The following is a 69,982-nucleotide window of genomic DNA, read 5'->3' on the forward strand; positions in this document are numbered from 1 at the left end:
GTGTGTTCTGCCGAGCCTTACGCCGCCTGCCCCGAAATTGGCTACCGGGCAGCGCAACCGGGATTAGAACTGAAAACAAAGGCGGATTTGTGCGCCTCGCAGGTCGCCCGTGAGCCTTTCCCCGTATTCTTCGCAAACGTTGCCTCGGAGACGCTCGCTTGAAGCTCGAAGCGCAGCGTTAACGGAGTCATACGAATCATTTCAACGAGAGCGATGAGTTCAGCCCTCCATCCCCTCCGCTCCGAGCGCCGACCCTCTCACCCCTCAATCCTTCCCTCCGAGGCTGCGCGGCCGCGGGGCGGGCGGGGGCAGCGGCCGCGGGCTTTTAAAGGCAGCGCGGCGGCGGCGGGCAGGCGGCACCATGCGGCGGGCGCTCGGAACGCTGGGCTGCTGCCTGGCGCTGCTCCTCCCGCTGCTGCCCGCGACGCGCGGCGTCCCGCACCGCCTGCGCCGGCAGCCGCCGGGCAACGGCCCCGGGAGGCGCGGAGCGGCAGGTACCGCGCTGCTGTGCCGCGCCGCCGCCCGGAGCTGCCCGCTTCCCGCTGCGCTGTGCCCGGCTGCCGCTCCTGCCCATGCTTTGCTTTGCTCGGCGCTGCGCGGCCTCTGCGGGCCCCCGCTGCCCTGGCTTCCCGTGGGGTTTGCTGCGTGCTTGCTTCTGTAAGTGACTGCCGGAAAGTTGGGTCCTGAGGACATCTTAGCTGCAGCTGTCCGGGGCCCCAAGCGTGCAGACAAGAGCATCAACTGCTTGGACCAGCTGACCTCCAAGGGTCCCTTCGAGTTTTACATGATGTGATTCCTTTTCCCCTTCCCTTTTTCCTTTTCCCCTTCCCTTTTTTCCTTTTCCCCTTCCCTTTTTTCCTTTTTTCCTGTTCTTTTCCCCTTCCCTCTTTCCTTTTCTTCTCCCCTTGCCTCCCTCTTAACACCTGATTTATACCCACTGAATTTTCAGAACGTCTCTATTTCAGACTCAGAAGGAGTTGGCTGCTGAAAAGTTTTGTTCCCTCTTCTGAGATAGATGATCATTTTACCTGCAAATCTCACATTTGGCCTTTTCCTTTGTAGGATGAGAAGTGTGCCTCTTTCTTTCATATCTTCAGAGGCACGTGCATGTACTAACATTACCTTACATTTTCTGAGCTTCAGGAGGGTCACAAAGCTGTGCTTCTAAATGCTAATGCAGACAGCAAGCTGGGGGATGCATGTAGAAGTATATATAAGGCGCCTGGATGGGATCTGCAGTTCAGCTGACTGCTTCTCTGTCCCAAAGCAAATCCAACTGTAGTGCTGTTTCCTGGCTGTGCAATTTGATTTTTTCCTTCCTTCTCACTTGCACAGGAAAAAGTTCTTTCATGCATTGGAAAAAAACATTTTCACCTCTACTTTGAAAAGCCTTCTGAAGACAGGGATTTATTTATCTATTTTTAAACCATAATGAAATAATAGAAGTCAGCTTGGTAGTAGCTGGACAAGTGTGTGAGTTTACACTCTAAGTGTACTCAGGCTGCCTGAACGCTTAACATTGTGCTGGCTAACGGGCTGTTGGGCAGAGATGCCTCTATGCCTCTCTGGTAGGAATACTTTGCTTCTAGGTTGTCTTTTTTTCTTGTGCCAGTAGTACAAACCCATTCCCTGATGGCAAACCCTGTTCACATCAAGGTCAGGGTTTCAAGATGGGGTTTCAGAGCATACGGCTGAGGTTGCCTCCTGGTACTGATGGTTCTTTCCGAGTTTTCCTAGCAGAGCTGCTTGTCTTTCTCTGCTCCGAGCTGTGGTGTCTCTGCTCAGTCCAGATTTCTATGTCAGTGAGGAATTGTTGAAGCTACAAATATGTGTGTATATTTTTACATGTGAAAATACTTTGCTCTTTGCTATGGAAGCTTTAAAGCAGCAACAACAGTATTTGTAACAGCATCATCTGCCTCTGAATTTCTTCTTGTTGTGTACTTTGGCTTTGGAATTGCAAACAAGAAATAATTTCTAATCGTTACTCTGCTGTATTTTTACAACTGCTAACAAATACAGTAAGAATCTGCTATGTAGACTGTCCCGTTTTTAAAAAAACACTTCATTTCTATTGCTGTAAAAATTCAGGCTTTATAAAAATAAATGCATTTATATATCGTTGCTAATCTGTATAGGCTGCAACTCATCTATGCAGCTGCTTGTATCAATGATAGATTGACATTTTGTGGGCTCAAGTGTATTTTTTAATGCTTAGAAGCTTTCAATTGCATTAAATGAATATCTTAGAATTTCAAATGTGTTGCTCGCTGTAACTTTCAGCCTCTGCCTTGGTAATGAAGGTGCCTTTATTCATTTGGTGTGAGTACATTGCCACTGCAGCTGTCACTGCGCTGGGAGCTCTGGTCTGCTCAGCTCTGGTAGATTGAAGTGCTGTCCTTCCCTCCTGACAGATGCTGCCTGCAAGAACCGTCCCCTCGACCTCGTCTTCATCATCGACAGCTCCCGCAGCGTCCGACCTGAAGAGTTTGAGAAAGTGAAAGTCTTTTTGTCAGAAATGATCGATACTCTGGACGTTGGTGAAAGAACAACTCGTGTGGCAGTCATGAATTACGCCAGCACCGTCAAGGTAGAGTTTCCCCTCCGGACCTACTTTGATAAAGCCTCCATGAAGGAGGCCGTGTCTCGCATTCAGCCCCTGTCTGCTGGCACCATGACCGGCCTCGCCATCCAAGCTGCCATGGACGAAGTCTTCACTGAGGAAATGGGTACCCGGCCAGCCAACTTCAACATCCCCAAGGTGGTCATCGTTGTGACGGACGGCCGGCCGCAAGACCAGGTTGAAAATGTGGCAGCAAACGCCCGCACGGCTGGCATTGAGATCTACGCGGTGGGGGTGGGCCGTGCTGACATGCAGTCCCTGCGGATAATGGCCAGCGAGCCGCTGGATGAACACGTCTTTTATGTGGAGACCTACGGTGTGATCGAGAAGCTGACAGCCAAGTTCCGAGAGACCTTCTGTGGTAAGGTGGTCAGGCCAGGACAGTAGCGTAATTTGGCTCCTTTTGGCTCCTGCTGTGGTTCCACAACCTAAGAAAGAAGTTTTTGAGCAGTGTTCTGTATCGCATTTACGTATTTCCTTCGCCATTGGTTGGGCAAACAAACCAACCCTTCTATTCAGTTGAGGCCAAGTAACGACCTTTCATTTTGAATAGCAACCTCACCGTGCGAGGAACAGGACTGATGTCGTGTTTCCATGTTCCTCCCCCTCTTGATTTTGATGCAGAAATGCTTCAGCAGCACTTGGGGCTGGATGCATATATGGCTTGGGGTAGATACTAGTAATGCCAGGGCAGGGTGGGCTGCTACCATCATTGACAGAAGTCTGTGGTGTATCTGGAGTGCTTAGGATTGCCTAAAAGCAACCTTGCCACGGAAAAAAAAGAGACTTTTTGTTAAATAAAAAGGCATGCACGTAGTAGATTTTTCAAGTAAGATTCAGAGGAAATGCCTTGTAAAATAAGTTTCCAACAAGAAATGGATTAGATCAGGTGTAAACAATATTGTGAGAGAATTAACATAGCAGCCATTGCTTTAGGAACTCGGCTGATGAGAATGTGTTACTTCATTACTTCACAGCCCTATTAAAAATGCCCATCGTATCTTTTGAATACATTTAGAGTGAATAGACTTCTTTCTCTAGATATAAAATGAATGTGTGGGACCATCTGTAGGCAGGACACTTTGCCCAGTAATTAATATAGGAAATGCTTGAGGTTTGGCTTGACATTGTGCTGTGTTGCTGCTGTGACCACATCCTCTCCCTAACAGCTAGAAGATACAAGCTTCCCCCTGGCTGGGCAGGTACGAGTGCTGTGAAAATAGCATTAATTTTCCACCTATGGCCTAGCCAAAGTGAGGCTTTTCATAGCACCAAAGAAAAAATTCTTGTTCTGAAAATTACCATTTATTGTGCTGAGGTACAGCAGTTATGCTTCTGCTAAGCTGGAGGGCTTACCGAAGAGAGCTGACTCGTTTATACTCTCAGAGTAACTCTGAGTTTCTTGTATAAAGTTAGCCAGGCTCTTTAAGACTTATGAATGAGACTGGGGTAAAGGGAACAACTTTTCAAACGGTTCTTATAAGCCAAGTGAATTGAAGACAGTCTTGTAAGACAGTGTGGGTAAATTGGGTCTTTTCCAACTGCACGCTGTTTTTTTGGACAGCCAGAAATTTGGACTCACCAGTGACAATTAGGAGGTCCTTTGCATTGGCCAAGCCAAACAAGATTGTTTGTGGGGTGAACTGGGAACAAGAAAAGTAATGTTCAGGGGTGAAACACTTGGCCAGATTCAGGTCCTTGATGCACTGAGAGCATCATTCAGCATGAGACCATCCCGAAGATGGAAAATCTCCTTGAGTTGGTGTCAAGGTCAGTGGAAACTTGCCTTTCCTGCCACAAAAATCTGGCCGTTTGAATCTGAGCTTCTCAGTTGTGTTTGAAAATATCACCCACAGATTTTGTTCCTAAGTCACTGAGATGGATTCTCTTATTCCCAAGGTCATAACTGAAAAGACACTGGCTTAGTTTGAGATAGTGTTTGCCAAGGGAAAGACAAGGCACACTTTCAATCAGCCTTATTAGGGGACACCTACATTTTCCACATTTAATGTTAACTCACCTTAGATGAGACAATTCAAGCATTCTCACTGATTTTCTTCCCCTCTTTTCCATCACCTGTTTTTTTTTTTCTGCTCCTGCTCTCTCTTCTTCCCCTTTTCATCTAATCTACATACAGTCATTTAAAGATCATTTAAAGTCATTTGAAGTGAATATCTAGCCTTCCTATGCAGGGCAGCATTGCATGGACACTTTTTATCCCTGATAGAGGTGCTGTTCTCCTAGCACCTCTGAATTACTTTCCTGTTCTTCCTACTCTTGATGCTCTTTCTATTGTAATTTAATTTGTTTTACTGTGCTGTCACATTTCATTTTACATGAGAGGTTTTTTTTTTGGAAGCATCAGGTTCTGTGCCACTAAGTGGAGCTTCGCAAGCTAGCCAGAAGGTCTTTCTTATTGCTGAGTTCCTATGCCCGGTGTAATTAAAGGCTACTTTAATAGATGAAGCTCATGGAGACATGGGTGTATTTTCTGTGAGTTACTGTAATTGTTTCTAATAAAAAAATTGCTTTAGATGTCAACTCTCGAAGTGAGAATTCACCCGTAGCCTTCCCCCTTGGTTCCAAAACCCATGTTCCAAAATGCTCAAAACCTCTCTCTCCCATCCTTTTGCAGATCAGCCTGTCTTTTTCGTGGGGAGCTACTTTGGTGTCATTCACAACCTCTTTCTGAAAGGCTATAAAATGTTGTGAATGATGCCTGTAACTGTTGTGATGGTGATTCAGCGCTGAGATTTCTCACTACTAATCGGGCAAAGAGTACAAAACCTGAAACACTTTCATAGGCATAAAATGTCAGTGAGTGTTTCTTTCCCCTGAGATGACTGAAATGCTTTTTCTGAAAATGCCCTCTGTAGCTGCAAATACGTGTGCACTTGGGACCCACGACTGTGAGCAGCTCTGCGTGAGTAACGGCGGATCCTACCTCTGTGATTGCTATGAAGGCTACACTCTGAATCCGGATAAGAGAACGTGCTCAGGTATTACTCCTTTGCTAAAAGTACTATTCTTGCCATTTCTGAGATGATTCCAAATAGAAACCTATTAAAAAATGTTCTTTTTGCAGCTGTGGATGTGTGTGCACCTGGGAGGCATGAGTGTGATCAGATCTGTGTGAGTAACAACGGGTCCTATGTCTGTGAATGCTTTGAAGGCTACACCCTGAATCCAGATAAGAAGACTTGCTCAGGTAGGAATTAAAGGCTATGTTTGTATATGGAACTCAACAATAAATGAGCATATCTTCTTCATTGTTTCTGGCTGAAAAATTGCTTGGAGATATCAACTCTTGAAGCCCTTCCTCTTGGTTCCAATATCAATAGAACTGCACTTTTCTTTAGAACTCTCAATTGAAAAAAATATATATATTTCATCACTTACTTACCACTGCACTGTCTTCATGGTACTTCCTAAACATTGCCCTTGGGAGATGGGGAACCTATATCAGACATGTTGACCAGCACTGTGTCTCCACTCCAGTGTGAGTGCCCCTGCTTGGATATTAGGAGAAAATTCTTCTCCAAAAGAAGGTTATGCATCGTCACAGGCTGTCTGGGGGTGTGCAGCTCACTGTCTCTGGAGGTGTTCAAGAAGCGTGGAGATGTGGCAGTGAGGACCATGGTTAGTGAGCATGGTGGGGGTGGGTGGTCTGTTGGACACGGTGATCTTAGCAGTCTCTTCCAACCTTTATGATTCTGTATAGGACTTAAACCCTGTCCATTTTTCCATAACCCCTCCATCTCCCTGTCAAAATTCAGGTGTTTTTTTTTTAATTTTTTTTTAAAAGCTTGCTGTTGATAGGCTATGCAGTGCTCCACAGCATAGCAACTCCAGTCTTATACTAAAAGCAGCTTCTTCCTTTCCTACTCTTCGAATTTTCACCCTGAAAAGTTAGCCTATTAGGAAAACTTTTTTCCCCAAATATTTTTCTGGAGTTGTCACAGAATCATAGAATCACAGATTGGCTCAGGTTGGAAGGGACCTCACTGATCATGAAGCTCCAACCCGCCTGCCGCAGGCAGGGCCACCAACCTCCCCATTTCATAGCAGCCCAGGCTGCCCAGGGCCCCATCCAACCTGGCCTTGAACACCTCCAGGGATGGACGGGGCATCCATAACCTCTCTGGGCAGCTGTTCCAGCACCTCACCACTCTCTGTGTAAAGAACTTCCCCCTGACATCCAACCTAAATCTTCCGTTCTTCAACCAAAAACCATTTCCCCTTCTCCTCCTATTATCTACCCTTTGAAAGAGTTGAAGAGTTGAAGAGTTGTTCCTTTGGATCCAGAAGTTTTGAGCCTGGTAAGTGCCTCCCTCCCTCGGTGAGTGAAAAATCACTCTTTCTCACTTAACAGCAACATGGCTCATCTCAGTACGGCGCTTTAGCTTCATCCATCACAGGGCTGTTCAGGGCAGTCAAAACTGCAAGTGAAAATCAGACTGTGTGAAATGTGGTGCAGCAATCTTGGAGCTCAGATATGTGCCTCCTGCATTAAATAATTAGGAACTGAGTTCAGTTATCTGTAGCATTATAAAAGAATGTGGTAGGTAGGGTGCTGATTGAACCCTGATTAAGTTATATTTATAAATGTTCAAGTATTTACGATGCTTGAGTGTCTGGGAAGGATTAATTGCTTTCTCCTCTAAAACATGGTCCACGGCAGCCATGGATATGTGTGCACCTGGAAGGCATGACTGTGCCCAAGTCTGTCGGAGAAACGGTGGATCCTACAGCTGTGACTGCTTTGAGGGATTCACTCTGAATCCAGATAAGAAGACTTGCTCAGGTAAGACTTGGCCAAGGAAAAACTGTGTTCAGCTAAAATCACATACTCTTCTAAGGTTAATTTACATTATTTTTCTGATAGTAATTCAGGAGTTGCTGTACAACTCCTAAGAGCACAGTACAAGTTCAGGTTTTTTCCTTCATATTTACAGTAATAATTTGAGACTTTTGAATCTTCTACAGTTGTGGGAGGCTTGCAATTGCTGTAATTATTGCTGTATTTCCCTGGGGGCTTCTCAGTATTTTCACACTTTTGGGGCATGAGTTGCCATATCCACCTGAACAGCAGAGAAGGATGGTATATTTGGTAGGAATATGTGATACACACTACCCGTGAGGTAACTCTTCAGCAAACCAGTATAATGAAGCTGTAGGAATGAGATGAAGAAGAGCAAGGACTGTGCTCAGGACAGACGAGAGTCCGTACCTCTTCCTGATGGATGTGTTTGGACCTTAAAAAAATACTCCAGCCTTAAAGCTACAGGGGCTGGAGAGAAATGGTCTTTCTCAGTGCTGGTCTCTTGCAGAGAATAGGAGCATAGATCTTGTTGGTACATGTAGAAATACATAGTACATACAGACGAATGTGTACTCTGTGTCATTTTCACTCCATTAGGGTTTAAACTTCACTTTTCATTTCCTTACATGTCTCAATGATGATTTATTGATGTAAAAATCCTATTTTTTACTTCTGTCATAGTCTCTTTCCTTACCATAGTTGCTGTGACAAATCCATGTTTACAATCCCAGGAAATTCCTAGGGAAATCTCTCCGATTAATTCAAAGCTCTCACATCTCAAAGAAGCAAACTCCTTAATACTTCTTCCTGCGTAGTTCAGGAACAGATTTTGTAAATACAGTTCTAAAGATTAACTCTCAACTGGTATTATATAGAGGCAGTAAACATCCATGAGGAAACATGAATGTAGAGAGGCATCCATTTTGTGAGTCCAGTCCTGAATCTCCTTTCATAGCAGTGATTATCCCCGTGCAGACTCAAATTTCAGAGTATTTGTCCAATGTATTTGCTTTTTTCATTCTTTTCCCTCTTCAGTCTCATTTTGCAGCAAGCTGCTTGTGATTTCTCAACTCTCCGAGTCTTTCTGATATAATAAAAATAGCATAGATCCAGGAGGGGCTCTTTCATTGCTCCTTTGCTTGTTTTCTTGCTGTCTCTACTTCTTTCTTTCTGTCTTCAGTTACTTTTGCCTTACAGAGCCTCCTTACTGCTGAGATATCCAAATATAGGAACTCCTCAACTTGCTCTTTTGGAGTTGACGTGTTAAATTTGGCAGAAGACATTTTCCTCACACATAAAGTACCCACTTCGTGACTGGCAGCAGTTGCCACGTCTTTCTTTTTTTGAGCAGCCTTGAATACTGTCCTGATTATGGTCTTTTCACTCCATAAAACAGCATCTTATCTAATTAGAGCTGACTTAATGCCAAATGCTCTCTTAAAATCCAGATATTTGTTCTCTGAAATTCCTTTGGATCATTATTTTGTAACTGGGTCACTGCTAGTTCAGTTCCTTTCACAATCTGTCACAATGAAAGAAAAGTGTTGCCGGAGTTCCCAAGGTCGTATTAACTTTGTGATGCTGACAGATAAAAACACACTCTGTGTGCCTTACTGTGGCTAATAGCCTGTGGATGTGCAATAAAAACATGCTGGTTTGAATCCAAATGTGAGTATGGTGGCAAGAGGGAATTGCTAATGCCAAATACACAGTCTGAAGTTGGGATATCTTTTAATGTTCTTCTCCGGTGTCTTTCTTAGCTGTTGACATGTGTGCACCTGGAAGGCATGACTGCGAGCAGGTCTGTGTGAGAGATGATCTGTTCTACACATGCGACTGCTATCAAGGCTACGTCCTGAACCCAGACAAGAAGACTTGCTCAAGTAAGGCCAGATTGCTGTCTCCTGTCCCTCTCCCCACCTAATCACTGAAGTGCTATAAGACAGCTCTATGTCACTCTGCCCTCTCCTCTTTCAGCATTTGGATATATGAAGTGCTTCATGCCTAGCAGCACTCGTAGCCTGACGTTTCACCCTTCTTTATCACTCTGTAGTCAGCAAACCCTGTTTGCAGAGCCTCTGCAGAATTTGATGTGAAATCATAAGTTGGACTGGAAGGGACCTCAAGTGGTACCTTGTCTGATCTACAGCTGCTCAGAGCACAAATAATTAGACATTGCATGAAGCAGCTAAAGATCTATGTAAGAACAAAGTCCAAAAGAGGTGGATATAGCCAAAGACTATCTGCAAAAACAGTAGTTTTTTGTAGGTCTGGACTTAAAACATAATTACAGTGTAAGAACACCACCCTAGCATGCTTTGTATGATTTGTTGCGCATCCCATGAGCAGCAGAATTGCACAGTATTTTGAATAGCAAATGCTGGAAGACTCTGACCTTCACAGAAGCTCTGCAGAGAAGTTTAGGATACTCTTGGACAGTTGTCATTTGGAAAAGTAATTTGGTTAAAACAGACATAATCCAAAAAGGATCTGTATTTGCCACTGGAGAATTCAAATGCAAACACACAAGCTTCACTGGCAGTCAATGGGAAACCAACCATGCTGGTGTGATATTTTGAACTGGCTTTCCTCCAGCCAAATTCTGAACAGCTCTTCTTTGTAACACTGGCCATAAGGCTGGCAGGAGGTTCCAAAAAATGGGAGCTGAGCAAATACATGTTCAGTGGAATCAAGGAGACACCAGTTTCAACACTGGCTCTAAGGTACAAATGATTTTCTGCACTGCTGGAAATGAATCTGTTTGCAGAGTTTTTTTTTTTTTTTTTTTTGAGTGAAATATTGAAAGAACAAACTTTTGAAAATCAGTATTTCAGTCATTTTCTGTAAGTCAAGCAGCCATCAGTTTCCTTGCAAAATGGAAATATCAGTGGCATGGTAAAAACAGAAACCAAAATAATTTAAGAAAGAAGAGAAATTGTATCCAGGTACAATATTTCTATTGTTTTATTGCTAAAATGCTCTCATCATTTGTTTAGCATTGATTAGCTTTGCACTTATAAATCTGGAAAAAAAAAATCATTTGAATAATCTACTGTCAGTGCCTTTGCAAGCTGTTGTGGTTCAAGGTGGCAGGTGGCTGAGCACCCATACTGTTGTTCACTTGCTTCCCTCCCTCCCTGCTGGAATGGGGGGAGAGAATTGAAAAGAACAAAGTACAACTTTGTTCTACATGTTAACGTGCTACAAATGTTACAAAATAATGTCCATCCCTTACTGATAGTTCATGTTGACATTGATGAAGTCACTGAGAGAAGCCTGAGAGACTTCAGGGAACTGGGGTGGTTAGTGCTGTAGGAGTACAGGGGGTGTTTTTCTCTATCTCTTTGGTGACAGGGAGGGATATTGAGAGCTCCAGGAAAAGCCATCTGATAAATACATGGCCGAGAGGCTGGTTGGAACCAGGCAGGGGGTGATAGCAAAACTGCCCTCAACAAGGTGCAGGATGGCATAGCTAAGTTAAGGGACAGGGTTCTAGCAGGAGCCTTCAACCTGCTGCGTCTTATGACTATGAAGGCAACAGAGAGACTAAAAGTAAATACTTGAAAGGATTTAAGGAGTTATCCACTAAGAAGGCGACAAGGCCGGCTGCTCAACTGAACTGCCTCTACAGCAATGCCTGCAGCTTTGGAAATAAACAAGAGGAGTTTGAAGTCCCCGTACCACTGGAAAAACACAATGTAGTTGCCATTACTGAAACCTGGTGGGGTGTTCCCACGACTGGAATGTGGCTGTCGATAGCTACAAGCTGTTCAGAAAGGACAGGCAAGGAAGGAAGGGAGGAGGCAATGCCCTCTACATCAAGGAAGGAATTGAGAGTGAAGAGCTGTTCCTGAAGAATGGCCATGAGCAAGTTGAAAGCCTGGGGGTGAGTCAGAGACCAAGGCAACAAAGGGAGCCTTGTGGCTGGGGTCTACTACAGGCTGTCTGATCAAGCAGAGCCTGTTGATTAAGGTTTCTTCCTACAGATACAGGAGGAATCACAATTGCAGGCTCTCATCGTGATTGGTGACATCAGGACTGGAGGCTGCCTGGGCTGTAGTGACCATGCAGTGATGGAATGCACACTTAAGGAATATCAGACATAAAAAGAAGTAAAATCAGGAAGCTTAATTTTAGGAAAGCCTACTTCCAGCTCTTCTGGGAGATAGTCAGCAAAATCCTCTAGGAATCTGTCCTCCAGGACAAATTATCACATATCTGAGCCTTTTGTTTGTGAACATCCATGTTTTGTGGTAGATTATGTTAAAAAAAGAATTCTTAAGGACAGCTGAGGCCCTGGTCCTCAGTAAGCTTGAGGGCAAGACCTTGGAACAGATTAAGTCGAATCACTGCAAAATATGGCAGTGTTTGCTTTGTCTTTCCTAAGAGGCTGATTACCTTTCCTCCATATTAACTGCTCAGCTTTCCTACTGGATTTTAAATTCATTTGGACTGATTGGGACCCTTCATACATATTTATGTGACATTGAGTGGACTGATGTTCACATCTCTTGAGAAATGAAGGGTGATGCTCCCCATGCATGCGTACTGCCAATGTTAAAAGCATACCTGTGGGGTGAAACATGATGGCTTAGCTGAACCTCTGCTGCTTGCTTTTTAACATTATTGAACGTGTTCCTCATATTTTGTATTATTTACAAAGTGGCAAAATGAATAATTTTAATTCTGTATCACGCTAGATACTTAAGTATCTAAATTCCACCCGTATCTCATAAACCAACCCAAGCCAATTGATTTCTGACACTGATAATTCTTTATGTACTCAAAATCACTACCTGCCTTTCTGCTTGGCTGCAAAACTCCCTGGAGAATTAACTTTGCCTGTTTATGCACTCTAAGAAATCCCTATACCTGTGTGTCATAGACACCCCAAATGGCATTGTGTTCCAGGTTTGACAGGTAGCAACCCAGGTTCTGAAGCAAAACCCAAAAAGTTAGTCATAGCCTACAATATAGCTGAGTTAATAGAAGGTGATTCTAGTAGCCTTCCTGCATGGATGGTCGAAGTGCTTCTTACAAGATGGAATCTGAACTGCAGGTTCTTAGTCTGTAGCACTTGAGCATCCTCATCCCATTTCCCAGTGTGCCCTAACTTTTGGGGCAGGGGATATTCTGGATGAGAGGGAAGATTGGTCTAGTGACTATAGTTGATGGGAGGAGGCTGGTTGGTCCTTGCCCCCAGGGTAGGGCGTCTGTGCTTTACTCAATAATAGTCTGATTTGTAGAGCTCAAGAGGATCTGCTCAGGCAGGCCAGCTCCCAGCTCTGCCTCCTTTTCAGTCAGAGCTGAGCTCTCTCTTGCTTGCCCTGCTGCTGGAGTTGGGACACGTGTGCTACAAGATGACCTCCGTCTACGTCACCTCTTCCTCCCCCCTGCCGTGGGCTGCAGTCTGACAGTCTGCAGTCTGACAGTCTCTGTGCCTTTTCCTGGCTTATAAATATTTTCATCAGTATTTTAAATGCTGTTTTCTCTCTTAGAAGCCACAACAAGCAGTCTTGTAACAAATGAAGAGGCCTGTAAGTGTGAAGCCATAGCTGCACTGCAGGATTCAGTCACCTCACGCCTGGAAGCTCTGTCCACAAAACATATCCTTTTTCTTACGTGTTCAGCTCTTTACTGCTGTTTCAAAGGTAGCTGTTTTGGTGGAAGCTGGGGGTTACACACCTCACAAACAAAAGCATTTTCTTGACTGTACAAATGTTAGGGAGTGAAATCATGGGTGTTGCAAATACTGTTCTGTTTTCACATTTCCTTGAAGGGTTTTCCTAACAGGTTGCAGATAAAATGCACAATCCCCATCACCTGGACTATATTCATTATGTTGGACATCAAATGTTGTTCTATTTGTAATTCTTCAAGGTGACATTGACAGCAAATGCTCACATTAGAGCTTTTCTATTAGTAGCTTGTGTATGTCCCAACATTTCTAAGGGCCCTTCAGAGGCAGCATGGCTGCAGTCTGACCAGCTGTGGCTTCCAAGCTGGCATACAAGCTTTTTTATATAAAAAACAAACAAACAAACAAACAAACCTACTAACTTGTTAATACTCAACTGCTGTGAGATATTAGGGATCTGTTGGACAGAGTGGGAGGGCTGTGAGGCAGGCTGAGCACCCAGGCTGCAAGGTTTACTGGCTCCATTCACTGCAGCAGCAGAGAAGAGAAAGGTGCCTGGCTCCCAGGTCAGACATTTCACAGACACGTGGGAGGAAAAATGAAAGTGGTGAATTCTGTGGTGTGGTGGCAAACCTGAATGCTGGAATAAATGTCCTCAGATGGAATGACAAGAACTACTGACGGGAAGTTGGACAAGCTGTAATTCAGCAGAAGGCACAGTTTTTAAAAGTGAGAGTGGTTGATGGCAGTGACAGTTTACCAAAGGTTGTGGTATGTTTGCAGCACTGGAAACTTCTGAGACTGCATGCTTGTTTTTCTGTGAAAGGTGCTCTTGTTCCAATAGGAATTAATGCAGGGCAGGGCCAGGCCTGCGGTTGTCATTGTGATAACTAGGGATTCAGAATCAATGAAGAGGGGGATACGTTGGATTAGTCAAAGCAGGATGCTGTCAAGTTTTCTATATTGACATTTGTACAGATAAATGAAGTCTGCTACCAAGGACGCCAGACTTTCCAGGCTCTTTAATAAATTCAAAGTTATTTTTATAGGTTTAAGTGTAAATCCTTCTTTTAGGGTCTCTAGAACTGAGTTCATCTGCTTTGGAAAGGTGAAGGGAAGAATCTGATTTTCCTTAGATTAAAATACGAGAGCTGCTCCAAAAGTAATGCCTCCTATTTTACGATGTCGGCCTGTGACATCTGAGGCAGATGTTGTTGGGATGACTGTAGAGTTTCAACCTTCTCAATGTTGTGTTCTGTTGCCATGTAACAGATGGCTGCAGAGGGGCTATCTGACAAAATGACATCTGACATGGAAGTGCATACGTAGCAAAGGTGTGCCATTGAGTTCCTCCATGTTCAAAAAATGGCACCCAGTGACATTCATCAGCGCTTGCTGAATCTTTCTGGGGACCAAGCAGTGGATGTGGGCACAGTGAGGCAGTGGATGGTGCATTTCAGCAGTGGTGAAAGCGGCAGTGTGTTACTTGTGCTGGTGTGGATTTTTATGACCTTGGCATATGCAGACTTTTGTTCATAACTGGCAAAAATGGCTAGGGGAGGTGACTACACTGAAAAATAGAGCTTTTAGCTGAGAGTGTGCTGTATCAAATGGTGTTACTGTGCTGTTTGTACCGGTTGTTGTTTTCATGGAAATAAATAGGAGGCATTATTTTTGGAGTAACTTAGATATATCATTCCAGGAATGTAAGCAGTTAAAACTGAGTGCTGAGATAATTAAGCCTATACTGTAATCTCAATAGTAATAGAGTATTTATCTCAAAAGCACTGATATGAAACAAGACGGTGGTGGTTTCAAGTTAGGAATACACTTCATTACAAATAACCAATGCTTTCTTTCAAAGTAATTCTTTTCTGAGCAATCTGTATCCTTTGCACCCTCTCTGAACAAGCTGGAAAAAGCAGTGGAGATTATCATCTGCTGCTCCTCAGATCTGAATGTCACTTGCTCCAACTCCTTAGTACAGGAAATTTGCTAAGTTACTAGATCTTAACAGGTCTCTAAAACATCTTGAAATCTCTAGTTCAAGCACTTATTAAGCTCACTTAAAAAGCAACGTATCTGTGTGAAATGCAGTAATGAGAAAGATTATAAATAAACCAAACCTGGTAGCTATTTATTTTATCACCCTTAACATCTGACCACTAGATGAAGTGTCTCAGAAGCTGCAAGCCTATCAAGGCACACAGCAGGTTGTCTGAGGCAGCGTTCTACTCGCCTTCAAAATGATCTTTCATAAGCAATTCTTTTTATTGTGTTCAGCAAGCTTTATTTTGTTGCGCAGCTTACAGAAAAGCAGTTGGTCGTTGTTATTGGCAAGTGTTAAGAAGACTTCAGGAAGACAGCAGTCTTGAAAGTACAGTGACCCTGAGGATCTTCATGTACATTTCATTTTGTAACCATAAAGCCAACTGTACCTGCTTTGGTCTGTACTGCAAGGAGTACAGCAGGTATTTCTGTGCTGCAGTAACTGCATTTTTATTGTCTTATTTAAAAGCAGTACAGGAAAAAAAAAAGTACGGGTACAGTATTCACTCATATAAAGATGTGAAATGGCAAGGCAGAGTAAAAGTGTGCCCATGGAATCCGTCCATTAAAAGGGAAAGTAATTTGGGGTCTTGTAACTTATTTTGATAAAATAAAGTATGAACAAGCACACTGATGTTGGAAGTGTTTTTTTTTAATGCGTATTAAAGTGTGTGTGTTACAAAATAGTTTAACAAAGACCAGGAAACAAAACCTTGAAGAGGCACTGAATCACAGAACTCTGCATCATTAAACAGGACACGGCTGCTGAGTCGCACAGATGGAAAAAGAACAGTTTGATTTTGACACCTATGACTCCTTGCTGGTGTCTGTTGAAGACTAACAGTCATTTCAAGGTTCTGCACTTGGAAAGACAAAATATTAGCTCCATTTCAAGGTTTTTTATATTGTAAGAGTTATGGAAGCAATCAATCTCTGCTTTTGTCACTCCAAAATCTCTCCCAGGACAACTGGTCTCAGTTGGGCACACAAAGTTGGGCAACAAACCTTGCTGTGTCAAAGGAAACCCACTCATTCTGCATACTTGCCTCTGCAATCATGCAAATGGTTTTAAAACTATATTTAAATTACACAAAGTATTAAATTGGTAGATGGTATGCCAAGGGCATGCTGTAACAACACTGATGCTCATGTCACACCCTGAGCTTAGTAGATAGAGACAATTTCAAGGAAAGTCAGAGGACAGGAGTTCACTTAGACAGTATGTATGATTTTTGAGTGAATGCTGTTGAACAGAGGTTCACCCCATTAATGGCAACAGTAAAATGGAAGAGTGAAAAGCTGAAGATCTTTCAGTAGGATGAAAACACTGTATGCTTCATTCTATTCTCTCACGTACTCGTGTTCTGAAGTTGTAAAATGGAACAAAAAGCTATATATATGAGTGAGCCTTCAGGTATGTCTGTCCAGTAATGTTAAGTTGGCATGAAATTCTGAATGATGAACAGGGGACACAGCTTCAGCAAGAACTGAAAATGAGTCTGCAAACTCTCCCAGGCTGCTGGATTGGTGTGTCAGCATTATGCTGTGAAGTGCCTCCACCCGTTTGCTGCCTTTCAGCTACAGTTGGCATGGGATAACCTCACTATTTCAGCTGCTTCCTCAAAGTACTGTGCATGCTTTTTTTTTTCCCCTGTAACTCACGGAGTTTTATATCCAGCTCTTTACTCTTATGTCCTTGGGTTGAACATGGGTATTACATAAGGATTTATGGGAGCAGGGTACGCCACAGCCTCTGTAATTAGAAAAAATAAACAAGTTGTAAATCTAGTGAAAGACTTCTCAGGTTCCTGGCAGCTGGGAGCAAATTACGGTAATCCCACTTACACTAGGCCTGGTTGTCAGATGAGATGTATAATTTCATATGATAGTGGAAAATTGTCCTGGAGGCCAGATCTGCCTTGCAAGCTGTCAGCTGGACAAGCTTTGTTTCATGTGCTAGCATTCATAATGCCGTTCTACCTTTATTCTACCTCATTACCATTGCTACCAAAGCTACTAAACCATACCTCACAGCTCCTCATTTAGATGCCTCTTGAACACTGCCAGGGACAGCAACTCCACCACCTCCCTGGGCAGCCATTCCGTGCCTGACCACTCTCTGAGAGAAAAAGTTCTTCCTCATGTCCAACCTAAACCTCCTCTGGTACAACTTGTGGCCATTTCCCTGGGTCCTGTTTGTTGCCTGGGAGAAGAAGCCAAAACTCTCTTCACCACAGCCTCCCTTCAGGAGGTTGTAGAGTGCAGTGAGGTCTCCCTGAGCCTCCTCTTCTCCAGGCTGAACAATCCCAGCTCCCTCAGCCGCTCCTCACAAGCCCTGTGCTCCAGACCCCTCACCAGTTTCGTTGCCCTTCTCTGGACACGTTCCAGGCCCTCAATGTCTTTCCTGTAGTGAGGGGCCCAAAACTGAACACAGTACTCGAGGTGCGGCCTCACCAGTGCTGAGTACAGGGGGATGATCACCTCCCTGCTCCTGCTGGCCACACTGTTTCTAATGCAGACCAGAATGCCATTGGCCCTCTTGGCCACCTGGGCACACTGTTGGCTCATGTTCAGCCCAGTATCAACCAACACCCCCAGGTCCCTTTCCTCTTCACACTCATCCAGCCACTCGTCCCCAAGGACGAGTGCAGGACCTGGCACTTGGCCTTGTTGAACCTCATCCCATTCACCTCAGCCCAGCGATCCAGCCTGTCTAAATCCCTCTGAAGGGCTTCCCTACCCTCAGGCAGATCAACACCACCTCCCAGCTTGATGTCATCTGCAAACTTACTGAGTAATGATAGTATCTAACATTTAATTCCTCTGAGCAATTATCTTGTCTCACTCTGTAAGCACTGGATAAAAATCCAAGGTGATATAAGCAATTAAAAAAACAAAACAAAACAAAACAAAAAAAAAAACAAGATATAAGAGCATGTCAAATTGAGTGAATTTCTAAAACTTATTCATTTTAAATACATATGCTCTTGTATGGATGAGTAAACATATTATTTCAATTATTGAGACAATATAACTTCAGTGAAGAGAACTGTTACAAAAAATAACTAAGCAGGATTTTTTGAGTGATATTTTCAAATTATTATAATTCCACTTACTAACTTATGTCTGGCCCTCTTGTTCAGCTCTAAGATGCTGTAGTTCATCACACATAGGAGTTGAGCCAACTTTGCTTTATAATTCTTACGTTTGTGCTCCTAAATCAGCATTAGTTAAAAAGTTGGATGTCCAGCACTTGAAGTTACATACAAAGTGTACCTTCAATTAAATGATCTGATGATAACCAGTGGTTAGTTCTATCTCTACGTTTTCAGATAGCCTCTCAGAAGAGGGATATGGCATTGAACTTGACAAGATGCAGGTGTGAGTACTTCATCACAATCCTCCTTTATGGAAGACAATGAACAAAATGTTCCTATTTTGGTGTTCAGGGGTGCTAGCTGGCAACTAGCCAGCACAGTGCTGAGGTGACAAGAAGGCCAATGGCATTCTGGCTTGTATCAGAAACATGTAATCAGCAGGACTAGGGAGGTGACAATTCCCCTGTACGTAGTACTGGTGAGGCCGCACTTTCAGTGCTGTGTTCAGTTTTGAGCCCCTCACTACATTGAAGCCCTGGAGCGTGTCCAGAGAAGAGTAATGAAGCTGTGAAGGGTCTGGAGCATAAGTCCTTTGAGGTGCAGCTGAAGGAACTGGGATTGTTCATCCTGAAGAAGAGGCTCAAGGTGATACCCTGGAGATAGATGGCACTTGCATTGCATGAAGTGGATGAGTATTCAGAGCAGGATGCAGAAAACACGACACTGATAGCTTACTGTCCACTCCTATGCTTTTTTTTAGGTCCATCACCTAAAGGGCAGCTTTGGCATGTAAGAGGTGCATTTCATAGTGGTGTCTTCAGTTGGCCACAGGCTGCTTCTGGAGCCCTCTGCAACAGTGGCAGGGACAAGGGCCTGGGCCTCATCCTACTGCTGCTGAGGCACTGTGCATATAACCAGCACCATCTCTCTCTGAAGAAAGGGACAAGGAGCAAGGAGGACCTGGGTAACTACAGGCTGGTGAGTCTCACCTCTGTGCCTGGGAAGATCATGGAACAGATCATCCTGGATGACATGCTTGATCACATGAGGAATGAGAGTGTGATCCAAGACAGCCAGCATGGCTTCACCAGGGGAAGGTCATGCTTGACCAATCTGGTGGCCTTCTATGATGGAGTGATGGCATCGGTGGACAAGGGAAAGGTGACCGATGTCATTTACCTGGATTTGAGCAAGGCCTTTGACACCATCCCCCACCACATCCTTATCTCCAAATTGGAGGGATGTGGATTTGATGGGTGGACCACTTGATGGATAAGAAACTGGTTGGAAGGCCGCAGACAGTGGTCATCACTGGCTCTGTGTCCAGGTAGAGGCCGGTAATGAGGGGTCTGTTTTGGGACCTGTGCACTCTGACATCTTTATCAATGACATCGATGACAGAATCGAGTGCACCCTCAGCAAGTTTGCTGACAACACCAAACTGAGTGGTGTGGTTAACATGGTAGAAGGAAGGGATGCCATTCAGAGGGACCTTGAGAGGCTGGAAAGGTGGGCCCGAGTGAACCTGATGAGGTTCAACATGGCAAAGTGCAGAGTTTTGCACTTGGGCTGGAGGAATCCCAGGCATCCATACAGGCTGGAAGGAGCGGTCCTTGAGAGCAGGCCTGCAGAGAAGGAGCTGGGGGTCCTGATGGATGAAAAACTGAACATGAGCCAGCAGTGTGCCTCTGCAGCTCAAAAAGCAAATGGTATCCTGGGCTCCATCAAAAGAGGGGTGGCCAGCAGGGACAGGGAGGTGATTGTCCTCCTCTACTCTGCTCTTGTGAGGCCCCATCTGGAGTACTGCATCCAGGTCTGGAGCCCCCAGTACAAAAAAGACAGGGAGCTGTTGGAGAGGGTCCAGAGGAGGGCCACGAAGAAGATCAGAGGACTGGAGCACCTCCCCTATGAAGACAGGCTGAGGGAGCTGGGCTTGTTCAGCCTGGAGAAAAGAAGGCTGCGGGGTGACCTCATTGCAGCCTTTCATTACCTAAAGGGAGCCTATAAACAAACAGGAGGGAAATCAACTCTTTGAAAGGGTTGACAACTGCAGGACAAGGGCAAATGGTTTTAGGTTGAGGGAGGGAAGATTTAGGTTGGATGTCAGAGAGAAGTTCTTTACAGAGAGTGGTGAGGTGCTGGAACAGGCAGCCCAGAGACGTTATGGATGCCCCATCCCTGGAGGTGTTCAAGGCTAGGTTGGATGGGGCCCTGGGCAGCCTGGCCTAGTATTAAATGGGGAGATTGGTGGCCATGCGTGTGGCACGGGAATGGCAGATTCATGATCCTTGAGGTCCCTTCCAACCCTGTCCATTCTGTGATTCTTTGATTGCGAAGGGCTCCCTTACACCTTTAACACACTGAGTGCAGGTACCAGCCCAGGTAAATTGTGAGTGTCCAACACAGCCTGTGAATGAGCATAATTGTGTCTAATGCCTGCTGCCCTCCATCGTTTACCCCAGCCAACAGTGGGCAATTCTGGGGTAATTCTCTCTATAAAAATATGATGTGGGATTCACACACTTTTTGATTTTCCTTTATGTGAAAGCGGAATGGTCTTTATTAATTAAAGAGGTACGAGCAGGATCGTTTCGTAGCCACTGAGCACACACTGAGCTGCCAATCCCCCACCCTCAGCCCCGTCGCCATGTCCGGGGTGGGAGGGGGAGAGGAGAAAGGGGGGAAGGAGGAGGGGGCGGGCCGCTGCTGCCCGGAAGTAGAAGGTAAGCGCCAAGAGTGCGCTTCCGGCGGCGGTTGCCAGGGCAACGAAGGAGGTTAGCGCTGTGGCGCCGTGCCGCGCCTCCTGTCCCAGGATGTTCATCTACCTGTGCAAGAAGGTGCTGCCGGCGTACCGAGGGGCGGCGGGCGGCTCGCGGGGTGGGGGGCGGAATTGCAGAGAGCGGCGGCTCGGGGGGCCTTGACGGATCGTCGTGGGGTTCGTTCGGCTGTTCTCCCAGCGGCCGTGCCCAGCGCTGAGCAGCCGAGCGGGATTAGATATTAGGCAGAAATTCTGTACTGTGAGGGTGATGAGACGCTGGAATGGGCTGTCCAGTGAGGCTGTGGATGTCCTCTTCCTGCAAGCATTCAAAGCCAGGCTGGATGGGGCTGTGAGCAGCCTGGGCTAGAGGGAGATGGCCCTGCCTATGGCAGGGGTTGGAACTGCGTGATCTCAGTGGTCCCTTCCACCCCAAACTGTTCCATGATTATACATTAGATGCACTGTGTTCCCCTTTTCTAAAGTTTTGAGCCGTGTTTTACTTCTGTATATAATTCTGTTTAAATTCTAAATTTATAAATCCGCTACGAGGATTTTGAAGCATTCTTAGAATATTCTGACATTAAAAAAAAAAAAAAAAAAAGGTTCTTTGGTACTACGTAGGGATAAAAAAATGTTTTGTTTTCAGATTGCAATTCCTGGCAACGTCCGATTAAGATGTATTTCCTGGAACAAGGAAGAAGGCTTCATAGCCTGTGGTGGAGAGGATGGATTATTGAAAGTTTTAAGATTAGAATCACAGACAGGTAATTCACACTTAAAAAAGAAAAATCTTTCTTTAAAGAGCAGAACGCACTGCACTTCAAAGTTCTGAAAGCACAACTCTCTCCAGAAGTTACTTGACAATACTGCATATGTTTTAAATCTGTTATAGATGGTTATATATTTGCATAAGCATCAGAAGCACTGCTGTTTTCCACTGTTCTCCTTTGGCTTGCCTTACCTGGCATACTTGTTATTTATTGAGCTTTACACTCACTGAACTTCCAGTGCATCTTTTTTCTGGGCATAACGTTCATTTTTGTTATTTTTATATAGACGTTTTTATATACACATGGCTCTGGTCTGCTGCACATAGCAGGGGGTTGAAACTAGATGATCATTGTGGTCCTTTTCAACCCAGGCCATTCTATGATTCTGTGATTTATTTGTTTTGAAATGAATGTCATTATTTCTTGTTTATTTTTAAATATTGTTATTCTAGCAAGAAAGTTGCATATTTCCTTGAAGTAAGTTAAACATGTTCAGAGAGAAGTGAAATCTGATGTATTCTCCAGTTCTTTTAAACCTGTTTCTGGTGTGATAGCCATAGATTTTACTTTGTTTTGTTTTGTTTTCCTAGAAGTTGTTCAAGTGTAATGATCAATCTGGATTTGGATGACAAACATGTTGAACTGAGGGGTGGAAAATCCATCCTACAGATATGCCTTTATAATTTAATTTATATAAATGGTCATTAGTGTTGAAGTACTGTTACATACAGTAATAACCTTACTTTGTTAGGTTTATTTTATAGTTATTTTTGTTATTTTTAGATGAAGCAAAAATAAAGGGTCTTGCAGCTCCTAGCAATCTTTCTATGAATCAAACTCTTGAAGGCCATAGTGGTAAGTCATGGGCATTTTGTGTTTTTTTTTAAATTATAATTAAAAATACAGGATTTGGGGAAATGTATAGAGTATTTTTTCTCAAAGCTTTAATTAAAAGTGTAAAATAAAGATATCAGTATTATAATCAGGTATGTGACAGCTTGGCTGCCTATTTCCTGTTGAGGTACCTGATGAAATAAATACCTAAAGTTAATCCTTCATGATCTGTGAATGAATTACTGGGTTGAGAATCAAACTGATCTGTCATCCCTGTTCTTCTGGCTGGTGTGCTGTGCATGATATAGAATGCATGCTGCACAAACCAAGCCTAAGTCTAATACTTAAAGTTTGCTTATGAGTTTTTCATGCTTAGGTCTGCGTACTTTGACCTTACAGCCTAATTTTTTATTGCTTCAGTTTTGACTTGTTCTAAAATCCTCAGTCTCTGTTCATTATTCAGGAAAAGGTGTTTAGATTTATTTTGAAGTGGAGGATGCTGCTTGTTATGGTAGCTTAATGTTTTCTGAAGAAGTCACAGTTAGTTTAGCAAATTCATCTTTCTCTTAAATATTTATCTTCCTTTCACGTTTGTTGACAAATCATAGAGTGTTTGTTGGCTGATAGACTGAGTTCAGAGAGGTTAGAAAACAGGTTGCAGGAGGATAGAGTGCTTGAAAGTAAAAACTGAATGCAGGGAAATTAGGGAGGAATTGGAATCTCTCATGATAAACAGCCATTATCTATGGACAGTGTGATAAGATGGGGGTGCTGAAATCCTTAGATGAAGAAATGACCTTTTTATGAAGATTTGCATTTGCAGCTTGATAGCAGGTTACTTTAGGGGCCTAATTATGATAAAAAGGTTAATTTTGAAGAATTTATTTAGTGGTATTTTAAATGGGTATCTGTGATTCTGAAATAGGTTACATTTACCCCATTCAGTGTATCTTTGATTGTCGGTAAAGCTTATGACTGAAGTAAAGAGAAATGGAAAGGATAAAGAGGAACTGGATAACCACTGGTGAAGAACTGAATTATTGTGATGCTTGAAGTGATCAAATTCACATCCAGTATTAGACTGATAGGAACTAATCGTCGAAATTGTTCGAAGGTGTTTCAAATCAAATTAAATGTTTGCAGGAAGGATCCTCTTGAGACTTGAAGGTTTGAAGTAGTGAGGAGAATGTGCTTTTTGATAAGCAGGAGAGATGTTTGGTTTTAAACCTACGGCACTACTGAGGATCAAACTATTTCTACGAAGAAGAAAAAGAAAAGAGCACCAAGAAACTTTCTTAGGACAATAAAGTTTTGTCAAATATGTCTGAGACAGTCAGAAACCACCAGAAACTACGATTTGTTTTTGCATACTGAAACAATATTCTGGGTATAATTTGGAGAAGGAGTTGCTGAGATGGGTGAATAAAGGAGCGAAGGGAGGCATTTAGCAGAGTTTTGAAAGAGGAAAGGAATGGTACAGAAAGAATGTCTGAAATGAAATCCAAGTTGACAGTACAAATTTCTGTTAGCTCCAGGGCAATCAGTTTGTATGTCATGCTTTCCCTTAACTTCTTTAAATGGCATAAACACAAAAAGTGTATGATTTTCTAGGTTCGGTGCAGGTGGTGACGTGGAATGAACAGTACCACAAATTAACAACCAGTGATCAAAACGGGCTCATCATTGTGTGGATCATATATAAAGGTACTCTGCAGACAGCTTTGAGACTGGATAATAATCCATACGGTGGGAGATCTTTGCTGGTGATTTTAATAAATCTTTTTCAGGCTTCTGAAAAAGTCAAAATAGGCTTAAAACATTTTTCAAGTTTTTATTGTAATTGTCTGAATTTTTGTAGCGCCGCTTATGAAAAGGTGTTTGTCCTGCAGAGTTGTCTAAGGAAAAGATAGCAAGTTTTAGCCTTGTGCTTGGTAAACCACTACAAATGTCTTATTTTAAATGTCTTTTTCTTTATTTCCTTGGACAAAAACAGCGTACTGAACAATAAAAAAGCACGAGTGATCTCCTTTAGCTTAACGGCTGTTTACAAAGGTGGATAGCGATAGGACAAGGGGGAATGGTCTTAAACTGAGACAGGGGAGGTTCAGGTTAGATATTAGGAGGAAGTTTTTCACACAGAGGGTGGTGAGGCATTGGAACAGGTTGCCCAAGGAGGCTGTGGATGCCCCATCCCTGGAGGCATTCAAGGCCAGGCTGGATGTGGCTCTGGGCAGCCTGGTCTGGCGGTTGGTGACTCCTGAACAGAGCAGGGGATTGGAATCAGATGATCATTGTGGTCCTTTTCAACCCAGGCCGTTCTATGATTCTATGGTTCCTGTCTGGGAGAAGAATCTGTAAGTTACTTAGTACTTATTTTTATCAGTGGCAGTTTTTTCTTCTGTTTATTTCCCTGTGTGTTTTGGTCTTTTTTGAAATTATGTAAGCATAGATTTCTTCCTATCAGGCCCCTCCCAAACTTTGGCTTCCCTTTCTTATTTCTTACTTGTTCCTATTTTTTTGGGAATAAGAAAAGCACACCAAAGCACTGGGTTTCACACAGTGGTATAGTCTTTCTGAAGTTCCACAAAAACTTTGGAACAATGTTCTCTTTAATTTCTTTCCAAAACAGACTATTTCTGCAGCTCTTTATTGCATTTCAGAGTCATTAACTTGTATCCCATTTTTGTTTAAAGCAGACACTTCAAATGCTTTTCCATTTCATTGAATTTGTTGGTAATTTTTATAAACTCTTATGTTTCTGTATTATGTTGTATTTGTTTTTAGCAGCTTCTTGAAATTATATTGCTAAGAAATGTGATTAGCATCTCATTGGTATCCTATATGTATATCTTTTAATTGAGGGTTGTTTTATTCTTTAAATTTGGTGATTAGTCTTGAATCAGCAAGAGGATTATCAAATCAGAAGTAAACCTCAATTTTTTATTCACTGCTAATAGGTGCTTGGTATGAAGAGATGATAAACAACAGAAATAAATCTGTTGTTCGAAGCATGAGCTGGAATGCTGATGGACAGAAGATTTGTATTGTGTATGAAGACGGAGCTGTGATTGTTGGATCTGTAGATGGTAAAAGCTTTGCTGATTTTGTCTTGTTAGATAGCTTTCATTTTCCAGAAGTTGGTTCATAGCAACTCTTTCTCTATATAAATACAATTAATAGTTACTTTAGAAGTTGTTGCTTATATTCTTTTGCAGCTTTAGTTTTTGTATGGGATTGCATCCTTCCTTTAGTTTGTGGTATGTTTATTAAGGACAGTCAATGCTCTGTTACAGGCAATCGCATTTGGGGTAAAGATTTGAAAGGTACACACCTGTGCCATGTAGCCTGGTCCTCTGATAGCAAAGTCTTGCTCTTTGGAATGGCAAATGGAGAAATCCACATTTATGACAGTAATGGAAACTTCATTGTAAGTCCATGCTCGTTATCATAAATTATTAACTGTAATATGCATAAAAGTGTATTTCCTTTGTAGGTTATTTCATACTTATTTAGTTGGAAGAGGTCAGTTAGGGCAAGGTTTCCTGTGTAACATTTTTATGCAGATTAAGATTTATTCAGTTGCAATTTTATAATGAAAGTAACAACCAAAAGTTTTGTTTTTTGCAAAGTTCTATTGTGGTAGTGAGTGCCTTTTGTGCGTATCTGTTTATTTGCTGGGATACTTTTGAAAGAATTAAAATGCCAGAACTGAAATACTTCTTTGTAATTACAAGATGTGTTCTCATGTCTGATCCAGCATTGAATGAAGAGTTCAATTTAAGAGTTTCAAACTCTTAAATTTTGTATGCCAGCTTTTTCCTTGGCTCAGGAGAACAGTTTTGCATGTATATATCTGATCTCTTGCAAGCTCTTTGTGTAGATATAAATTGTTCCTCTACACAGAGTGTTATACCTGACTTTCAGTACTTAACCACTCTTGTCTAGGTGAAAATGAAGCTGAGCTGTTTGGTGAACTTAACAGGAACTTTCCACATTGCTGGAATACATTGGTACCATGGTGCAGAAGGCTACGTTGAACCAGATTGTCCTTGTCTTGCTGTCTGTTATGAGAATGGAAGATGCCAGATAATGAGAGATGAGAATGATCACAGTAAGCACAGAATGTGGGATGCTAATTACTGAGCTTTTATTGACCTAAAACTCCTACTAATCTTTAAATTTTCAATATGTATTTCTCCAAACCCAGATCCTGTTCTGATTGATACTGGTATGAATGTAGTGTGTATTCAGTGGAACCATTGTGGAAGCGTGTTGGCACTGGCAGGCTCCCTAAAAGGAACATCTCCAGATAAAGATGTGAATGTTGTGCAGTTCTACACTCCATTTGGTGAGGTAAAAATATTGAATACACTAATGAAACCTTCATTTTCTTTATTTTAGCATGTTTTTTCTTTTTCCTGTGAGGGTTTCCCAAGGCTCCACCCAACCTGGCCTTGAACGCCTCCAGGGATGGGACATCCCCAGCTTCTCTGTGCAGCTGTGCCAGGGCCTCACCGCTCTCTGAGTAAAGAATTTCTCATCAATTTTGAGAATGCTTAGGCAGCAGTGAAGATGCTAACTTAATGTGCATGTGTGGAATCTGGACTTACTAGTCTTTCTCCACTGTGTCAGACCTAGGGATCTCCAGATCTCTAGAAACGGGTGTTTGAGACTGTATAGCTAGAGTTTAAAGCCAACAGTCAGTCTGGGTTTTAGATTGGTTTTGTGCTGGCTGTGATAGTCAAGTTGTGGGTTAACGTTTTGGAAGATGGTGTCTTCTGTGAATAGGGTGTAACCAGGATTGGATTTACAGTTTGCTGTAGTGTCTGGTCAGACACATGAATTAGGTACTAAATTATGTAGGCTTATTGGCAGCAGTTCCTTTAGGCATGAAGTCTTACCTTCAGAAGAAGGGCTAGATCTAAGCATGAGTATCAGTGCTCTGCTCCCTAAAGAGGTGTATTTTATTTAAGCTAAGGATTACACTAAGGAGTAGAGGTGTCCTTTATTACATCCATCCATATACTTTGCAACCAAGAAGTTTCCCTCAAACAAATGGTCTGTGGGACAATGGTTATCTTTTTCAGAAACATTAGTTTTTATTTAATTCATTGTTCAACTTAAGGTGCTATAGAAAAGGGAAGTTTGTTAGCTCTTAGATTAGAGATGCGTGTCTAAATACTTAGGCTTTTTGGAAGGGGAGGGAGATATAGAGACAAAGAAAATGTCCATTGCCTCACTGCAAATTGTGTACTGATCAGCTGATTCAGTATATGACATAGCTTTGACATAGCTTTAATGAATAAAAATATCTCCCTAACCTATCAGGTTAGTTAAAGGTCAGCTGACTAATATAATTCATACACTTACTGTCAGTGAAACTTGAGTCATGTCAGTTATCAGCACCGTTTGGATATGAGGAAAAACTTCTTTACAGAAAGGGTTGTTAAGCACTGGAATGGGCTGCCCAGGGAGGTGGTTGAGTCACCATTCCTGGATGTGTTTAAAAACCATCTGGATGTGGTGCTCAGGGACGTGGTTTGGAGTTAGGGTGGTATGCTTAGGCTGTGGCTGGACTTGACGACCTTTGATGATCATCCAACCTGAGCAATTCTGTCAATAGTAACTGAAATAGTAAAGGTGATTCAGATTACCATATGAAAGAAAAAATAGTTATGCTGTCATTCTCTATTGTTTATTTTTTTCCAGTTGTTAAAAATGTAGTATCTAAGTGAAATATTTCCCTTTCTGAAGAGGCAAAAAGAAAATTAAAAAAATGAGGTGTGGTTTATTGTAATACTTATCAAATTGTCAAACCTCATTAGCATGTGTGTGCTAATTTGTGAATTATTATGGGCTACTCTAGAGAAGATGTGCAAGCCTGTATTTCATCAACCAGCAGCATTGTTGTTATGTATTTTAGGGCAGTCTTCTTATGATATTCAGTGTTATTTTTCTTTTCCTGTTTTGAAACAAGCACTTACGCACGCTGAAAGTTCCTGGCAAGCAGATATCAGCTTTATCTTGGGAGGGAGGTGGACTGAAAATTGCACTAGCTGTTGATTCTTACATATATTTTGCAAACATTCGGCCAGATTACAAGGTAAGTGGTTATGTGGCACTTAATTTGACTAGCACATTTAGTTGAAAGAAGAAGATGGTGCTTAAATAGAGGATAAAAGGATAGTTAGGCGATAAATGGATTTTGAAGCTAATTGGAGAGGAGAATTTATTCATGGAAAGTGGAAAATATGGTAGGTTTTTTTTATACTGACAATTTTTCTTTTCATTGGGCAAGGAATAGTTTTTTACATCCTGTAAAAACCGTAAGAGAGAGACCCAAATTATGGTATTATGGACTCTTTTTTATGTACTTATTTGTTTTTTTAACTTTGAGATTAGTTTCTACGGGCTTCACAAACAGAAGCGTTAGTAGTGCACAGGAGCATCCTATTGCAGTCACCAGTTGTGATCTCATTGCTGAGCTCTCTCTTGAATTGCTTAGCAGCTTTCCACAGACAAAGCTTGGATACAGACCTAGGTAATGATGAGAGCATTCTATGAGCAATACATTTTATTTCCACTGCTAAGCAGTCCAACACTGAAACTGTGAGAGACCAAGGTTTGAAGAGCAGAAGTCTCGTGGTTGTGTCATGGGTTCACTTTCACTCTTTCCTTTTGGAGTTGTTCCATGGCTTGGTTGGGTCAGTGTTTATTGAAGCATACTAAAAATACTTTGTACCAGCTCAGTGCCACAGTCAGCTATAGAGTCAGTCCTTATTTTCAGTTGTTTACACAAAACAGAATACCTTCAAATGAAAGATCTGAAAAATGTCAAACTTTGAGGAAAACAATCAAGCAAACCAAACTTGTAATTGTTTGGAATTTGGATTAAGACTCCACCAAAAATTAATGTGGGGTAGTATTGCTCATGCTCTTTTTCCTGTCTGTGATCAGTAACTCGTTCTAGATTTTGGATTTATTCAAATTGATATTTTAAGTGAAATTCCAATACAGAGCTTTCTGACCCAGTCATATCATGGCTGCATATTTTTTTAAAGCCCAATAAATAAACCAGTGCTTCATTTATGATTTCTATTTCATCGGTGCTATGACTTGAAGTTTTAGTGACAGGAATGTTTTTGTTGGTGATGGAATGACTTAGCAGTTGGTTTTTTTTAAATAATGAATTTGTGGTTTTATTTCATATCAAGGAAATGTATACTTGTTAATATTAACAGAAGTAGGCACGGTTCTGAATTTGGCAGTGATTGAGGCTGTCACTTAAGTAAGGCTCCAAGAAGGGCTTCACAGTTTTCGTTGTTGTTTGATTGAAGTGGATGAGAAGAGTGTTAAACTGGGAATTGTTTGAGCCTTTTTCTGTTACTTTGTTGTGGTGATTTAATAGAACCAGGCGAGTTAAACGCTGGAAATGGTGCAACCTGATAGATGTAATTCCTATTCATATTTTCATATTCATATTTTCAAGTTGCCAGTACGCTGCGTTTGTAAGCTATTTCTTTTTTTCCTCTCCCTATTAAAGTGAAAAAAGATGAGCTCAAATTATTTCTGTGGCAAATAACCTCTAACTTGTTAGTCTACTCAGTTTGTACTTGTTAGTATACTCAATTTCAACATGAAATATTTTTGTGGTGGATGATGTGTGTCATCCTCCAGTGAGCAGCGCCTTATCATCAGTATACTTTTATCTGGTTGTATTGATAACTTTATTTTAATAACTGGGTAATCTGAAAGGTAACAGATGTTAAATGACAGCGATTCAAAGCTGTCATGTATTCCAGCTGGATTGGAATGGACCTGGAGATGAAATGTTAGTATCCTATTACCTGTTTATGCATAATCCAAGTGTTTAGGTGTTGCCATAAGAAGAGAAAGTAGATTCTCAATTGATATAACAGTAGTTTCATTACATGTAAAATGTAAGAACCCTTCTGGGCAGCTCTCTAGCAGGTTTTCTTCATCCCTCTAGTAAGTGCTGGTTACTTAGAGTTCTGCTGACTTCTGCACAATGCCATCATCATCCATAAGTGATTCTCTGTGTCTTGTTTGCCTGTCAGCTTCACCTCCCTTCCAGATGTGTTTTCAGTTTCTGGTGTGTTGGAAAGGCTTTTTATTCACTTCTGTAATTTTGTTGAATTTTTGTAATGTTTGAATGTTCTATTTCACATTTTGCTTTTTTTCCACCTTATATGAATGTTTCTTCTGGGGGAACAGGAGGGCTTTTCTCATGTTATTAATACAGGAGAAAGGATAGAAGTTACTTCAGTGCTCTAACATAGTTGCTTATTTAGACTGCTTCAGGAAGTGCACTGTTTGAGGTGTTTATTATCTTCCATTGGGAAGTGAATGTTGTGTTGCCAAATTACTTGTCAAAGCAAGCATTTTCATGGTAAAAGCCGTCATCGCAGTGAGTATTTCTGTGCTCTCTGAACAAGAAGAAACGTGGAGTAAAGGTTTTTTTTCTCATTTTGAGAATAGTTCTCCAATTCTGATCAGGTCAGTTTCTGGTGATAGGAAGGCTTCTTTTTCCATGCTACTAGTATGCAAATAACGTATTGCCAGGGCTTTCTTCCCATTCTTTTTATAAACAAGTTCATCGCACGACAGGTAAAGAACATTAAATAGTGATTGTATTATGTACTGATATGAAGTGAACACATTCATGAAACAACGTATGTTGAATTAATCCCATTTCTTGTAGAATTGCTCAAAGTAATTTCTCTTGGCAGTGGGGTTACTGCTCCAACACGGTGGTTTATGCGTACACCCGACCTGACCGTCCTGAGTACTGTGTTGTGTTCTGGGACACAAAAAACAACGAGAAGTATGTGAAATATGTCAAGAGCCTGATTTCCATCACAACCTATGGAGATTTCTGTGTGTTAGCAACCAAAGCAGATGAAGATCAACCTCAGGTAGGGACTTCTTTGTAAATGTCGTTTGAAATACTGTGGTGTATGTGTCAGTGCTTTACAAATGAAATAAGATTAAACATCCTGAATCTTTTTCAGTGTGTGACAGGGTGAGGGGAAATGGCCTTATGTTGCACCAGGGTAAGTTTAGTTTGGGTATCAGGAAAAACCTCTTTACAGAAAGGGTTGTTAATCACTGGAATAGGCTGCCCAGGGAGGTGGTTGAGTCACCATCTCAGGATGTGTTTAAAAACCAGCTGGATGCGGTGCTCAGGGACGTGATTTAGCAGAGGGTTGTTGGAGTTCAGGTAGTATGGTTGAGTTGTGGTTGGACTCGATGATCTTTAAGGTCTTTTCCAACCTGAGCGATTCTATGATTCTGTGATTAACTGTCATTTGACAGAAGGGCATTGAACAGGCTCCATGTTTACATAAAATGAACCCAATGAAGCTAACAAGCCAAGAACCAAAGTGCTAGCTAAAATGTTCAGAACCTACCAACTGCCTTTACTTACAGCCACTAATAACTTCACAAAAGCCACAGACTTCAGGATTACTATTGCTTTGGACATATTTTTCCACAGCAGAACAAAAAGTAGGAGAAGACCAGAACATTAAGAGTTACTTGATCAGCTGGAAATGGAAAAATAGAATGTAAGAAAGGGACAGTTTTTGGATGGTACAAATGCCTGTTATTACAAAATTCTCTTTTTTTTAATTTAAGTGATAGTTTATATGATAGACAAATCCTTTGGTTAATATACATTCAGTTAACATTAATATTACTGTCACACAGCTTTTCTTACTGGATTCAGTTCTGAATTGTTTTCTGTATCACTTATGCATCGCTTACAAAGGAGGAGCATGAGATGGAGTCAATTGGTGCAACGGTAAAGATGTCTTAGTGCTGCTTTGTTGGAGTGTGCAGTAGATGGTGTGCTATGATATGATCTGAAAATGTGATACGTGTGAACAAAGGCATTTGGTGAAGTTGAGTATGAAGTAATGTGAATTTGGGTTGCATTTTTAAAATGTGAAGTAAAGAGAGGTGGGATGTAGTGTAACTTCCTGGAGTATAAATAAGAGATTGCGTTTATCACCTGAAAATTGTGGAATAGTAAGTTTCTTTCAATTCTTTCTGAGTGGCTTCAGTCTAATTATTAATGCTACGTGGGAGGCAGCTTTTAGGAACTGAAGTAAACAAGTTTATCCTTTTGGTAGCAGTTCATTCACTGCTTTCTGAAAAACACACCTATTCTGCAATAGATTTCAGGGGATGGAATTGTGATTTCAAGAGTACAAAATGGATAGCAGTAGCTGATGGGGCAAACAAGATGGATTTTGGCAGGAACTGTTGTACTGTGAGAGGAAGGCGGTATTAGTTATGAAGAACTCAGTTTTGATAACCACAGTGAACTTTCTGCTCAATGAAATGGGACAGTTTCATTGTCCTTGGTCCTAACCCACCACCTGTGTTGCTCATGCAGTCTGTCTTGGATACTGTCACTCCAGCACTCCTTGGTAGTCTCTGATAGACAGAGAGTCTCAGAAACAAGTAAAAAGGGCGTAAAGGAGAAATCAAATAGAGTGAGTGCTGAAGAAGAATTAATGTAGATATAACAGAAACAAACAGTATGCAGGTAGAAAGGTTAAAAAGGGCTCTGCAGGGGCCACATAAAGGGGAAAACTGGAAATGCTGGTGGAAAGTTTAACTTAACAAATAAATAAAAGTCATGCTTTTGAGGGGTTTTCTTTGATGACAGCATAAGAAAAAATATAACTCAGTGGGAAGAAATCCTTGTTCATATTGTTGTCTTTGAATGAACATAGTTCAGACAGTAGATGAAGCTCTAAATTCTATGCATTCTGCCATTCTCTTATTATTAAAAGCTATCAATCCATCAGTTCAAAGGAACAAGCTGTACAGCTGCAACGATCTGCTATCTCAATTACATGAATTGGTTGGGAAGTGAAAGAATTAATGAGCAACTAACAATCTTCCATTTCCTAAGGAATCAGGATGCCAGCTCTTGAGTGATTCAAGTCTACCAAAACTGTTCTTTCAGTCTAAAGAGCCTGCAGTGGAAATCACTAGTTAATTTTCACATTTCTTATTCAAAACATTCTCATTTCCCTGTGTAATCATGATAAAGCTATTTAATCCTTGGTTTACATCTAGAAAACTGTGTTGGCACTTGAAGGCAATCAATTAGATGTTGATATCTTTTTTTGTTTGTTTTAATCTTCCTGATTTATCTGTGCTGATTAAAGCTTTCCAAAGTAGAATTACAAGAAGGGCAAAACTAACAAAACCAGTTTGTTTTGTGGCATCTGTTAGAGTAGTGTGGAGGAATGGCCTCACTCCCAGTTCTCCCCTGAAGGTAGCCCTCAGGAGGTTCGTGATCAAGTAAGCTTTCCTAAGAGTAGAACAGAAGCCCATACATCTGGGAGTTAGGGGCCTGCTGCAGTTTATCACACTATCCTATGCATGAACAACTAGAGAAGAGTTGAGTTGCTGAGAAAATACTGGTGTGTCTGTCGTGCTGGTAAACAGTCAGAGTGCAGTCTGTGCTCTCCAAAGCTGAGGTGAGACTGGCCATCTCACCAGCATCTTATCTGTGGACCCCACTGGTGGTACATCCTACATCCTGTGTTCTGTCTGATAGATTTGATTATCTGCTTAAAACAGCTGATCACCTTCCTGTTTTGTGCTTGGCTTCATTTACAGTATTAATTGGCAAATCCCCCATTACAATCATGCTTAAATGTCTTTATATTTTCTGCAGCCATGGTGTTCCTGTTTTCTGTTGCTGTTCAGCGTTCGATTGCGTGAAATGTGGGCTGTGAGATATGCCTTCACTGAAAGCCTTGTGCAGCTTACTAACTTACAGAAAAACGTGGTATTAATAACACGTTTGTTTCCCTACAGTATGTGCTGGTTCTCTGCAATTCTATTGGCACTCCTTTGGACCCAAAATACATCGATATTGGTAAGCACCTTGTGGTTGTTTTGTTGTTCGGCCTTTTGATCGTAGTAGGAAATCAGCTGAGTCAAATAACATACTGCAATATTCATGTCCTATATTGCAGATTGTCATTAAAGTGTAGACTGTCCTGCTCTGATAAGTGACTTATTTGTCCTGTGGAATATGAAATATTGTGATACTTTTTAGCCTCATAATTTTTGTTCATCAGTTTGATGCTCTCTTGTCACATGTTGGAATCTTCAGGAATAAAAATGCCTGGGGAATTCAATACACAAATTTTGCAGTGGTTGTAGGGGGAAAAAAAGATAAATGGGTGAGCACTGAAGTCAGATTATGTGGTTTTGTGTAGGGGTTGTTATCCCTCCCTGCCTCTCCCATCCACCATCAGCTGTCTGCGTCACTTACTGTTTACCAGTATCCAGGACTTCACTTAATAGGTGGGACTGGGGTGGAAGGAGAAGGAGTCGGGGACTTATAGGCCACATTTCATCTCATTTCTACAGCTGGCATCTAAAATAAGTTCAGTGAATGATTCCTAGATGGGGCATATTTGCTCTGCGTTGGCTACAGAGAAGTCCAGGGCAACCAGCTTAAACGTGCTTGTCTCTGTCAGAGATGTCTGCAATTAGATGAGATGGATCCCGCTCAGACTGTCAAAATTAGCTTTGTGTGTACATCTCTAACTCTTCCTTTTAAAGTTTTTCCTTTTCATTTTCTAGTGTTCTGCTCGTAAGCTTTCTAAATCTGTCCATGATTGTTTATAATGTAATTAAAATCAAGGTAAGCAGTTTCTGTTTTCCCCCGGTACTGTCTCCCAGAACTGCCTCTGCAAAAGAAAAGAATCTTCTCCAATGACTAAAAGCAGTTAAAGAGAAATGCTGTTTAATTGAAGAGATGATGTTGTTATTGCAACTGCATTTGAGTTGTCCTAAAGAGGCGAAACAATATGTAAGAAACTTCTCTTTTTCCTTCAGTTTAAGTAAGTTTTCCATGATCTGCTTCGTCTCAGTGTCGGTTGATCGATGTGGTGCATAGGCTTACAATCTTCTTTGCAAGTGTGAATTCATGTGTGAAAATCTTAGATTTTTGAGCCTTCATCTTCATAGGAGGCCAAATATTTGAGGTTGGGGTTATTTGCATTCTTGAGTCCTGAAGAATTTTTGTAGTCTCAGTACTTCAAATGTAACAAACCAGTCTTTCATTAGTGTGTGAACACAGCCAAAGATACAACTTCTTTTTTTTAGATGTGACTCCTTTAAGACTCCTTTAAAGTTAGCTGACTTTAAAGATTGCAGGTGAGAGTGAGAACCCAGCCTCTGTACATGAAACATTTTTGGATTACATTGTGCAGGTTTTATCATAATTGCTTTCCTTTGTTGTAACCTTTGAAGATACAGCTTTATAGAATAAATTGAAATATTTCCTTGCACAAATTGATCTTATACTGTATAGATATTTGTATATAGTCAGGGTTTTTATATACAGCATATCATGCTGTTTATCACAGTTGGTGCTTACGGCAGGAGGAGGTACAGTTGTTTCAGTTTTACAGGTGCTCATCTTGCCTTGTTGAGGTCAGTAGAGAGGGGAGACCTTGTCAATCTTTAGAGGCTGTAATTTACATCTCTGTAAGTTCTTCTAGGATTCCAGTTGTTCATAATTTCTAATGAAATAATTATTTTGTCCTGCTTATAAATTAATTAGAATTTATTAATAGTTTACTCATTAATAGTTAAAGAAATAAACACTGTGTGAATAAAATTAACATTTCTTACCCAAGATAATTAGAAGGCTGTTTCTGGGTTGTGAAAACTATATTATCTCTCTATGGAATTCTTGTTTCGTTTCTTTTTAGAACAATTTTTCAGGCTGTTCTTTTTTAAATCAAGCTATAAAATTGCTACGTTGAGTTCAAAACAAAGAATATTTTCTGAAGCTTTATGTCAAACTTTTAATCAGTCTTCATACAAGGCAGTCACCTTATTTGATATTTCACAAATGCTCATGAAAAATGCCTTCTGATATAATAGGAAGTTCTGCAACAGACCAGCTGGTGTTACTGTGCTCCTGCCTCCTCTTAAGTGAGTGCTTTTGACTACCATGAGTCTGTGCTACATTTTTCTGAGTGACCTTGTCAGTTATTACAGACAGAACAGACAATAACTCTGCTTTTGCCGGAGTGCCTCTTGCTGGAGTAGCAAACACCTGGAGCCCTACAGAGCATAAACATTTGTTTTGTGAGTCTTTGGTATCCTGCAGGACTCCTGGGCTGCAGCCTGGCAGGAAATTGGTACTGAAGAAGAAAGATTTCTAATAAGGATGTTAAGTAGTCGACAGAGTGTTTCAATAATGCATCTGAGAATGTGTGTTAAAACACTATTTTTGTGCATTGTTAATTTTTATAACGGTTTATAAGATTATTTTTACAAAGCAATGCTAATCTTCTAATGACAAAGTAGCTGTGAAATCATGCAACGTTCCTTTCTTCCTCAAGAACTGCAAATCTTACGTTGTTTGGCTCTAAACCAGTAGCTTAAGATGAGTTCACAAAAAATACTGATGGTTCCCTTTATCCTATGGTTTTCAAATTATGTCATTAATGTCATTAAAGCTAATGTCAAACATTAGCTTTCTAATGTTTGCCTGCAGGCTCTGATGGATGGTTACACTTAAAGCTCTACCTAATTTTCCTCTTTTATTTTGTCTAATGCATCTTTTTCCTTTGTTTGCTGTGTTTATAGGGTCTTTCAGAGCAGCTAATGTTTGCTAGCCTTTAAATTGATTTTCTCTTTGTTGACTGGCATTATATCCCATCCTACCAAAAAATTAACCAACGTAGGCTTGCAGGCTTTCTGTCAAAGTCCTTTTGTGAGTAGCTAAATATAAATTACAGGTGGTTAAATACCTTCTTTTATAATATCTTTTTAATGGAAACACAACAGATGGTATCTGCTAAGGAAATATCACTCAGAGTGGGTTATATCATCTTACATGTGCATAGGAGCACTGACATTGTTACGTTACCATCTTTCACACGTACTCATGCCCAGTGTAATGCACAGAACGGCCTGATCAGCACACAGTGGAGAAGAGGCAGAGAGCTGACAGTCAGGACCGTGTTGTGACAAAGAAGTTCAGTGGGAAGGGACCTTCAGAGATCATCTGGTTCCGCTGCCTGACCACCTCAGGGCTGGCCAAAAGTTAAAGTATGTTGTTGAGAGCGTTGTCCAGCTGCCTCACTGCTGGGTGTGGGACATCAGCCATCTGTCTTGCCTCCCTCCTAACTTACCTTAATGGTGGCTGAAACAGCACTTGAATTGCTTCTAGTTACAACTGATTGTTTAAAAGTGAATTCCTTACTTTGCTGGACTGGAAGCTGTTCCATGTGCAGTTCAGCTGTCCCTGCTGTTGCCTGATGATTTTCTTCTCTTCGTGTTTGCTCTTCATGGAGCAAACATCTCCAGAGACATTTTAATCAAACTCTGGAGTTAGGTAGATGTTATTCTTTGGATTGAATTAGTTGTGCTGTCTCTGGATTTTGCAGATGTGAACAGGCTTATGTGAAAACAATTTACTCTTCTGTGTCAGATCGCTTCCTGTCCATCAGATTTAAGTGGGATTACTTGTCTCTTGTGATTCTGTATCCTATTTTAGACACTAAGAAGTGTCTCAGCTTTTTCATGTGGCAAAGTAATACAGTCATGGATCAAGTACCTTTTCTACCTACTGTTCTTTCAGAAGATTAGACATGAAAGCAGGTGTTTTCCGTTTCTAAAATACAAAGCTTCTTTCCTTCGGGGAGGAGGTATTATGATGAAACAGTGAAGAGGAGTGAGGAAGAGAAAGAAGGGCCAGAGCAAACTTAGAGTATCATCCTTTTATATGTTGCTGTTGTTTTAATGGCATAGCATGTTAAATACTTTTAAGTATATGATTACTGAAAAGCAAGGCACCTTTCAGAAAGCTTTTTGTACGTTTTCAAATTCCAAAAAATCAGGACCTTAATAATGAAATTAGCTGTCTTCAAAATCAATGGAAAGGGCTACAGAATTGAAGAAGTCTGCCCTTGGAGTGGAAAGCTGCTGTGTGGTAGAAATGCTGAGCAGAGGAGTATCCAATTATCTTGCCTGCTTCTGACTTAAGGTGCTTGCTTTTCTCTCAGTTTACAACTAAGAGTGCAAATTCTTTAGAGGGGTCTGATGCCTAAGTTCCGAAGGGTAAGTGCTGTTAAAATGTAATAGGAATAATAGTTAGGAAACTAAGTAGTTAGACTAACTGCCTAGAAAGGGATTCTAGATCTTCCTCAGCATGAGAGAACTGAAATAAGCATCTTTTCCTTCCCATGAAGGACATCCCCTTTTCTTTAGAAGCTGTGCTGTTTTGCAGCCAACATAGAAGTCATGTTAGGAGCAGTGTAGCCCAGTGGTTCAGCCCTGGAGTGGGAAGAGGGAGATCGATGTTTTTCTTCCTTACTCATAGACGTTTCTGCACGACTTGTTTGTTTGTTGTAGTCTTTGTTCAGTGACTGTCCAGTATAAAATGCTTAATCAATTCTAGAGAACTCCATCCATCTCACTTCTGTCCAGTTTTAGTTATGTAGCAATTGTGCAAAAAGGTCAGTTCCTATGTACAGATGCGTCTCTCCCAGATGTTTGTTTGAATCCATCTGATCCTGTTGACTCTCTGTGCTGTGTATAATGTTATCCCTCTCCATGTGTTTTCACATTTGACTTAAACCTAGCTCTAATTGCCCTGCTGTTGCAAAGAAGAGAAGGTCTCTGCCCCTTGTGTTAACTTCTCATTCCTGCTCTCTTTTATGTTAGCTCCGTCATTTGTGATTCTCTATTTAATCCAACTTAATCTTTTACTTCTTTAACTTTGGGATTAGTTTTCAGTCAGATCAAACAACAAACTGATCCAATTTATTCTGTGGCTAAGCTACTCCTAGAGCTGATTAAAAGTGGCAGGGAAGCGTGAGGGTTTGTTGGGAAGCAGCTCAGTTTTGGTTGTTATGACGGATAGAGCTGCAAGTTAATAAGAGAATTACAGCGAATATGCAGAATTTCTGAATTTGTTTATTGAACCTGAGACTGTATTCTTCAGGTGTGAGCACAAAACTAATCACTGAGCTGTGTTACAGGTAAATGAAATACACTGATTTCATGAAATGTAAACAACTGCTGTATCTGTGCTACTGCTCACACGTTAAGCATTGCCTCTCAGCCTTCTCATCCAGTACTGACATTTATACTAAAAAGCATTAAACAGCTGTTAGGTAGCTTATCAAAATCCTCTTGGTTTCAGAGAAATGAAGTCTGTTCAACCAGTCTTCCCCAGTCTGTCCATCATAGTGCCATTCTACCTTATGGCAGGCTTATAGCACCCCCCAGAGTTCCATCCTCTGCTAATATAAGGAAAAAGTGGAGAGATTCATTGCAAAAGAATTAGATTTTGTGCTTACACCATGTTGTCTGCAACACACTTCACTAACAGACAGGGCTGTAAAATGGAATTTGCTCAGCTTGTCTGGTGGCATATTGATTGAAGTGTCGAGTTTGAAGACATTGAGGGATTATTTATTAATTTCTGATTTTTTTTCCTATGTATTTTATGTGCTGATTCTTTATTTTTGATTTTCAGAACTCAAAAAAACGTGAAAGAAAAAGCCATGATAGAACTAAGACAGTGTAGTACAAAGAATAATGTGATGCCTTGAGTGCCTGTATCCACCAGACTTTGACAGCAGGAATGAGACATTGCCTTTCTGGTTTTAAGGATAAAGTAGAAAAGAACCTTGGCTTTCTCTCTGCAGTGATGTCTGGATACCTTTCAGTATCTGAAGGGGAGCTACAGGAAAGAATGGATCAGACTCTAGCAGATTCTGTGGTGATAGAACAAGGTGAAATGGCTTCAAGGTTAAAAAGGGCAGATTTAGGTTGGACATGAGGAAAAAATCTTTACAGGGAAAGTGATGAGGCACTGAAACAGGTTACCTGTCTTTATGATGGATGCCCCGTCCCTGGGGACATTCAGGGCAAGGCTGGTAAGGCCCGGGGCTGCCTGATCCTAGACTGCCTATGGTGTCTCTGCTCATTGCAGGGGAGTTGGACTCGCATTAAGGAAAAGGAAAAGTGCTGGAATAATGGGGAGAAAAATATTAATTATAAAAGCAGTGCCTTGAAAGAACTTCTGGAATTTATTAACTTATTTGCAATTAAGTAAATCTACTCTTTCTTTTTTCTTTTTTTTTGGTCTTTTATCCTATGGAGATACAATTTCACACATTTAGAAAAAAAAATCACAAGTTCCTACCTAGTCCAGTACCTGCTGCTCTAAGTTTACAACCGTTTGCATTTCATAACAGGGCCGTTGTTTGTCACAATGACCAGAACACACGTGGTAGCAGCTTCCAAAGAAGCGTTTTACATCTGGCAATATCGCATCGCCAAGAAGCTCACAGCAATGGAGATTAATCAGGTGGCACGGACCAGAAAAGAAGGCAGGGAAAGGTTTGTCTCCAGGCTTTTTCATGCTCTTTCTTTTGCGTAAATATGATTTTGATAAAAGTGGATTCTCCCACACCTAAAGAATGAACTCCTCATTATTGTTTTCCTACTCAAAATTGTTAAGTGTAGTTTTTCATGACAAATGCACAGCTATTATCCAGATCTCTTAGACTTTTTTTCCAATTAGTTTTCTGCTTACTGTCACTGCTACCTGTGAATGCCTCCTTTACAGAGCTGCATGTCTGATGCATATGGGTTTTTGTCTTCTCTGTACCCTTAATTTCTCAGCAATTATATTCACTCTGGTAACTTTAATCATTACTTCTGTGTCAGTGGCTGTTAGGGCATATTCTGTCCAGCTATTCTCTAAATAGAATTTTGCCCTACTGTGTCTTTGGCCTCTAATCCTGTATGGCCTGTTCTCAAACTAAACAAGGCAAAGTTGTTATCATCTGCCCATCCAAAATAATTACTTCATATAATAACTCTATGCTCATGTTATGTTAACTTAGTTACACTGACTTCCTCTTTCTAATGCTTTTACTTTTTAAGGCAGAAGAGTTCTGATAAAGTTTTGAATATAGCAATATGTAAGTTTTGTGGACGTGATAGTGACATTCTTCCTAAGTAATGGAAAAGAGCATGAGGAAAATATAGTATCTGAAAGGAGACACTGAGATGAGTGATCGTTTGCAGGATCTTGTTGCAGAATGAAGGACTGTAGATCATATGGAACTGACATTATGGGCCGTCGTGTAGTGAAGGTGAAAGCAAGTACCATGTTTGTATCAACTGAAAGCAGGGTTACTGGGGGAGCACTACTGGAACACAAGAACAGGCTTAGCTTTTATACTTTTTTTTCTGGTTACAGTGGTTCCTTCTCCAAGGTTTGATGATACCTGTATTCTAACAAAAATGACCCTTCTTTCTTCAGAGGCACTTTTTCTCCTTCCTTCTCCACAGGATTTATCATATTGATGACACTCCTTCAGGATCTGGAGATGGACACCTTGATTACAGTAAAGCTTTCGAAGTGAGCCTTGTTTTTAAATTGTTTATTATGGTATCACTGGTAGCTTGAAAGCAGTAGCTGGCATTGCTGTGTATATTTGCTTGGGTTTTTGTTAATGGGTCTTTTTATTTTCTTCTACATTTTGTACAAAAATGTTAGTGTTGCATCTGGTTAGTAAAATGTTATTGTATCACTATGTATTACTAGAAATGTACATCAAACTGTGTAAAATGCAGCGAAAAAGTGTATTGTGTATTCTGGAGAATTAATGGGCCCCAGAAGGAAACTCTTACTGTTACCATGTTTCCCATACCAAAGGCTACTGCTACCATAAACTCTCCATTTATTGTACAGTGAAAAAGCTTGATAGCCCCTTTTTGTGTAAACACTTGGCAGCATTCTTGGATATTTAAACATAACTCTTTTTTTTTTTTTTTTTCTGTAGAGGTTCACTCCTAGTGCAATATTAAACAAGTGTTGGTGTTGTTTGTATGCTTTCAGGGAACGAGAGATCCAATTTGTGCAATAACAGCATCTGATAAGATACTGCTTGTGGTAAGTTAGGGGGTTAAAACAACCTCTAGTTGCCACTTGCTCTTGTAGGTGGGACTCTTGTGCAGTTAAGTCACGACCAGTCATACTTAAAATGTTTTCCCGTGCTCCTACTCCAGTGATTTTTTTTTGTTTTGACATCTTTTGAATGGATTAGACAAAAACACTGAGACACAGGAAAGAAAACAGATGGAGAAAGTGGGAAAGTCATTAGTTGATGCAATAATGTGTGTTACAGTGGTCAAACCTTTCTAACTCTTCCAGCCAAATCTGCCTTTCAATTTATAGGGTGTACATATATGAAAAAAGTCAAAGATGTGAAAGGCAAGGAGGATCTTTCTAGGTGAATTGGATGGGGAAAAAAAAAAAAGGACAGGAATGATGTTTGGGCTGTTTGGGATGACAGACTGTCTTCCAAAGTAAGGCTTTAGCAGCAAGTAAAATAATCTGCCTGGGCTGTTCCACATGACTGTGTTTTAACATCTTATTTAAGCAGATCTTTAACAAGAAATTATTTTCTTGAAATAGCAGAATTAAGAACTCCAGAGTGATGACGTTGCCTCTTCCCACATTGGTTCAGCCACTCATCCAAGAGCTCTTCAGTCTAGAACAGCATATAAAAAAAACTGTGTTAAGCTGTTTATTCATAGAAAAATTCTTAAAAAATGCTTTTCTCTAGGGAAGGGAATCTGGCACTATTCACAGATACAGCCTTCCTAATGTCGGCTTAATTCAGAAGTATACCCTGAATTGTCGGGCACATCAGCTGTCTTTGAACTGCAACTCTAGGTAAGATACAGGTCTGCTTCTAACAAAGGCAAACAGTTTTAAACTAAACTACTGCATTTGGTGAAAACATTACTAATAATGCACTAACTTTACTTCAATATAAATTACTTAATTTATTGGCTATTAATGATTTCTTTATTTTTTACTGGTCAGTCTGCTGTAAGAGGCTGAGTTGGTAAAGCTTCATTGTGTACTGCACTCTTTAAGGTCTGTAAGGAAACGTACAAGGGAAAATTTCTGTTAAAAGATAAACCAAACAAGAGCTTCTTAAGGTCAGGAATTGATGAAAGTATGTCATAACATGAAACTTCATACCTCTGAGGTTTCTTTTTATTTTTTCTGTCCTCCTAATGCCTAGAAACCTTCTTTGTCCCGTGTTTGTTTTCCACTGTTGCAAACTGTAGTTGGTGGTAAAGCTCCTAGCAGGATTTCCTGCTAAAGCTTTTCTTAAGCCAATACTGAAGCTGCATTCTACTTGGTAGACAACCTTTAATGTTTAACAGTGCCTTTGGTTCCCCTTCCCCCGGGAGAATTAGAGGATCTTGACAGAAAAGGCAAAAATACACTAATGAGTGCTCATAAGACAATTTTAATCACTTCAAAAGAACTTTATAATTGCAAACAAAATTCGTAACAAAAGTGTAGATATCTTCATTTATAGACCAAAAATGGATTGATTCACTTAAAAAGCTACCGATGACCAAGCCAGATCTGCATTAGTTTTGTTTTGAACCCAAGCTGTTACCTTCCTAAATGGTTTTGTATTACTGGAAAATACTCAGATTCACAAGGTTTTCCAAGCTAATTGGATTGTTTTTGAAATTATAATGAAGATTAAGGTTGTCAAATACATTTCAATATTGAAAATTCTTAAAAAATGCTTTTAAAACAGCACTGCAGTAAATGACTGACAGTAAATAGAGGCTACTGTCATTCACTGATAATGTATGTAACTGTAAATTTTCAAATGTAACCCTTTAGAAATTGTATTTGACATCATTTAAAATATAGGGAAAAGATTAATTGGATTATATATACTATTATCTAGAAAAAAAAAAATCCTTAGTAGTAATAGAAATCCTGTTTCAGGGATGAACACTCTGGATCATTGCACTATATTTTTAATTTAGGAATCTGCCTCCTACTAAATAAAGAAAAGCATATATGTTAAATTCTTAATTTTAGGTTCTGCCAAGAAAATGGTGTAGTCAGAAGCTGAACCTGTGTTTTACTAAATTTTTTATCTGAAGTACGAAGCATCTTCAGAGTGCTGGATAAAAAACAGGCACAGGTCAGTACAGTCCAGGGCCAGATCCAGAAGGAGAAGATGAAGGCCTCTTTTCCATGTTTCTAGTCTCTCTCTGCTGTACAGATCAATGAAAATCACAGACATCTTGCTGAAACCTTGGAGTTGGTTTAGAGGGAAATTTGGCCTGAGTGTGCCAGCTCAGGAAACTTATTTCAGATGTACAGCTTTGAATAGTGTTACTTAGCTGTCCTTTTATTACTCCTTTGTTTTGTTTGTTTGTTTTTTCTCCCCTGTTCTGCAGCCGTGTTGCTATCATAGACCTTTCAGGTGTTTTGACTTTCTTTGACTTGGATGCACGAGTCGTAAGCAGTACTGGGCAGCAGGTGATTGGAGAGCAGCTCAAACTGGAACGCAAAGATGTCTGGGATATGAAATGGGCCAAAGATAATCCAGATTTGTTTGCAGTGATGGAGAAAACAAGAATGTATGTTTTCAGAAACTTGGATCCAGAGGTAAATGTAAACAAACGACTCAGTTTACGAGTTCACTCTAAGATAATGGCTCTGTGTTGAATAGAATTATTTTTATGCTTGCAGTTTAAGAAGTATTTTGATATCAATAAACTTCATATAAATCAATAACTGGACATCTCAACATCTCGTCAGTTCTGATGCTAGGGTCTTGTTTAAGATGAAATAAGTGTGAAATAAACTATCAGACCTGCAAAGATATTGCTTGCTATCCTTTTCTTCCTTACACAAATTATGCTCCTAAAAATAATAATATGCTTCAGAAGCAGGAAACCCAATTTTAATAAAGGTATTTGTAATGCGTGGTTTGGGCAAGTCCAGATGTTGTTCCTTTATCTTTTCGTCATAATCTGGTTATAAATACCAGGATTTTTAATTATGTCTGTGTATATGAGATTGTCACTAACACCAATGGTTTTATTTCCTGTTGGAAAAGCAGTCAAATCCGAGTTTGGACAAGGGGGAAGACTTTTTGCATACATTAAAAATTTGTTTAGAATGTAATTAGAATACAGGTTAATTCCCTTGTAACTGTTTTACTTTAAGGAACCTATACAAACTTCTGGATATATTTGCAACTTTGAAGATTTAGAAATCAAATCTGTTCTTCTGGATGAAATACTAAAGGTAAGTATAATGAGTTTTATTTAGTGGGAAGAGTTGGTGTCTAACTGATTTGAACAGTAGATGTCATTGATGGGTGAGAGTAAACATGACAGAATAAAAATGTTTTTCTCATTTTCTTATTATGTTAGAATCCTGAGCGCCCTAACAAAGATTACATCATCAATTTTGAGATTCGATCATTACGAGACAGTCGAGCACTGATTGAAGAAGTTGGAATTGAGGAATCTTCCCAGTTCATAGAAGATAATCCACATCCCAGACTTTGGTAAAATAAAATAAAGCCAACTTTCTTTGTTTAAATGTTTTCTTTCCTTTGTAGTCTTCTTTTTCAGACAGATCTAACTATCCACTAAGTGGAAAAAAAAAAACCCTCAAATTAAGAGCAGCCAATCAGCATACAATTTAATGAGAATCGTTATTTAAAAAAATAATAATAATAATGATAAGCAGTAGCAGTACTCTGCTGCAGTCTGAAGGGCTGCTGTTCTAAAAGGGAATGCTGTTACACTGAAGCTGAATCATCTACAAAGGGGTTTTATAGTGCTGATGTAAGACCTGAAGAGAGCCTTGCAGTCCCCCTGCAAGCCTGGCTCCCTGCCTCTTCTGGAATTGATGTGTTTTCAGGCTGTGTGGTATGTTTTCCTAGAAGGCAAGAAAGAGGTTTTTCCTCCTAAGCGTGCATAACTATACCATGGACCATTTAGGACAGGCTGTAAAGGAATGAAGTGAGAATGGGGAGGGTGCATCAATCATAATTTGTCATATCCTTTCAAAATGAAATAATCTGAGGAAGGTAACTTAGTTAAACAAGTTTAACAAGTTAAACTTGACTATTAAACTGAATTTAAATCCTGCACAGCAAACTTGTAAGAATAAACATGTGAAAACAGTTCTGGAAATCTAGCTAATGTCCCATATCTCAGGGATTGGAATAATAGAATCATTAAGGTTGGAAGAGACCTCTAAGATCACCTTGTCCAACCATAAACCCATCCCCACCATGCCCACTAACCATGTCCCTCAGTGCCACATCTCCGTGGTTCTTGGACGCCCCCAGGGACAGTGACACTTTCCTGAGCAGTCTGTTCCAGTGCCTCTCCATTCCTATGGAGAATAAATATTTTCTTATACCCAACCTGAACCTCCCCTGGTGCACCTGGAAGCTGTTATCTCTCATTCTATTGCTGTTACCTGGGAAAAGAGGCTGGCCCCCACCTTGCTTCAACCTCCTGTTAGGCAACTGTAGAGAGTAATAAGGTCTACCCCGAGCCTCCTCTTTTCCAGACTGAACAATCCCAGTTCCCTCAGCTTATTTGATGTATAGCTGCTTTTCTATGTGTTGCATTTGTTTTTCACACAGGCGTCTCCTGGCTGAAGCTGCCCTTCAGAAGCTAGATCTGCAGACTGCTGAACAAGCTTTTGTGCGCTGCAAGGATTATCAAGGTATCAGGTTTGTGAAGCGCCTAGGCAACCTGCAGAGCGAGTCAATGAAGCAGGCAGAAGTGGCAGCCTATTTCAGCAGATTTGAAGAAGCTGAAAGAATGTATCTGGATATGGACAGAAGGTAATTGCATGTGGTCATCTCAGCAGCAAATAAAGCAAAAAATGTCTTGGAAAACAAATACCCAGATAAGGAACGACTGGTTTAGCGTTGAGGACCAGTTGCTGGAAAGACAGAACAACATCAGATGGGAAGAACTTTGTTATATTGATATGTAAGCAATTCCTTGTGTGAACCAGAGCATTCCAAATCATCTGAAAATTCTGAGCTGCTCTAGGTAGTGCTGTTTTTTCTACATGTTTTTAGAAAATATTTTGTAGATGTTTCATCTGGGAATCCAAAAATACAAAAGTCTTACAACTAATATTTAATTTATGTATTGTTGCTCTCAGCTAGTTGCCAAGTAGCACTCTTTCGAATTACGTGTACAAACAGTGAAGTTTCTAATTAACGTTAATCTTAGGAGAGACAGAAAGGACTGTGGGCCAGTGGAATTTTTGCTGAGGAATGAAAAGAAGAACAAAACTAAATGACAGTATTACTGAAAATTATAAATTAATGCTGAGTAGCAAGGTTGAGCACTGTGTTCCTCATTGTCCTTTTTCTGTAATAGCAGCAGCTGTGTGATGCAGCCTGAAGGTGATGATCAGACATGAAGAGACACGTGAATCACTTAGAATCACCAAGGTTGGAAAAGGCCCACAGGGTCACCCAGTCCAACCATCCACTGATCACCAATAGTTCTCACTAAACCATGTCCCTCAACACAGTGTCCAAACTTCTGAACAGATGAAATGTTTAAGCTTTGATTAATGAAGTCATGAAAGAAAGGAAAGGGAATGTTGGAGGAAAATGTCATTCTTCTTTTATGATGTAAGAATGAGGAACATCCCTCTTCCCCAGTATGAAATGCAGAGGGAGAAAAAGCAGAAGCTAGAGAAAGGTGCATGTTAGATCCTAGTGATGGAAAAGTTTTCATATAGTGAGCCCATGAGAGTATGTTGTTCTGGAGAGGTGGAATGTCTTGTAAGACCTTCATTTGCCCAGAAATGTTGATTTCCAGAAATGACGTATTTCTTAACGTGTGACTGAGGAGATATTTGATTCCTTTAGGAGTGTAGAAGGCAAAGGCAGGCCTTGTTGTTGTTGTTGTTGTTGTTGATTTCTTCAGCAGTAGAATGTCTTATTCTCCAGCTACAAGCATGCAATTCGGTATTGCCCTGTGTGCCTACACACCACTAGAAAATTCTTGATGAAGACCTACCATAGATTAGGCTGAAACATATTTTTCAAACGCATTTGAAATGTTTTTGATAGAAGTTTTTACTTAACAGACTGTACTGACTTGGTATCTCATTATTCAGCTCACTGGTAAATTTAGAGCATTTTAAAATGGGGTTGTGTCTCTCTCCCACTTATTTTCTATCCACATGCAGAATTACTGCATTTTCACACAAAACAGTTTCAGTGTTACATGGTAGGAAAAATGTGCTAGACAGATACAGAGTGGGTCGCATAATTATGCACGAATAATAAAAAGGAAAGATTACTCCCAAGTCTTTTTCCTTCTTTCAGAGTCATCTTGAATTGACTCTCTGAAATGAACCTTGTTAGATGTCATCCTTCATCATTCATATTCCTTCCCCTTGGCCATTCCCTGCCCTTCTGCTTTTCAACAGTGGAAGATGAAAGGTATACAGAGCAAGAGGAGACCTGACATTTGGCAATTGAATTGCCAACTGTAATTCAGTGTTCTTCATGCACTCGTGTGACTGATAGGGAAGTGTATTTGTATGATGTAATCTATGAGCTCTCTTGAGCTCATGTATTTACTTGGAACATAGTTTAAATTGCACGAGGTATCAGGGATCACTGTGATCACTGTGGTATGGATTATGAATGTGAAAATATTTTTGGAGCCTTGCCTCAAGATTTTTTGTTAGCTAATTTGTCTTTTCCTGCTATTTTCTGTTTATGTCAGAGATCTTGCCATTGGACTACGAATAAAACTAGGAGATTGGTTTCGAGTTCTGCAGCTACTGAAAACTGGCTCTGGTGACTCGGATGATGCCCTTCTTGAACAAGCACACAATGCTATTGGAGATTATTTTGCAGACCGTCAGAAGTGGTATGTTCTGTAGGGGAGCTAGAAGGAGGAAAATACAAAGGAGATGATAAATGACAAGACTTAAATTATGAGAAGGGACAGAAATAAGGAAAGTCAGAGTAATACGTTGGATGATTTTGTAATGATGAGATTTAACGCCTTTACATTTGAGAGCTGTTGATCAGCTGTCTAAAGAACGAAGGAAAAAACAAATCTCAGTACTGCCAGAAGTCTGGTCACTTCAAAGAAGGGAGGGAGGAAAGGAGGGAGAGAAAACAAAACAAAAACCAAAGCAGAGACAGTGATACTAGCGTGGGTATGGAATATTAAAAAAACAAACAAACAGGAAGAAGGTACTAAATAACAGTGAATTTCAAATCCACAGATTTTCTAGAACATCTAAAATTAGGGGCATTTGAGAAGGCCCAGAGATCTGTCTGACATGGATATGTCTCCAGCCATTGACAAAAGAACTGCATGCAAATGGTATTTCCCCAAAACATGTTTTGCCGTCAGGGACTTACCTGAGAAGTCATGTCTTAGTGGTTAATAAGTGGCAATGAGACCTTCTTATACTTTCCTTGTTACTTTTTAAACTTACGTGTATTGTAAACATCCAGAGCATTCTGCCAAAGCTCCACTAATTATTACAGTTATGCAAAATGCACTACTAGAAAGACTTTGTCCCAAATTAGTTAAAAGCTTGTGAGTAGATTCTGTAAGTTTATTTCTAGATAATATAGGCAATTAAGAGGTTGGTGTTGGAGGTCGTAGTGCTCATGTTTTAAAGTACAGAGGTGCTCAACTTTCAGTTTTGCTCTGAGTTGCTGGTGACTATCAGGCATGATCTGTGCAGATGTGGGAATACGATTTTCAGGTTCATTGGCATCTTAACCTTATGCTAGTCAGAAAATGAATCTTACTGCTACTTCAGCGTAGTGATTTCTGAAAAGTAAAACATGCAGTGCATTTTAGAAAAAGAGAAATTTTAGTTACTAAAGATCTTGAGCAAAGTTACCCATTTAAAAGGTCATTTTAAATTTACAGACACAAAAGGCTTACCCAGTTTGAAGTTTGGCTTGTATGTCTGATTGTACCACATTCATGTTTTTTCTTTATTAGGTTAAATGCTGTACAGTATTATGTACAAGGACGGAACCAGGAACGTTTAGCTGAATGCTACTACATGCTAGAGGACTACCAAGGACTAGAGAATCTGGCTAACTCACTTCCAGAGAATAATAAGTTACTCCCTGTAAGCAGGAAGTATTGTCTGATTGTCTCATTGTCTTATGTTTAACTTTTTATTTGAAGTATCCCATCTTGGGAAGGAGCAAAACAAGGAATGCACTAATGACCTATTCAAGCACAATGATTCTACTTTGGTATTGATCTGAAATATTACTGTTTTCATTCTCCATCATTCCATTATTGGTCACTTCCACAGATAGATCTGATTGGTCATCAGGCTCTGTGGTCACTGCTAAGTTACAGTTTGCTGGCATTTGTCTCTAAGATAGCTATGCTTCTCTAAGAATTTAATCCTTGTGGCTGGATCCTTAAGCTTTCATTTTGTCATCTAAGATACACTATTTTTTTTTCCTCCCAAATTCTTCCTGGTTTAACTTCTCACATGATAACTCTGGTAGGAATGCTAATGTGCAGTGAAGATTGGAGCTAACTTGCTGAAAGGAAGGAAATTCGTGACTTACTGTGCAATGGCTAATTGAAAACTATAATATGATTGATTATTCCACAGTGCTTGTAAATGTAAAACACACTAACTTAATGTCATTCAGTAGGTGTAATAAAGCAAGATGTTGCATTTTCTATTTAATCTGTAATAGCAAAGTTTTGTGAAGTGGACAATATGTAGTAAGAGCACAGTCCTTCTAGTGTGATTTAATTAGAAAATCTTCAAGCAGTATTTTCTTTAAATACAGAACCAATGTCTAATTCCAGAATGAGTGTGTGAGAGTAGCATGCTGCCTGGAAGACTTACAACTGCGCATGTTGTATTCACAGCATCCGTGCAACAACCTTCTTATCCAAAGTTTGGAATTGAACTAAAAAAACCATACCTGTTGTAGCTTCTATGCAATATAGGAAAAATATGGAAATTAATTTAGTGTGGTGCTATTGCTTTTTTCAGGATATAGCTCATATGTTTGTAAGAGTGGGGATGTGTGAACAAGCTGTTTCAGCCTTTCTGAAATGCAATCGGCCAAAGGATGCAGTAGATACCTGTGTACATCTTAACCAGGTGGGACAACAGTAGTTGATGTGCTTTAGCAATACCAGTTAACCATTCAGATTGTTATCCTACTGCCCAGTTAAATACAAATCCTTGTTAAGCATCAGATGATTCTTCAAGACTTCTGAAAAATTTATACTTTGATTCATAAGCCAGTTATTTGAAATGGGTGCTAGACCATCGAAAGAACAGTGGCATGTACATTTACAGCAGTGCTAAGTACATTTACAGCAATGCTCTGGTAAGCGAGCTCAGCATACAACAGTACGTGGCCTTGCGGCCTTTGTAGGGCTAGGCTCTGCTCAAGTCCGTGCTGCCTCCTGATGCAGCTGGGGGGAAAACTAGGAAGCTTCTGTATCTCCTTTCCTTCCTTCTACAGATACAAATTACTTGTCGCTGCACTGGGATGTAGCTGGAAAAGAGCTGGTCTGAGAAACTGTCAGCGTGTTCACAGATGGAGCTGTTCTCTAGTATGATTTGCTTGCATGTATGCTGTGTCAACACAAATGAGAGAAACTGAGGATGGCAATGAGGGAATCTGTGTGAATGTGAGGGCTGGTTAATGGTGGTGTTATGTGTACAATTTCCTACCTTATGGATAGCTATTGGATATGAGATGGAGCCGGGCTTCTTAGTGCTGCCAACTTTGTGGGCAAACACAGTAGCCAAACTGTTGAAGACAGGAAAATTTATGGACAAAAATGAGGTGTGTAGAAGTTTGCTTTGAGCTCATAGACTGATGTGCTTTTGAGAGTCTGAGTTTCAATAACATCCAAGTGTTAAAATCCACGTATCCAACTATGAGCAGCAATGGTTTTGCAAAGCTTTTATCAAAGCAGAAGCAATTGTTTTCTGTGTGGTTTTGGACCAAGGTCCAGTATTTGTTTCACAAGTCTCCTGCATCACATGACTGGCAATGATGTTATTTGCTTGAATTCTACTTGAGTTGTACAGTAGAGTCATTCTAAATAGTAATGAAGTATTGTGCACAGTTGTTGTGAACTATTCATTAGAAAGCTTGTTCTCAGAGTGCCTTGAAAAATGTAGATTCATCTTTGTTTGCTTTCATTTCTAGTGGAATAAAGCTGTGGAGCTGGCTAAAAATCACAATATGAAAGAGATTGGATCCTTGTTAGCAAGATATGCAACTCATTTACTGGAAAAGAATAAAATCCTTGATGCAATAGAACTCTATCGCAAAGCCAATTACTTCTTTGAAGCTGCTAAGCTCATGTTCAAGGTATTGCAGATTTTATTTTTATATCAGGTATCAAAAGCTAGTCCAAAAGCTCAGTTATTTCCATGCTATTTATTTTCTGGGGGGTTATCTTGTTGTTAAAAATGTACAGGAATGTACCATTAAAGAGGAACTGCCAGGATGAATCCATGTCTAAAGTTTAAGATATCTAGGGTAATTCCTTAAGAAAGAGATGTTCTCTTTAGCCAGTGATGAAGAGAATTTCAGAACACAAACCACCTGATTTGAGACCATCTCTTCTGAATGAGATGAACTGCACCTCAGAAGAGGTCCTTGTCTACTTGAAGGTGTATAGCAAGCCAGCCTGGATGCAATGTCTGCATTGTTTTATGCTGGTTTTATCTCTTTGTTTTTAAGAATAATGATGTTGTGAAGTACCAGTTAAATGTTGGTATTTCTTTCTTCGATTGAAAAATGCTTTTGTGCTTTCAAGATGCAAATTTTTCCTACATTTGGTTTACCTGAAAAGACTTGTGTACATGGCTTATAAAATCTGTAGGAGTGATATGCAGTTTTTATAGTAAATACATATTTTTCTGTATGTATGTTGCTTTCAAAATGCATCCTTCTTATTGAAGGCAATGTATTTCTTAACCTACAGTGTTGAAAAATATTTCTTTATTGTCAGCAGACATAATGGTGACACTGAAATTTTTGAATATCTGGCTTCATGTAGTTGTTGGCTAAACAAATAAAGAATGATGTGCATTCTTCTCTGAGACATTCATTTATAGTTCTGTTTGCAGTCTAATTTATTGCACTCAAATGCAAAATCGTTTCTGGCATAAATTCTGAGGATTGTGCAATGTGTGGCTGTCCAAGAGAATTGTTATTTTTCTTGTACGTGCATACATACATATCTATATATATCTACAATAAATTCCTTCATGTTGGATTTTTCAGATTGCAGATGAAGAGGCAAAGAAAAGAACAAAGCCTTTGCGAGTTAAAAAGCTTTATGTATTATCAGCTTTACTTATGGAGCAATGCCATGAGCAAATGCAGAATGCACAGAGAGGAAAAGTTAAAGGTTCAGAGGTAGTCTTTTCCTTTCTTGAGTTCTACACATTAACTCTTACATGCTCCCTAGTCAGAATAAATAAAACTGCCTTAGGTTATTTCTTAATAACACCCTTTCTTTCTAGAAGAAAGATTTTGTTTATTTCTTTAAAGCAAATGTACCACGAAAACAAACGATTTAATATACTGTTTTAAAACATTTAAATAACTTGTACTAATAGACATTTTTCTGCCTGAGGTTAATGTGTGTGTGTGTATTCTTGAGATTTTCACTGCAACAAGAAAAATCATACTAAGATTTTCTTTTCCTTTGAGAATCTCACTTTACTGATGTTTAGGAATAACTGTCAATCTCACAGTGAGATTTTGTGATTAGTTCAAGTTGGCTATAATGTAGCAGGGAGACTACTCCAGATAGGGGGGAAGCAAATGGATGTGTTTTTTTTTTTAATGCTTGTACTTTCATCTTTGTGTGCACAAATGAAAGAGTTTAAACAAAGTTTTAAGAGATCTGGTGTTGAAATGCAGTATTAATCCAAAGTACGCACTAGCCTGCAGATGTGCACATAATATATTTATACACATCTGCACCATATGTTCTGCTTATGCACTGTCAAAAATGCCTAACAGCGTTCATTTTAGGTCCGTGTATTTATATTTTCTCCAGTTAACACAAACAGTTGGTACAATCACCAAATACAGAAAAGTTCTTTTCATGTATCACCATTTCCCACTGTATCCGTTTTCTGTATAAAAATGACTTGTGACACTGCTTTGCTTCAGACTGCTTCAGCTCTGGCGGGTTTGCTGGAAGAAGATGTCCTTTCTTCAACTAATCGCTTTGCAGACAATGCTTGGCGAGGAGCAGAAGCTTACCATTTCTTCATACTTGCACAGAGACAGCTCTATAAAGGTTGTGTAGATGCAGCACTTAAAACAGGTAGGATTTCTTCTCTCAGCATGTAAAGAAACGGCTCTAATTTTACAGGCATGCACTGAGCATACTTTCATCTACAGTTCATACATTTTTCTGTTGTTGCTAGATCCATGGGATTTAAAACAGAGCCATGTAACAAACTGTAGCTGAATCTGGCTGCAGTCAAGATACTTGGAAAGTATGTTTTTGGATACAATGGAAATGTAACTTCCCAAGTATTACCTGGTTAAATTGGACAGTCTCTTTATACCTTCTGTTGACTGTTTTGTTTTTTTTTTTAAATTCATGTTGGACATCCTTGTAGACAGCTTTTTAAAGTATCTGTGGGAGTTAGAGAAATAAATAGTGCCTTCTACTTGCTACAAATCTTGGAGGTCCATTTCAAATACTTCTACATGGTTTCTTTTAAAATTATTATTAATGTTTTTAGAGTATTTGAGGAAAAAGTGTGTCAACCTCAACAAGGCTCTTTCAGTTGCTGTTCAAATGCACTTGCTTTTCCTTTATTTCTGTTTATTTTTTTAAATATGTTGAATCACGAATGCAGGCTTTATAATGTCAGTGAAAAGACTGGTTTGTGTTGTCCAGTGGAATTATTTGCAGGACTAATACTAATCTAAATACTAATCCATAGTGACTGTTTTGTACAGAAGCTTGCATTTCTCAGGAGATACGTAATCATGTCCTTTGGATTTTCTTTTTTTCATTTCTTAGCTCTTCATTTGAGAGATTATGAAGACATTATTCCTGCAGTTGAAATCTATTCTCTTTTGGCTGTCTGTGCATGTGCAAACAGAGCATTTGATACTTGTTCAAAAGCCTTTGTTAAACTAGAATCCTTGGAAACTCTTAGCCAGGAGCAAAGGCAGCAGTATGAAGATCTTGCTCTAGAGATATTCACAAGACATTGTCCAAAGAACAACAAAAAAACTGATCTGGATGATGTTCTCGAGAGGTGAGTTATACATGTATGATATAAAAATATTAACCTGTTTTTTTTTGTTTGTTTTTCCTGCTCTGGTGTGTTTGAGCAGTCTTTGCTCAAACCAAATACTATGCAAGAATGAGGCAGGTGTTAGCCAGTTCATAGAACATAAAAAAAATGCTTCATTTGAGAGAATCATAGAATGGCCAGGGTTGGAAGGGACCTCAAGGATCACCAAGCTCCAAGCCCCCCGCCACAAGCAGGGCTGCCAACCTTTAATACCATTTAATACCAGATCAGGCTGCCCAGGGCCCCTTCCAACCTGGCCTTGAACGCCTCCAGGGATGGGGCATCCACAGCCTCTCTGAGCAGCCTGTTCTGTTGTAATTTGGGGAAGGAAAATGTGCAGAGGGAACTGAGATTGTTGATGTTCCAGGAACTGGCCAGAAGGATGTAGCATCTTAATTTGCAATATACATGGACAGAGTACCTTTACTAAATATGTTATCATATATTATGTGCCATTAAGGTAATCATGTTACTGTGTTTACATCACCATTGTGGAATGATGCAAGTGTGAACCATTATGTGTACAGTATTCTGTGAATTACCTACATTGTGTGGTGACAGATGAGTACTGCAAATTAAAGAGTCAGGATATGAAAGTCATAAGATGTAATTGTTTGGAGTGACTGTACCCCAAATGCTGTCACTGACATCTGTTTCCTGCTGAAAGCCTGGAATATATGAGTATGGAAATTGCTTGTGAATCCATTTTATTTTCAGTGAGTAACATTTTAACTTTTCAGAATCCTACTAATAACTTTTATGTCGATTCTCCAGAGGAATAAATGCAGTAGTAGTGCAGGTGTTAACTGGACCTTACCTTTATATATCTTTCACTGCTTTTCTCTTAGTCATTGGGTCAGCTGGTCCTAATTTGTTGGCTGTACGGTTCTGCGGGTGTGCATTCCACTGTGTGAAAATTTACATACTTGGCTCTGCTAAGCATACACAGTTATGTGATGTAATAGCTTGTAAGAAGGAAGAAGCACATTCCTGAATAGAGAAGCAGTATTTTGTAGGTGAACAGCACCACTTTTCAAAGTATCTGTAAGCACACAGTTAAGACATAGTTAAAGGTATTTATGGTGTTTTACAAATTTATACATGTAGGGTTTTAAAATTTATTTTACTGTTTTAAAACCATGTTTTTTAATCTTTGTGACTCTTCTTAAACAGCGGAGATGGGAAGCTTCCTGTATGTGTTGCAACAGGAGACCCTATCCTGGAGTATCGATTCTGGATGTGCAGTGTGTGTAAGCATTGTATGAAAGCCAAAGAAAGAAGCAATTACAACTTCTGTCCTCTGTGCCACTGCTCAGCGTAGTGGAGGACAGGACTGCGTGTTCCCAGTCTGTTGCATCTTAGGAAAGGACCTTCAAAAATCGTTATTTCTGTATGTATGACATTTCAAACCACACTGCCAGTTCTGCACTCTCACAGATAGTGCCACTGCTACAGAAATGATTCAAAATAACAACCTTTCTTCCTCTGTAAGAAAGGCTTAAGATAACAGCATTCTTTGAGCCTAATTTCTGAATCATGCAAAGTGTTCTGTTATATTTGAGCTCCTTTTCATTGTTGCAGTGCCATAGGAAATGGTTGCATTTTGTCAAACTGGCCATTTTTCTTGGAGGGCACAATTCTTCAGCTGAAACCATTGTGATGGAATTATACACATTTTTCTACTACCATTTTCCTGAAGCCGGCGTTTCTATTTAGCGACAAGCCTGCTGTTTCAAGAGCCGCCTGTCCCGCATCCATCTTACTGCACAACGAACCAACGCGGCTTTATGTGTAGAATGACTTTATTAAATATTTTTCAATTCTGACACGCGAGGCTCTTCTCCGTTCGTGTCGCGGGCCGCACCAGTCACCGCAGAAGCGGGGCGGCTCTCCTCAGGCAGCGCCACGGCGTGCAGCGCGGCCCTCTTTCCCACGCGCGCCCGTCCCCTCCGCCGCCCCGGAAGTCTCCACACAGCGCCGCGCGGGAAGCCCGCCATGCAGCGTGAGGCGGCGGCGGGAGGCTCGGCCGAGCTGCTGGCGGCGGCGCACGCGCTGTTCGCGGCGCGGCGGTTCGAGGCGGCGGAGGAGCTGTACGGCCGCTTCATCGCTGGGGGAGCGGGGTACGGCGGGGAGGGGAGGGGGTGGGTGCGGGACACTACTCGCCCCACGGCCCTGACGGCCGCTCTCTCCCCGCGCAGAACCGGCCGCGATCTCGCCACCGCCCTCAATAACCGCGGGCAGATCAAATACCTCCGGGTGGACTTCGACGCCGCTATGGAGGATTACACGGCCGCCATCCAGAGCCAGCCCGCCTTCGAGGTGCCCTACTACAACCGGGGCCTGGTGCTCTACCGGCTGGGTACGGCGCCGCCTCCATGAGTGACCTGGGGGCAGTCTGACCCCAGGCGGGCGGAGCGACCCGACCGCGGCCCTCGGTCCCGCTCCGAGCCGGGAGGGGCGGGAGCTCCGTCTGAGCTGGGAGGGGTTGTGATGTCTGACTGACGGCCCGGGCTGGAGAGCTCCATCTGCGGGAGCCTGGAGACCGACGAGCCGGGGAAAGATACCTGGAACCTGAGTGTGACGGGGCTGCAGCTGGGAACGGGGGTTGTTCAGAATGGAGGAGACCCAGGGGAGACCTTACTGCCCACTGCAACTCCCTGAAAGGAGGTTGTAGCGAGGTAGGGTTTGGCCTCTTCTCCCAGGTAACTTCAACAGGATGAGAGGGAATGGGCTCAAGTTGCACCGGGGGAGGTTCAGGTCAGATATTAGGAAACATTTCTTCTAACATGCATTGGCACAGGCTGCCCAGGGAGCTGGGGGAGTCACCATCCCTGGAGGTGTTCCAGAGCGGTGGAGATGTGGCACTGAAAGATGTGGTTAGTGGGCATATAATCATGGAATCACAGGTTGGAAAGAACATACAAGTTCATCTAGTCCAACCATCCTCCCATTGCCATTGCTACCACAAGCACTAAAAAACCATATCTCATGGCTTCTCATCTAGATGCCTCGTGAACATTGCTAGGAATGGTTACTTCACCACCTTCTTGGGCAGCCATTCCAGTGCCCAACCACTCTGAGAGAAAAAGTTCTTGCTTATGTCCAACCTAAATTTCCTCTGGTGCAACTTGTGGACATTTCCTAGGGTCCTGCTTGTTGCCTGAGAGAAGAGACCAAACCCCTCCTCACCACAACCTCCCTTCAGGAAGTTGTAAAGTGCAGTGAGGTCTCCTATGAGCCTCCTCTTCTCCAGATTAAACAATCCCAGCTCCCTCAGCTGCTCCTTGTAAGACTTGTGCTCCAGACCCCACAAGTCTGGCATGGTGGGGATGGGTGGGTGGTTGGACAAGGTGATCTTAGAGGTCTTTTCCAGCCTCGCTGATTCTATGATTAGGAGCCCTTCTTCTGCTTTATGACTATGCAGTTAACAGAAAGATTTTCTTTTTTTTCTTTTTGGACAGGATGCTTTGATGAGGCCATGAAAGATTTCAGGAAAGTTTTAGAGTTGAACCCTCAGTTTGAGGATGCTGCATTAAGTCTAAAACAGGCTATTCTTGACAAAGAAGAAAAACAAAAGCGAGGTTATTGAAGACGCGGCTAATGGTGTGAACACTTCAGTGATTTTTGTCATTGATGGGTGAAACAGAATCATTTATTTACGTTCACTATGCTCTACTGAAGAAACGTCATTCTGGGGTAAATAAGTGAGAAATGCATTGTAATTTTAAAATAAACTATTTTTGGATATTGTTTGTGTTTTGGAAAAGCATAATTTTAGATCTCTGTGGGTCACTTGTCATTTTGTTCAGGAGCACTTGATATAAAGCTATTGGAAGGTCAGCAGCAGCTATCGAATTATGTTCTCTTATTAAAGCTGTGATTCTGTCTTTTCTCTCATATTGTGTTAAATACCTTCATGGAGAAAAACCCTAGAATGGTTTGGGTTGGAAGGGACCTTTAAAGATCATCCAGTTCCAGCCCCGTGACATGGGCAGGGTTGCTGCCCACTGGATTAGGTTTCCCGAGGCCTCATCTACCTGACTGAACACTTCCAGGGTTGGGGCCGTCCACAACTTTTGTTGGCAACCTCATTTAGTTTGATTAGGTTTAGGTTAGATACTAGGAGGAAGTTTTTCACACAGAGTGGTGACACACTGGAACAGGTCACCCAAGGAGGCTGTGGATGCCCCATCCCTGCAGGCATTCAAGGCCAGGCTGGATGTGGCTTTGGGTAGCCTGGTCTGCTGGTTGGTGACCCTGCACATAGCAGGGATGTTGAAACCAGGTGATTATTGTGGTCCTTTTCAACCCAGGCCATTCTATGATTCTATATGATTCTATGATCTAAAACATTTACATTATTAAGACTGTGATTTGTGAAAAGTACTGTGACAATAATGAAGGTCTTACTGTTTGTCTACATGACAGCAGTTTGAAGCTAAAGGCTTCGGGGTGTTTGTGTATTAAGAAAAACTGCAGACCTTTTCAGGAGACACCAAGTGTACCTTTGATGATGAGTTCAGTCCTTTTTAAGTTCATTTAAGCTCTTTAGAGCTACTTTTACATTACCTAAAAAGGTAGCAGAGCATCTTTTTGATCTCATTGTAAAAATATCAAACAGTCAGAGATTAATAATGGAATTAATAATGCTCATAAAAGTATAAAGGTTTTAAGAAAGGAAAGAATATTAGTTTGCCCTAGTTGACATTAGGAGAATATATATAAATAAATGGTCCTAATGATGATTCTCCTTCCTCTGACAATGTGGATGATCCTGAAGCCTGCACAGTTAGTGGTAGAAACATTTGGGTAAATTATTGGAGCAGACGTCAGTCTCTGAACTTCTTTGCCTTCTTTCTGTGGTTCCCTAGCAGTCATACCAAGAGTGCTTTCGGGTTTGGGATGAGTGACTAACAGCTGCAGTGGGCAAATTAAGTAAATGTGATGCGTAATGACAATAATTTAACCATTTACAGTTTGGAATGTGGCTCCAGAAGTTAGTGACTAGGTTTTACAGAGATGAATTTTGGACTTTGTGAATATACCAAGCACACGCTCCATTTCCACTGTTGTATCTTGATGCTCTCTGTCCAAAACAGCACATAAGAATTTGTATTTTTCATGCCACCCCAGTCTCCAAAGCTGAGAAATCTTACCAGCTCATTTGATGGTGAGAAGGTGAGCTGAGACTATACTTGTCATCAAAATTTGTAAGGCAATATGAACAGTTGAATGTGACCTCTGAAGTTCTACTTTGAGGAATTATTACCTAGTGCTGTGTGGTGGTCTGTCACTCACAACTGTTGAAAACGTATCAAAAAGCTTAAGGACGTGTTTATTAACTTTCCTTGTTCTGCAAGGTTTCCTGTTTGTAATCCTTTTAAGAACTAAAAATCTAATGGAGAGCAGTCAAACTCTTTACACAGTGTTCCATATGCAATTCAGACAAATTTCAGCTTGTGAAAGAAGCCCGGACTGTTTACTTTGGATGCACTGCAACACGGAGGTGTGGTGGCTTTATACTTTCACGAGGCTTTAGGGGTTGTCTGTGCTCGAAAACTGCAAAGCTCTGTAGAGCATCTGGGTCAGTCCTGGCTGTCCGCTCCACCACGGCTGCAGTGTGGTACCATGAAGTCCAACAGGTGGCTGCTGCTAATGTGTGCTGACTGGCTTGTTGCTCTGGCCAGAAATGTTTCAGACATGAATAATTCACAGCTGCTATCCCAAGGTTTCCTACCTATAAACCTACTCTCCAAAAGCCGTTGATTCTTTCCTTCGTGTAGCCTTCACTGGCAGTTCCACGTAGCTGGGATTAATTTGGCAACAAGTAACTGTTCTCACCTGATCATAGAATCAGAATTGCTCAGGTTGGAAAAGATCTTGGAGTCTAACCACAACCTAACCATACTACCCGAACTCTAACAGCCCTCTGCTAAATCACGTCCCTGAGCACCAAATCCAAATGGTTTTTAAACACATCCAGGGTTGTGACTCAATGTGATTCAACCACCTCCCTGGGCTGCCTATTCCAGTGCTTAACAACCCTTTCTGTAAAGAAGTGTTTCCTGATATCCAACCTAAACTTACCCTGGTGCAACTTGAGGCCATTTCCTCTCATCCTTTTCCCAGTGAGAAGAGACCAACCCCGCTCTTGCTGGAAGCACCTTTCAGAAATTGGAAGAGAGCCATAAGGTCTCCCCTCATCCTTCTTTTCCCAAGACTAAGCAGCCCCAGTTCCTTCAGTCTCTCCTCGCAGGGCACATTCTCCAAGCCCTTCACAAGCCTTGTTGCCCTTCTTTGGTCCTGCCCCAGTACCTCAATGTCCTTTCTGTACTGAGGTGTCCAAAACTGAGCACAATACTCGAGGTGAGGCCTCACCAATGCTGAGTACAGGGGCAGGATGACTTCCCTAGTCCTGCTCACCACACCATTCCTGATACAAGCCATTGGCTTTCTTGGCCGCCTGGGCACACTGCATGATACCCTAAGTTTAAAAAAAATGTCTTGATTTCCCTGTTGAATTACAGAATGTTCCAGGTACTGAAGGAAAACAATCCACAACCTCCAAGATCTTACTTGTTCAGAGGATGTGGCAAAGAGTAACATCATCCTGTGCTTTTTCATAGTACCCTGATTTTCCTTCTGCTGAGACACAGGAGGAGTCACAGAGCTTGCCCACTTTGTGTTGCAAAGGCCTTTCCATGCTTTTGCAGCAAGGGAGGAAAAGATAAGAGAAGGGCAGGGTAGCAGGCCAAACCAGGGCACGGAACAGTCTGAGAAATGTTTCATGTATAGTTAAGAGTGTGAGGTGCAGCATGGAGAACAAGGAGAATCATTCTGACGGAGAAGTGGTGGCACGTTGAGGGGAAAGGCCTAGGTTATAAGGGGTAAGAATTAATTCCTTTTCAACGTACGGGCAGCAGAAGTAAGCCAACATTAGATAGCTGAAAGTCTGTTAGAACTGAGGGCTGTGCTGTGCACTGTCTCATTTGGTAGGTAACCTTGTTAAAAGTGAAGTAGGAGTGAAAGGTGTGCTGTTCATACAAGGTGGAATGGATGCCTTTGTGCAACCCAGCTCAGCTATGCAGCAGTGCTGGCCCCTGTGGGAAAGACAGAGGTTCAAAAAGGTGAAAACAACATTCAGAACTTGAAACTACTGATAAAAGGCGGATGCATTTTGTGTGTCAGTGCGTTAGTGTAGGTCTGAGGTAGAGGCTTTCACGTGTGCTGGAAGAGCTGGGTGCTTGACTAGAGCACAGTGTTGGAAGGATGCACTCAAGTCTAAACTGAGTGCATAAACCCAACATGCTTATGATTGAGCATTAAAATTTTGTATGCCAAGAAGAGCAACCAGACTAGGAAGAGTCAAGCAAAGTGTGGAATTTCCCTGTTGGATCTCTGTAAATGTGGGAACCTGAAATGCTTGTGGAAAAAGAAATGCAGGTGCATCTCACCTCCTGTTGTCCCCTCCCAGCCTGCCAGGGAGGGAATTATCTCCCTGCTGGCCAGGTGCTGGCTGCACAAGTAGGGAGCAATGCTGGACTCCTTCCTGGCATCCCAGGGCAAAAGGGAATGATGTGGGTTATTCCACTTGCTGCAGAGGAATTTTCCTGAGATGCATAGGGAGCAAACAGCAAACCTCAGGGGACCTGATGCTCTGGGCAGCCTGGTCTAGTGGTTGGCAACCCTGCATATAGCAGGGGGTTGAAACTAGATGAACTTTGAGGTTCTTTTCAACCCAGGCCAGGCTATGATCCTATTCTATGATTCTATGATTCACATCTGCATGGAACCAGATGGTGTCCCCTGTGGGTGGGGAAAAGGAGAGCTCGTGTTCACTCATCGGTATTTAAATTCAGTCCTGGTTTACATATTTCAAAGTGCTTTTTAGGTGAAGATAAAATGATGAGCTTGCTACTGCGAGCACCAAAAATGGGGACTGCTTTGCCTTGAAGAACATGTGGTAGACCAGCTGGGCTGTGCAGTGCTAGCTCCGGACAGCAGAGTGCAGTGCGTGTACAGCAGAGAGGAATGCATCTGCCGGGCTGCTGCTGGAGGGAAGCATCCATGTCTGTGCACTGATCAGACTGCATGAGCTGTACAAACCCAGAGGAAACTGCTCATGTGTGTGTTGTTAGTCTGAATTGGCATTGGTGCAGTTGTCACATCTTTGCTGCTGTTGGAACACCAAATCATGTTGCAGTCTACCTTCAGTTAGCATAGGCATGACCTGAGAATGAGTTAGAGGTGATTCCGTATCTGTTTTGTCCTTGATCTCTGGAAAATAACCCTTCTTATTTTTTTATTCTCTTAAAAAATGTTTTCTGTACTCAAAGAAAATAAATAGTCAAATGAGTTGTTCATTTCCCTGATGTTGGAGCATCTGTTCTCCCTCATTGGAGTTAGGAGAGACAAAAGCAGGGAACTAACAAGCTTCCAAGAAGCTCAGATCAATGCAGTATTATAATCAAAAAACAACTGTTGTGACACCGTATTGCATGTGGAAGAAGCCCTAAGTAGCAGGTTGCCTGACTCTTTGGAGCCAGTGGTAGTACAACGGACGGTTGCTGTTGCAAACTAGCAAAGAGATGTTCTGTGCTTACATTAGTTTGTATGTATTTTTATTTGACTTTTCAGATTTTCACTTTACATTCACATGGAGGAATTGGCAGTTACTTCAAGAAGCAGCCATAATCAGGATTGGAATAAATTTAGTTATCTGCAAATCCATATTTCAACAGCTGGAAGAATCATTTTCGTGATCTGCAAGTCCATATTTCAACAGCTGGAAGAAGCAAGAAGTGTTATTTTGAAGCTTGGGGTTACTTTCTGGTAAGTTTTCTTTTGTAGTCACTTCAGAGAGACAACAGGTTACACCATTTGCTAATCCTGTTGGCAGACCTTAGCACTTTCCAGTGTTGTAGAGCTGTCCTGAGTCCCACAGTCTGAACTTTTCACTTCAAGCAAGATAGTTTTGTAATCACTGAGAGGTAGCTTCAGTGTCTGGATGCATGTTGAGAGAGTAGCCGGCATAGCAGAGCCTTTGAGTGCTGTTGGAGACACACAGCAAAGTGATGAGTGAAGCTGGAGCACTCGGTGAATAGCTCTGGTCCTCTAAAGACAGACAAAGCTATGGGGTGTGCCCTAACATTTTGGGGGGATTTGGATACAATGATGTTTTGTTACTCTTTGTATTTAATATTTTGAATCCGTTTTCTTTCAGTTCAATCCCGATGACTGCTGAAGGCAGTCCAGTTGAAAACCTGCTGAAATAGCATCTTCCACGTTTCCAAAACTGCCTGACTCCAGCATACCATGTTTTACTGCTGGCATCTTCTCTAGAGCTGTACCACCTGTGTTTTGCTTGGCAGGTAGCTCTCCTTCTTTCCTTTCTTATTGGTTCAAGCAATAAACCAGGAGACCACATACCCTGCTTGTTCCCAAGTTCTTATCCCAAATGCTTTTGAAAAGGTAGCAGAACCAAGCTGGAGACAGTGTCCCAGAAAGGTCTTATAAGACAAGGTATGTATCAAGTGACTCAAAACAAGGTGACATAAGTGAGTGCACAGGGCCAAGCGTTCTTACCAAATTCAGTTTATGTGCTTCATCTTAGGTCTGATTCAACAATCCAGACTGGTCCAGCAAGTACATAACCATGGAGGTGGGCTGAATTGTGACCTGGAAAGGCTGAGAATGACACGTATTTGTGTATCTTTTCAAGAACATATAAATGCTGTTCTTCAGTGCTAATGTATTAAACTATGAGCTCAAGGTAACATTACAGACTCCATATTGAAGACATTTCAGATACCAAAATCAAGAGTCCTAAATCCCTTGAAATCATCAGGCCAGGAGTGCTTTGCTAAGGATCTTTTTCTCTGAGCACTTACCGTTCCTCTCTGTGCTTGGGCTGCACTGTCCTCTGCAAGGAATGCCAGGCAGTGTGTTAGCAGCAGAGCAGACTGCCACTGAACAGTGCACATACACCTGAGAAGAAGCAGAACCATTTGGTCCACATGAGATCTCTCTTGCAGAGCACTGTTATGCCTTTTGTTCTCCTTTTGCAGAAGTTACAGCTGATTAGACTCAGGTTTGTCTGAACACTTGCATATGACACCTTCTAGCTGAACCTGCTTTGAATTTCAAATTTGGTGTCAAAGAAGCCCTCAGGCAGTTTGGTAACTGAGAGGCTGAGATGAGAGAAGTGAAAACCTCATGAGCCTCAGAGAGGCTGAGTGTTAAAGCTAGACAGAAACTCAATCTTGCGCTAGATGCAGCTGCCCGTTTAGGAAGTAGCACATGCCAGAATTGCATCATGTTCATTTCTAGCAAGTTCACAAGTTGAACAACTCAAAAAAGGCCAAGTAAAAAAATCATGTGCTTAAGCTGCCTAGACAGTGGTGCTGCCATGACTTGAGCTAGAATCAACTCAACTGGGTACCTGAGGTACAATGCACTCCCAGTTGACTGTTCTGGGTTTTCTTTGCTCTTCTTACAATGTTGAAGGAAAACAGATTCTCCAAAATGTAAGGCCAGACACACATTCCTCTGCTTCCCTGCCTACTGGTCTGGCTTCTGAGCAGATGTCTGACTGGCAGGTGAGAGATGACAGGGTCAAATTCCTGTTGCATGTTATGGTGTAAAAGTTGAGTTTTCTGTTCTAGACATGTTCAGTTGAAGTGCTGTGAATATGTCCCTATAAAATCTCAAGAACACCATATAAAAATCGTATTTGCATACCAAATTTCATTGTTTACTCCAGACTGTCCAATTTCAAGTCACTGGAATCATGTTACAGAGGGGATTTGAGAAGAGAACTAAATTAAATCTACACTCCAGTCAGGCTACTTGGGCTGGACGCTGGATAGGTCTTAACTCTGTGAGGTATTTAAATTGGCTGGGTTTTTAATTGATCTTAAGAAGTACTCCAGATTGGGTCCATGAATGGTAGATGAGCCTTTTACTTAACCTTACCTGTTTCAGTCGATGTGTCAGGGTCCTTACTGCCAGCCTTTTGAAATGAGAAGGGTGTCTCACTCTAGAGCTAGCAGCTACTGAGCAGAACTCTGCAACATACTCACTGCCATTAATCTCACACCTATTTGAGAGAACAGATCAAAAGATCTAGAAGAAATCATAGTTCCTCTGATGAACACATTGGTCATTCAGTTACTACTTGCCCATCCACAGTGATGTTCCACCTTGGGGTGCTGTTGAAATCTAGAGACCCTGCCACCCAACAGTTATCCAGGTATAACTCAGCATCAGGGCTCTCATCTTTCAGCTCCACCTCGAGAAACACAGGCTCTGTGGGTCGCTTGAGTATCGCCACATCGGGCTCGTAGAAATCCACGAAAGATTCACCTTGAGAAAACATCAGGGGATTTTGTTGTAGGCTAAAATTTTTAGATCAAAGCACATGTGGAGTTTTTCTGATTTTTTTTTTTTTTTTTTTTTTTTTTTAAGACTTACTTTTGGACACTCTTGAAACTACATTCAGAGCTTGTCTTATCCTTCTGTGTACTGCAGATAAGGAAATGTTGGTGATGTTCTTTAGTAGAAAGCAGATTACAAGTGAAAAAGTCACAGAAGTTCCAAATTGTAGGAAGATCATAGAATCATAGAATGTCTTGGGTTGGAAGGTACCCCAAGGATCATCAATTCCAACCCCCCTGCCACAGGCAGGGCCACCAACCTCCAGATCTGGTACTAGACCAGGCTGCCCAGGGCCTGACCCTCCAACCTGATCTTGAACACTGCCAGGAATGGGGCATCCACAGCCTTTCTGGGCAGCCTATTCCAACACCTCACCACTCTCTCTGTGAAGAACATCCCCCTGACATCTAATCTAAACCTTCCCTCCTTGAGCTTAAAACTATTCCCCCTTGTCCTATCTCTATCTACCCGAGTGAAAAGCTAATTAAAAGAAAAAAGACAATCGCCTACCTGCAGAATTTGACCTTGGCACTATTGTACCAGAGCCAGAGGGATGTGATGCAGAAGGCTTGCTAATGAAGGCACCTAGCATCACTGTCTCTTTTGCTCGATAGTAGCACAAGACTGTTAAACTATAATAGGAAAAACAGTAATGTATGTGTTCTCTTTCCACCACCAAAGTGTGTTGTCATTGAGCAGTTGCTGCTCCTACCTGTAGTCTGGATCTCTTGTGATTGTCGACTGGCTTTGTCCTGGAAGAATCTCTTTCTCATAAGAGATTTCATTTTCATAAACAATGTGATCACCTTCAAACTGTGCATATAGGAAGCTCATTAAAAACCAGATTTTCTCGGGTTCTGGGGCAAGGCAACAAAAGAGAAAATGCAGAAGAGACAGAGACTTGCAGCAGATGTGTTTGTTCCGGTCACAGACTTACCCTTACTGAAGTGCCACAGGTGGTGACATGGAATTTGAAGAAGGCATGTTCTTTGTTATACTCTTTAGGCTTGCATGAGCTATCCCTTAGTTGGGTTCTACTCATATCAATGCCAGGAACTGTCTTCATTTGGGCTGATAGAATTACAGTACCATCTGGGTAGCATACTGAGAAAATCAGAGTTGGTTGTAAACTCAAGGGAAGAAGTACAGACCTCTTTGTTGATTGACCATTTTTACAACTTACATATAAATGCTGGGGAATTAAAATTGCAGCTAACAGAGAATGTCTGCAAGGTCTCCATGGTTCTCACTTTCCTTAGGGCAACATCAAACCTTGCTTTAATTTTCTGGAAGGACACTTCCTGTGAAGGAGGGGATGGAAGAGATCTCCTGTTAAGGCCAAAATTCTGCTCTTTAGTTTGTGCCATTTGAATACCAAAAAGTCATGAGAGTTATGTCAGTGTGACAACTCAAGCCTGATGCAGCATGGAGGCAGGAGTTTTCTGTTATGAATTAATTTGTCACTGTCAAAGAGAGATAAATTTTGTCTGATTATTGTAAAATGCTCCAGATATTTACTACCACATCAATTTTAACATTTCTACAAGACGTTCCTTTAAAAGGAACATCAAAGTTATGTTGAAATACAGTTTTTGGCTTTGTGCAGAAGGGACATTTTGCCTCTTCTTACTATTAACACTGAGGAGTCTGTTTTGAAGTCTGTTTTTGGTGCACATCTTTTAGCATTAGCACTGCAGATCATGTAACACATGGCATTACCAGAAGAGTCTGCGTTGGTCACTCTTGTCCTCCTTGCACTGGTTTAGAGTCATCCCCTCTACAGGTTTTCCAATACCCGTTATACTGTGGCATTGTGGCAGTGTAACTGTATCTGTGTGGACAAACAGCCCTAAGTGCTTTAAAGAAGGCTGTTAACACAGTTCACATACCTCATAGATGACTCCCACAGCAAACAGAGGTATTTGCAGGATCAGATGAGTAGCATTGGTAGCTGTCAGGTACCCATTTGTATGTGCAGTGTGCCTGTTCAGAAGCTTGGTGCCAAGGTACAGGTTCCAGTACTGGTGCAGGCCAAAACCAGGAATGATCAGGTAGAGGTTTTCTTCATCACAGTAACCAACTGCTTCTGGTATTTCTGTGGGAGGAGGTGGGATAAAGAGTTAGCAGTGAATGAGGGTTTGCCTCAGGCACAGATCTGTATCTGTCAATTTTGCACTGGCACTGCAGCAGTGCACACATGTATTGGCATCACCTATGGTTGTTGGCTGTGCTGTGTATGTACAGCTCACAGTCAGCAGGATCTGGAATCCTTATACTTTAGCCCTGGCCTGCCAGCTTGCTGACAGGATTGCTCCCTGTTTAGTAATGCAAGACGGACTACGTATGTAAATTGATTTGTTTGGTCAGTCTTCTTTAGGCTGAGCTCAGAGCAACTTTAAAGATGGAACAGGACAGTGAAGAGACTGTCACCTTTGGGACATCCAGAATCTAAGAAGTTTGAAAAAATACCAACTGGACCTCCTGGCTGTTTCAATAAGCTGCTAAATTCAGCTCGTACCAGATGATTTTCTCTTTATAGAAATGTTCTCTTTGGAGTTCACAGCAATTTATTTGCATTTTGTCCTGGACACAGAGGCAGAATTGCATTTGAGGACAAACTGAAATTCGTAGCAATGTCTGAAAGTTTTGCCAGTAGATGTATGTTCAAGTTATGAGGCATCTTGTTCGCTGAGTTTGC

The 69,982-nt window shown here is 41.2% G+C and overlaps 4 protein-coding genes across 8 annotated transcripts in view; 3 read left to right on the plus strand and 1 right to left on the minus strand.

Annotated features, from left to right (window-relative positions):
* The first annotated feature begins 361 nt into the window (after positions 1-361).
* MATN3 (matrilin 3) lies at positions 362-15,762 on the plus strand. Of its 2 annotated transcripts, XM_052688576.1 has the most exons (8): positions 362-494; positions 2,415-2,984; positions 5,500-5,622; positions 5,709-5,831; positions 7,305-7,427; positions 9,206-9,328; positions 12,944-13,049; positions 15,248-15,762. In XM_052688576.1, exons 1-8 carry the CDS (start codon positions 362-364, stop codon positions 15,303-15,305), a joined length of 1,359 nt encoding a protein of 452 aa, XP_052544536.1. In that variant the 3' UTR covers positions 15,306-15,762. The 2 variants fall into 2 exon arrangements, with proteins under 2 accessions (XP_052544536.1, XP_052544526.1); XM_052688566.1 differs by lacking the exon at positions 15,248-15,762 and having other exon boundaries at positions 12,944-15,240.
* A 5,197-nt stretch (positions 15,763-20,959) lies between these two features.
* WDR35 (WD repeat domain 35) lies at positions 20,960-57,674 on the plus strand. 2 transcript variants are annotated; one of them, XM_052688090.1, is made up of 28 exons: positions 20,960-21,067; positions 21,635-21,752; positions 22,542-22,613; positions 24,204-24,296; positions 25,550-25,678; positions 25,886-26,019; positions 26,538-26,703; positions 26,800-26,945; positions 28,570-28,695; positions 31,343-31,528; positions 32,383-32,415; positions 34,455-34,515; positions 40,877-41,021; positions 41,982-42,051; positions 42,532-42,585; positions 43,262-43,371; positions 44,922-45,132; positions 45,697-45,777; positions 45,906-46,042; positions 47,138-47,341; positions 49,260-49,406; positions 50,508-50,640; positions 51,538-51,648; positions 52,715-52,879; positions 53,801-53,935; positions 54,701-54,857; positions 55,569-55,809; positions 57,022-57,674. In XM_052688090.1, the coding sequence occupies exons 1-28, from the start codon at positions 21,044-21,046 to the stop codon at positions 57,167-57,169; spliced, it is 3,537 nt and encodes a 1,178-aa protein (XP_052544050.1). In that variant the 5' UTR covers positions 20,960-21,043; the 3' UTR covers positions 57,170-57,674. The 2 variants fall into 2 exon arrangements, with proteins under 2 accessions (XP_052544050.1, XP_052544059.1); XM_052688099.1 differs by lacking the exon at positions 32,383-32,415.
* Positions 57,675-57,843: 169 nt separating this feature from the next.
* TTC32 (tetratricopeptide repeat domain 32) lies at positions 57,844-59,598 on the plus strand. The gene is made up of 3 exons (XM_052689090.1): positions 57,844-57,968; positions 58,047-58,207; positions 59,310-59,598. Exons 1-3 carry the CDS (start codon positions 57,844-57,846, stop codon positions 59,435-59,437), a joined length of 414 nt encoding a protein of 137 aa, XP_052545050.1. The 3' UTR covers positions 59,438-59,598.
* Positions 59,599-64,452: 4,854 nt separating this feature from the next.
* Positions 64,453-69,982, minus strand: part of LOC128083208 (uncharacterized) — a 16,057-nt gene continuing 10,527 nt past the window's right edge. The window contains exons 13-23 of one of the 3 annotated variants that reach the window (XM_052688235.1): positions 69,174-69,379; positions 68,468-68,585; positions 68,222-68,388; positions 67,997-68,097; positions 67,795-67,916; positions 67,321-67,371; positions 67,050-67,212; positions 66,823-66,946; positions 65,739-65,835; positions 65,434-65,535; positions 64,453-64,898 (exon numbers count right to left, since the gene is read on the minus strand). In XM_052688235.1, coding sequence (XP_052544195.1) covers positions 65,453-65,535; positions 65,739-65,835; positions 66,823-66,946; positions 67,050-67,212; positions 67,321-67,371; positions 67,795-67,916; positions 67,997-68,097; positions 68,222-68,388; positions 68,468-68,585; positions 69,174-69,379 — 1,232 coding nt within the window. In that variant the 3' untranslated portion in view covers positions 64,453-64,898; positions 65,434-65,452. Of the gene's footprint in view, positions 64,899-65,433; positions 65,536-65,738; positions 65,836-66,822; positions 66,947-67,028; positions 67,213-67,320; positions 67,400-67,794; positions 67,917-67,996; positions 68,098-68,221; positions 68,389-68,467; positions 68,586-69,173; positions 69,380-69,982 lie in introns of those variants that run through there. The other 2 variants (XM_052688226.1, XM_052688244.1) reach the window with 2 other exon arrangements.

Source organism: Tympanuchus pallidicinctus, unplaced genomic scaffold (genome assembly GCF_026119805.1).
Source record: "Tympanuchus pallidicinctus isolate F22 unplaced genomic scaffold, pur_lepc_1.0 scaffold1, whole genome shotgun sequence".
NCBI classification, from domain to species: domain Eukaryota; kingdom Metazoa; phylum Chordata; class Aves; order Galliformes; family Phasianidae; genus Tympanuchus; species Tympanuchus pallidicinctus.

Bases quoted from the DNA above. Each gene is read 5' to 3' on its own strand.
- MATN3 (XM_052688566.1), top strand. From the start codon at position 362: ATGCGGCGGGCGCTCGGAACGCTGGGCTGCTGCCTGGCGCTGCTCCTC. The intron at 495-2,414 runs GTACCGCGCTGC...CCCTCCTGACAG, and splicing joins CGGGAGGCGCGGAGCGGCAG to ATGCTGCCTGCAAGAACCGT. The intron at 5,623-5,708 runs GTATTACTCCTT...TTCTTTTTGCAG, and splicing joins GGATAAGAGAACGTGCTCAG to CTGTGGATGTGTGTGCACCT.
- WDR35 (XM_052688090.1), top strand. From the start codon at position 21,044: ATGTTCATCTACCTGTGCAAGAAG. The intron at 41,022-41,981 runs GTTTGTCTCCAG...CCTTCTCCACAG, and splicing joins AGAAAAGAAGGCAGGGAAAG to GATTTATCATATTGATGACA. The intron at 50,641-51,537 runs GTAAGCAGGAAG...TGCTTTTTTCAG, and splicing joins AGAATAATAAGTTACTCCCT to GATATAGCTCATATGTTTGT.
- TTC32 (XM_052689090.1), top strand. From the start codon at position 57,844: ATGCAGCGTGAGGCGGCGGCGGGAGGCTCGGCCGAGCTGCTGGCGGCG. The intron at 57,969-58,046 runs GTACGGCGGGGA...CTCCCCGCGCAG, and splicing joins TTCATCGCTGGGGGAGCGGG to AACCGGCCGCGATCTCGCCA. The intron at 58,208-59,309 runs GTACGGCGCCGC...CTTTTTGGACAG, and splicing joins CCTGGTGCTCTACCGGCTGG to GATGCTTTGATGAGGCCATG.